The sequence below is a fragment of the Monodelphis domestica genome, chromosome 1 (genome assembly GCF_027887165.1).
Source record: "Monodelphis domestica isolate mMonDom1 chromosome 1, mMonDom1.pri, whole genome shotgun sequence".
Taxonomy (NCBI): domain Eukaryota; kingdom Metazoa; phylum Chordata; class Mammalia; order Didelphimorphia; family Didelphidae; genus Monodelphis; species Monodelphis domestica.
The window spans coordinates 729,737,631-729,809,719 of record NC_077227.1 but is presented as its reverse complement, the minus strand read 5'-3'; positions in this window follow the sequence as shown (position 1 = coordinate 729,809,719).

Genomic DNA, 72,089 nt, shown 5'->3' with positions numbered 1-72,089 from the left:
CCAACTGTCCCAACTGGGAGTCTATGGACCTCGAAGAACTGAGGAAAGTAGCAGCATACGCCTATAAGAATCGTAAAAAAAAACCTGAGACACACAATAAATTAGTATCAGACTTAGAAAAAGAAATTGAAATTTTAAAGGAACAATTGAAAAGTAAGGGAGAGACCATGGCCCCTTTGCAGGAATCCACAGATAGATCATTAACAAACCCCTTAATATGCCTCTTCTGTGGGAAGAGAGGCCATGCAATGATAGTCTGTAGGAGCAGACTACGGGAAACAAGAAATAATAACACCTTTAGGAATAATAAATATAGGAACCACAATGCCAATCAAAATGACAATGCTCAAAATACAGAAAATGATACTACCAAAAGAAATGCCCAACAACAATATATAAGAAATGGAGCTCGACCACGCTACACTCAGGGTGAACAACCCCAACAGCGTGGAGGGTCCCAAAAAAACTGCCCAAGCATCTTTATGAAGGTGTGAAGGGGGGGTGAGGGCCCTGGAATCAAAGAATGAGACCTTTGATTTTCCAGACCCTGATATTTTAATGCCAGTAATCCCTATATATTCCCCCCCGAACAGTAAGGAACCTCATGTCACTTTAAGGGTAGGAAATTCATACTATGACTGTCTTTTAGACACTGGAGCATCTAGATCAGTTCTAGTAAGCAAACCAGATGAGAAATGTGATTCTATTGGCTCTTTAAATGTAGTAGGTGTTTCAGGAAAACCGTTAAAGGTCCCAAAACTTTCTCCTCGCATGGTACGCGTGGGACCCCTAACTGTTGAGCACTCTTTTCTTTTAATGCCTGGATCTCCCACAAATTTGCTGGGGAGAGATTTACTATGCAAATTACAAGCCACAATAATGTGTGCCCCAGATGGCTCCCTTTCTTTAGAAGTGCCCGAGGAAACCTTAAATTTACTCCCTGTATTTCTCTCAGAGAGCCAGGAGGCAAAGGAGCCTCCCACCTTTGAAATACCTACAGATATACCAGAGTCTCTTTGGGCCACATCTTCTACTGATGTAGGCTTACTTAAATCAGCTACTCCTGTGCAAATAAAAACTAAATCCAGCCCACCTCCTTGCATTCCTCAGTATCCTCTTTCCAAGGAGGCAATGGAGGGCATTACCCCAATAATAAATTCTTTAATTGACCAAGGAATAATTTTCCCTTGTAAATCTGAATACAACACGCCCATCCTCCCCGTTAAAAAACCAAAAAGGGGACCCGATGGAAAACACCTCTATAGATTCGTACAGGATTTGAGGGCTGTGAACAATCACGTTATAAAGAGACACTCCATAGTTCCAAATATCAATACTATCATTTCTTCTATTCCTAGCACAGCTACATACTTTACAGTAGTAGACTTGTGCTCAGCCTTCTTCTCTATACCCATACATGAGAACTCGAGGCATATTTTTGCTTTCACCTGGAATGGCATACAATATTCCTGGAGTCGGCTGCCCCAGGGTTATGTAGAAAGTCCGACCTTATTTGCACAAATTTTGGGACAAGATACAGATAATATAAAATTTAAAAACAGCAAATTAATAAAATATGTAGATGACCTACTCTTGGCTTCCGTGGATGCAGAAACATGTCAGGAAGATAGTAAACACCTTCTTTTGGAATTGCACAAAAGAGGTCATAAGATCTCGAAGGATAAAGTTCAGTGGTGTCTCCCCAAAGTAGAATATTTGGGGTTCATTCTGACAGCTGGTGCACGCTCTATTTCTCCCAAGCGAATTGAGAATATTCAAAAATTGAGTGCTCCTACCACTAAAAAACAGTTAAGAGCAATTCTGGGAGCAACAGGGTTTTGCAGACAATGGATTCCTTGCTATGGGGAAATTACTAAACCTCTTATAGCACTAACAAGGGATGCAGTCCCTGAACCCCTCAAATTAGAGCCTGAACACATGTCAGCTCTATCAGAGCTAAAAAAGGCTATCTTATCTGCCCCTGCTCTAGGCATCCCAAATTACAACAAGCCATTCACTTTGTATGTACATGAGCGAAGAGGAGTAGCCTCAGGCGTTTTAACTCAGACTCTGGGGCCTTCTCAGCGTCCAGTTGCTTATTATTCAGCCCAGTTGGACCCAATAGCTTCAGGAGCACCACCATGCCTTAGAGGAGTGGCTGCTACTGCTTTACTAGTGACAAAAACCGTTGATCTAGTATTAGGATGCCCATTGACAATTATGTGTCCACATGAGGTAGAAGCATTATTGCTAAGACAGAGAACACAGGCATTTTCTGATCAGCGAATTACAAGGTATGAAATAACCTTGCTAAATAATGAAAATATTACTTTGAAACGCTGTTCAACGCTTAATCCTGCCACCTTGCTTCCAGACTTACCAACTTCAGGAGAACCTTTACACAGTTGTGAAACACTAGTGTCCATGGCAGAAAAGCCTCGAGATGATCTCTTGGACACTCCCTTAAAGAACTCAGACCTGATCTTATTTACTGATGGTTCTTCTTTCATGAGGGATGGCATACGCTACAGTGGAGCTGCCGTAGTCTCAGAATTTGCCACTGAGTGGTCAGCCTCATTACCTTCTAACATTAGCGCTCAAGGAGCTGAACTCATAGCTCTGAAACATGCCTGTATAATTGCAAAGGATAAAAAGGCAACAATTTATACGGATTCTAGATATGCTTTTGGCATTTGTCACTCAGTCGGGATGCTATGGCTCCAGAGAGGATTTTTAACCTCAGCTGGAAAATCCATAGCTAATGCTGAAATTATTAATGAAGTCCTTTCTGCTCTTCAGCTGCCTGAAGCCCTAGCTGTAGTTCATTGCTCAGCCCATACAGGTGGCACTGACCCTGTCTCTAGGGGAAATGACCGAGCAGATGCTGCTGCAAAGCTAGCAGTCATAGAAGGGCCTGAATTACTTCTAACATTAACAACTACTGATGACTCAAATTTATCACTTTCCTATGATGAGAAGGAAGTGGAAAAATGGAAACAGAAATTCAAAGCAAAACAGATCAATGGAGTCTGGGTGTCATCTGAAGGAAAACCCCTGCTCCCTAGAAGTTTCTATCACCAAATTTGCCAATCTGTTCATAATAATGGCCACTTTGGTACCCAGGGCATCGTGGACTCTGTTAAGAGAGTATGGATAGCCCCTGGCATAACTACCATAGCCTCTAAAGTGTGTTCATCCTGCTCTACCTGCCAGGCGTATAACCAACATGCCTTTCGTGGTAAAGCCTTTGGTGGACGTCCTCTGGCTTACACACCTTTTGAGCACCTGCAGATAGATTTTATAACGATGCCAAAGGCTGGACAATATAAATTTTGTTTGGTCATAGTAGACCAACTGACCAGATGGCCGGAAGCATTTCCTACAGCCCGAGCCACAGCAGCTTTTGTTGCTAAGGTGCTTTTAAAAGAAATTATTCCTCGCTTTGGCCTACCAGCACGTATTGACTCCGATAGGGGGAGTCATTTTACTGATTCTGTTCTAAACCAGATATATTCTTGCTTGGGGATAACTCCAAAATTCCATGTTCCATATCATCCCCAGAGTTCAGGCCAAGTTGAGAGGATGAACAAAGAACTTAAAACTATGATTGGAAAATTATGCACTGAGACCCATTTAAAATGGCCTGAAATTCTCCCTCTGGCCCTATTTTATCTTAGAAGCAGGCCTAGAGGAGACTTACATATCTCACCATTTGAGATGCTTTTTGGACATCCGCCTATACAGGCTAAGCCTTTCTCCCCGGCTTATACATCGCTATTAGGGGGAGATACTACTATTGCTTCCTATATACAGGAATTACAGCACAAACTGCGTGAGCTACATGAATCCGGAGCTGCAGTACAAGCTGGACCACTAGACTTCTCACTTCACGACCTGAACCCAGGAGACAAAGTTTATATTAAGAACTTCCAGCGTACAGGAGCAACCCAGCCTTCCTGGGAAGGACCATTCCAAATATTGTTAACTACTCCAACATCTATAAAGGTTGGAGAAAAGGACTCTTGGATTCACTGTTCTCATGTAAAGAGAGCATCTTCTGTTGAGACTGATTGACTGTATCCTATACATGCATTGGAGATAACTACCCATTGACAAGTGGAACTGTTTTATTCTGCTTTTGACACATTGAATTTCTAAATTTAATTTTTTTCCCTTTTTTCCTTTTTTTCTCTTTTCCTTATTTTATTATTATTATTATTTTTACATTATTTTATTTTTTCCCTTTTTCTCATTTCTATGTACTTTAAGTACATATGATCAATATTAATTTTATTCTACAATATTAGTTTAAATATATATACTTGCTGTTATTATTAATACACACCCAAACAGCTTTAGACTATGGGAACCTGCCATTTATTGATAATTGTTGTGGGACTATGATTAGTGTTTGTGTCTGATTCTAGGAACGAGATCAAACAAGGAGCACAGAGAAAACCTGGATAATGCTAAAAGAGCTCACAGGTCTAAAAATCAAAGACCAATCCAGGAAGACTTAATGCATTTCTAAGCCAATACTAAGGACTTGAACCTAGTGTGAGACTCGGGGTTGCGACACTTGACAGACGTTAAGATGTAGGCCTTCCCTGTATCCACACTCTTCGTGAAAATACCTACAGACAAGTACCTAAGGTTGGCTACCATCCTGGCTCCATCCATCCCTGAGAACGAAGGTAAAATCAGACGAGGGAATAACACTTCCCTAGATATAAAATAAAAATCTGGTCCTCTTTTTTCTCTCCTATAGTATGGCAACTTCCTGTAGCCTTGGCTGCAAATGGGGAAGTAAAATTATGCTACATTCTGTCCTACAGACTTGTGGGATTAGAAATTACTTAACTGGACCCTAATAAAGGGGCCTGTGAGAAAAAAATTTTTTTTTTTTATTCTTGCTTTCTAAAATTTTGTATACATAGATTTTTTTTTTATTTTGATACTGATTTTGAATTCTTCTTTAATATATATATATATATATATATATATATATATATATATATATAAAGGGTCTATATTTTTTTCCCTTAATTTTTTCCCCTTTTCTTCTTTTGATTTTAATTTTTGATTTTATTTTCATATTGTTTTGTTTTTCTTTTGAATTAACTCACACACCCCCACAACTAAAACTTGAATCCTCAGCTGGACTCAGTGTTTTTTTCAACACTTTCTTCAGGGGGGATTGTATTTCATCAAATCCAAGATTTAAATTTTGTTCGAGATAAATCTTCAGAGAAGAAGCTTGCTAACTAACTGAATCCAGAGAATGAACTGTTTGCAGAAAGATATCTAAACCTTTTCACTACAGGAAGATCCAGAATGAACCTTGGGGTGTGGTTGATTGAACATTTTTTGAATGTACACTCTTATGCCAAAGGAGACTGCCCCCTAATTGGCTTTTGTCAATGCGCCCAGCAAAACATTGGTTTGCTGTCTTTCTCTCTCCTCTATTTCCCATATTTACAACTATTATAATTTTCCTCTTAGTGGGTAAAAAAAAAATTTTTGTATATACTTACAGTTAGAAATTTTTGGGGTGCAGTATGCTTATGTTTAGTGATCAATTGGGGAGACTAGTCTCCCAATCATCATCAGGGGGGATTGTGAATTTTAAAAGTCTCCATCTTGGTCTAGCACCCAAAAATTGTGCACACCCACACTACACGGGCATGTGCTAGTCAATGACAAATCAGAAATAACTAACTGCCCACCTGGGCTGTCCTAAGCCAAGCTAGAGCCAACCATTGGATTTTGTGAGACACAGGAAGTGAGGTAGGGAACAGCCTCTGGAATTCGCGCACTTCCTGTGGGGAGAGGGAGATGCGAGTTGGTGTTAGGAAGAGTTGGTGTTAGGAGCTTGGAGAGGGAGGACGCCCGCAGACAGCTTTCCTTCAGATTGGTCACGTGAGTTAAGGACTGACTCTTTCCACCTGGGCCTTTGGGCCTAAAACTCCCTCTGCCTTGGTCAGAGGTTGAGTAGCCCCTTTCCCTTTTTCTCTTCTCTCCTTCTCTCCCTCTCCTTTCCCTACTCCCAGTGTGATTAAACCTCCATAAACTTCATTCTGACTTGAGTGTTTCATTTTTAGGAATTTCATAAGTAAATTCCTTGGCGGCCATTGTTTAATATTACATAAATCCTGTAGCCACATTCTTAACCATTACAATATACAAACCTCTCCCATCTCCCCTAAATTTCCACCATTACAACCTTGTTCTGAGAGTAACTGAAAGAGAAAGAGGCACCTGGCAAAGGGTTATGTGGCTGCACAATGGAAGACATCAGCAGGGTGAGTGGTGATTTGGGGGAAGGGATTCTGCACTGTGTATACTGCTGCCCAGTATAGTGGTGGAGGCGATGGGCCTGTGAAAGGTGTGACAGAATCCCTATGCATTTGTTCATAGTTTTATTTTTTTTTTAATAGTCAGGCCCTCCAACGGTCTGAGGGACAGTGAACTGGCCCCCTGTGTAAAAAGTTTGGGGACCGCTGCATTAGATGAATCAGACAGTACATTAATAACACTTTATTAAGTACTTAATATATACTGGGTATTGTGTAAAGTACTAATAAGGGAAAGAAAAATAAAAAAAAATCTCAAGGATTTCACTGGCTAATGGAGAAGACAATATGCAAGTATGTAGAAATGATGTTTAAAGGACTAATTCAGAAAAATTAATAAAAAGAAGACATGAGCATAAAAGGGTTCAGGAAAGGCATCCAATAGATTCAGAGAGTTTCCCTTAAATCTCATCATAGTAGAAGGAATTTAAATTTGAAAGAGAGTTTAGAGGCCCTTAAGGCCAACTCTCATATTTTATCACTGAAGAAAATGAGCTTGAGAGAGGTTAAAGGTTTGACAAGGATTACATAGCTAGAAGGTAGATTAAGTAAGATTTAAATCCATTGTTCAATCAAGTATTTAACCATATACATAGCTTTTGCAACTGATAGTCTCAGGGTTACTTGTGAACTAAGTTGCTCAGGGTCTTGAGCTGGGTAATTTAGCCGGTATAGATTTGAGGTAAAACTTAAACTCAGTTCTCTTTGGCTTCAATGAGAGGTAAGTATTTGAACTTTCATTAATAATAAATTGAAAATAGGTTGATGAATATTGCTGATGGAAATTTGTGCATGAAAAAAAGCATAAAAGATAAAAGAGATAGCTGAGAAGAAGGGAGAGTCATGTACGGAGAGCAAAGGTAGGAGATATGGCTACCCTGGGGTCCAGGTAGTGATAAAGGCCCTGGAACAAGCCCTGAATTACATTTGCTAAAATCCTGGGGGAAACAGAGAACAATTCACAGGCTGTATATAATTAGATTGAATACAAATTTATTTCATGCTTACTATGTGCCAGGCAATTTCCTTGGCACTTATCATACAAGAACTAAGTGGAAAAAGGTCCCTACAATTACAGAAATTGTACACTACTGGGAATGCAAAACACATTCACATTGTTCAATTAGTAGAACTGTGGTTGTCAGATAAAGTGTGGAAACAAAGAAAGATGTTTTAGGTTCCAGACTGCCATGGAAGAAGGATGGGTCCTTAGTGGCTGGTGGTGTACTCTGAAGTATTTCTAAGGATTTAACATCTGACCTCAATTCCTCCTCTCAATATGACACAGAATCATGCATCATCAATCAAACGAATCCATGGTGTTCAAATAACTGCATAGAAAATTTTTTTTGTGTTTTACATTTCAGACTAATTTTAGAATATCACTTATCTGAATGTCCTATTTTATTATGGACATAAAATAATTAATAATGATGATGATAATTAGTAATAAAAATACTAGCTAGCATTTGGCTAGCATTTTGGGTTTTGTTAAAATATATTATATCTCTGGGTAAGAAATACAGTACAGATATAAATTCATTTAATTCAGAGGACATATGTAAACAAGATTTTATATTGAAAAAAAAAAACATTTACCCTCTCAGTCAGAGCTTTTTCTTATTAAATAAGGGGCTTAGATAAAACTTTCTATTAGCCAATGATATGAGAAAATGATTTGCAAATTTATTCCTCCATTTATCACATTACAATTGACGTAAATTTTCAAACAAAAATACTCTATCAATCCCGTAATATGTGCTGTCATTATTAGGATGTAAAACTGAGGACAAGGCTTGTTTTATTTATTATCTATTTTTATTTTTATTTATTTTTAGAGACTAGTATGATGGTTAATATGAATAATTCCTTAATAAATAACTTAACTAAATATATTTATGAATCAGTTAGTTGACTCAGAGTTTTGAGAACCAGGCCAACAGATAAGAGGTCCATAGTTTAAATTTGACCTCAGACACCTCCTAGTTGTGTGAACCTGGGCAAGTCACTTTACACCCACTTCCTAGCCCTTACCTCTTTTCTGTCTTGGAACTGATAAACAATATTGATTCTAATTCAGGAGGTAAAGGTTTTTTTTTTTTTTTTAAGTTAAATTAATGGAAAAAAAACAAAAAAAAAGTTAAATAAATGTGTTTATTTATTACTATTTTTTATAAGAAGATAGCTATGGGTTGTGGATAAGATAGTGAAGCAGAGAAGCACCCAGTATAACTCTCTCAAATTCTCTTCATAACAACTCCAAAATCATTGTTCCAATTGAGTTCTGAAATGGGAAAAAAAAAACAAAATATCAATTGAAACAATGTGCTTTCCCAAGACAAATTAGAGAGTTACCATAAAAGGTCTGCCTTACCTGGTTAGTGGGCCCCTGACCACAGCAGAGGCAACTTAGTCCTAGCCTTGAGTTTGGCTGCATTGAAAACAGCAGCAGCTTAAAAAGTTCTCAGCCTATTATTATTGAGAGTTAAGTCAATTGATCAGGAGATTATAAGAGATCTTTATCTCCCTGGGTTCAGAACCCTGTTGTATTATCCATAAAGCTCTTCCTCACCAGCCCAGGGCCAAAGGGAATTATTGTCCTAGTTTTTTTAGGACATCAGGGGCGCATGTTTCAATTCCAGGACAGAGGAACACTTATGGTCACTCACAGAAATGGGAACTCTGGTCACAATTTCATGATAAAGAAAAGCACTAGCAATTGCAAATGTAGAAGAGCATAGAACCTGGAAGCAGTTTCAGGTACAGGGGAAGTATTAGTTGTGGAGGCAACAAGAGAACAGATGCATTCCTGTGAAAAGACCAGAGCAAAGTTAAAGAGAGCAGTGGCCACACCTCTCTTTAAATCATATAAACTAAGAGGCACTAGCAACCTATTGTTCCTCCAGATATAACTCAGAAAATCACAAGAACAAACTTAAAGTTGGAAAAGTACTCTCATCCACCTCTGGAGCAGTGGCCAACATTAACATAAAATTAAAAGTCAAGAAATAGTTTACAAAAATAACAAAAGAACTACAAATGAACCTGACCACCTGACCATAACAATTTATGGAGACAGGGAAGACCAAGAAACAAATTCAAAAGAGGGCAAAAATGTCAAAGCAGCAACAAGTAAAGCCTCAGAGAAAAATTGGAACTGTATATATCTGTATATATATATATACACATATACAAGAATTCCTAGAAGAGCTCAAAAATAACTTAATAAAATCAAATAAGATAGGTATAGAAAATATTGGGAAAGGTAATTAGAAAGAGGTAATATAATTAAGAAAAGACAGGGGGAAGCTGGGTGGCTCAGTGGATTGAGAACCAGGCCTAGAGATGGAAGGTCCTAAGATCAAATTTGTCCTCATACACTTCTTAGCTGTATGACCCTGGGCAAATCACTTGACCCCCATTGCCTAGCCCTTACCATTCTTCTGCTTTGGAACCAATACACAGTATTGATTCCAAGATGGGATGTAAGGGTTTAAAAAATAAAAATAATAATAATAATTTAAAAAAAAAGAGTGACAACTTGGTAAAAGAGACAGAAAAAAATAGTAAAGGAAATAACACATTAAAAAACAAAATTGTTCAGATAGTAAAAGAAGAACAAAATTCCACTGAACAGAAGAGCAACTTTAAAAACAAAATTGGCCAAATGGGAAAGAAAAGTAGTATAAAAAATGGCAATACTTTTCCAGTGTTTGATACATCTAATGATCCAAGAATTTGAAACAATATTAGACAAAAACTGCTGAAACAACTAGCAGAGATTTGGCAGAAACTAGTTATGAACAAACATCTCATAATGAATACCAAAATAAGTTCAAAATTAAAACTTGAATGAAATATAAGTAGTCATGTGATAGGCAAATCAGAGGAACATGGAATAGTTTACATGTCATATATATGGATAAGGGAAGGATTTATCACCAAAGAAAAGAAAGAGAGCCTTATGAGATGCAAAACAGATGATTATATTAAATTTAAAAGGTTTTGCATAAACAAAAATAATGCAGCCAAGAATAGAATAAAAGCAGAAATCTAGGGAAAATGATTTCCAGTTAGTTTCTCTAATATGGCTTCATTTTTCAAATATTTAGAAAACAGTCAGATTTTAGAAGAATATAAGCTATTTCCCAATTCATTAATGGTGATAATAGATGAACATGAAGTTTTCAGATAAAGAAATCAAATTTATCATAATCATATGAAAAATATTCTGTAAGAGAAATATCAGTTAAAACAATATTGAAGCACTACCTCATACCTACTAGTCAGAAAACTACATATATTGGAAAGGATGTGGGAAAATGAGGGTACTAATAGACTGCTTGTGCATTTGTAAAATCATTCAAGTGTTCTGAAGAGCAATTTGGAATTCTATGAAAGGGCTATAAAACCATGCATGGTCTTTTATCCAGCAATTCCATTCCTAGGTTTGTATCCCTGAGAAATACAAAAGGAAAAGAATCTGTTTGTAACAAAATAGTAATGATTCTACTTGTGGTAAAACTTTCTTGTGGAAATTGAAAGTGTGCTCATCAGTAATGGCTGAAGAAATGTTATAAGATAGTGAAGAATATTATTGTGCCATATAAGTAATGAAGAACAGGAGGATTTCAGAAAAGCCTGGAATGACATGAACAGATGCAGAGTGAAATGAGCAGAAACAGAAAAATACTATACACAGAAGCAGCATTATTATAAGAGGAGAATCTTAGAATGAAACAAGAAAGAGTGTTTGACTTAGCTATTTTCAACAATACAGCCATCAAAGGCAGTCCCAAAGGACTCATTGAGGGAAAATGCCATGCACCTTCAGAGAAGGAACTGATTGTTTCTGAATGTAGATTAAATCCTTCTTTCTTTTTTATTTGAGTTGTCTTCCACAAAATGGCCAGCGTGAAAATATGTTTTATATGATTGCAAATGTATAACCTATATCAAATTGCTTAACATCACTGAGATAGAGAATTGGAGGGACAAGGAAGAGGATTTGAAGTTAATAATACTTTTTAAATGTTAAAAACTGCTTTTACATGTATTTGGGAATTTTTTTTAATTTAAAGACAAAACACACGAGCCTTCTTTTTCTTAAAACCTTACCTTCCATCTTGGTGTCAATACTGTGTATTGACTCCAAGGCAGAAGAGTAGTAAGGGCTAGGCCATGGGGGTTAAGTGACTTGCTCAGGATCACACAGCTAGGAAGTGTCTGAGGCCAGATTGCTCCACTGAGCCATCCAATTCCCCCCAAGAGCTTAATTTCAATTGAATCTTCTATAAGGTATGCTAGAACCTTTGCAGTTATTTCTAGGCTTGTTGTTGTAGAAATAATTTATTTGTTTTGGAATCTGGAATAGATCATCTTTAACTTCTCTTCTTGAAAGAGTTTAGTAGTGCCTAGAGTCAGAAAGACTTCAGTTTAAATGCTGCCTCAACCATGTGTGACCTTGGGCAAGTAACTTAATATCCATTTTCTTCAGTTTCCTCAACTATACAATTGGGATAATATTAGCATCTACTCCCCACCCCTCAGAGTTCTTGTGATACTTGAATAAGAAAATAAGTGTAAAACTTAGTACAGTGCCTGGCACATAGTTTTAAATAAATACTTAAATAATAATATTAATATTAATAATAATAATAAATCTTCCAAAATTTTTACTAACTTGCATTTAAGTGTCAGTGAAAGAGGTTTATCAAGAACTTAAGCTACACTTCCGGGTAAGTATGGCAGCAGTCTAGATGCAGGATACTTCCTCTCCTCAGACCCACCAATATAGACTACTTCAAAAGACCAAAAATCCCAAATTCATAAGAACAAAGGGACTCTACAGTAGGGCGCAGCATTGAAGGTACATGGGATTTGAGCATTTCCACACTATAAGGGGGTAAAAAAGCTCCCATCGAAATGTGACCTGATCTACCCTTCCCCACCCCACCTACGGAGCCAGAGACAGTACGCACTATAATCAGTGAGTGAGTGAGGGACACCTCTGGAGTATGCAAGGGGCACCTCTAAGTCCTTGGAAGCTGACTGAAAATACCGAGGACCTACCCCTGAAAGCAACTACACCTGAAACCCCAGAAAGGAGGTACAGAGAAGGGCAGTGAACAGCAGAAGCTGCTGAGATTTGAGAGTTTTCCTCAGGCAAAATCCTTGCTCCTTGACACCATACACAGAGAACCTGCCCATGTCACACAGATCTCTGACTAAAAAGGGAAGGAAAAATCCCCACAGAGATGGCAAATTGCATTCAGGAGCTGCAACTTCCATCCACCACAAAAAAAAAAGAAAGAAAAAAGACATTGACCTTCAGAAATATTTATGGAGGAAAAACCCAAGATACAGAGGAAATACAGCAGGAAATTCAAACAATGCCAAAACCTTCAAAAAATGGAAATTGTCCACAAGCTCTTGAAGAATTTAAATTGAAGGTTATCCAAAAATATGGAAGCCTACTGGCAAGAAAAGTGTGAAATAGTTCAAAGAGAAAATAAGAGTTTGAAGGACAAGAACTCCCAATTGAAGAAACAGCTGGAAGACATGAAAAGCAGGATAGGCCAAACCAAAAAGGAAATTCAAAAGATTAAAGCAGAAACCAAAAGATTATAATAGAAAAATAGGACTTAAGGACAAGATTTGGGCAACTGGAAATCAATGATCTTCTAAAACAGCAAGAATTAATAGAGCAAAGTCAAAAGACTCAAAAAAATAGGAGAAAACATAAAATATCTCACAGACAAGATGACAGATCAAGAAAACAGATCATTGACAAGACAATTTGAGAATCATTGGTCTACATGAAAAGCCAAAAAATAAACAGAAATCTTGACATCATCTAAGGAAACTGCCCTGATGTTCTTGAACAAGGGGACAAAATAGACATTGAAAGAGTTCATAGATCACCCTCTACACTACATCCCCAAAAGAACTCCCAGGAATGTAATTGCCAAATTCCAAAGCTTTCAAGTTGAGGAGAAAATTCTACAAGGCCAAAAGAGAAAATTCAGATACCAAGAAGCACCAAACAGGATCACACAAAACCTGGCAGCTTCCACACTAAAGGACTGCAAGGCCTGGAACATGATTTTCTGAAAGGCAAGAGAATTGGGTCTTCAACCAAGGATAAACTATCCATCAAATCTGACTACATACTGCCAGGGGAAAGTATGGGCATTCAACAAAATAGAGTATTTCCAAGTATTTGTAAATAAAAGACCAGAGCTAAGTGGAAAGTTTGATATTCAAACAAAAAGATCAAGAGAAACATGAAAAGGTAAATAAGAAAGAGAGGGAAAAGGGGAAAATATTTTTTTATTCAAACTCTCTTCTTTAAGGGCTACAATTAGATCAAGTTATATATATATTATATTGATATATGGGGAAAATGTTATTTGTAACTCTCAAAATTTCTATTCATTATTATATTAATTAGAAGAATCACTCATGGGAAAATATTGGGGCATTAAGTGTTATAAAAATGATATGCAAAAAAAAGGGTTGGGGGAAATTGAAGATGGTACCAAGAGATACTTGAAGAAATAAAATAAATAGGATAACCTTTATCACCCAAAGATACACATGGGAAGGGGCAGGAAGGAATAATCTTATAAGAAGGAGAGGAAGAGAGTGCTAATAGATAATACTTAAACCTTACTCTCAGTGAAACCAGTTCTGAGAAAGAAGCACATCTAGATCAATTAGGATCTTGAATTCTATCTTATCCTACAGGGTAAGTGAGAAGGAAAACTAAGGAGTGAAGGGGGGAGGGAGTATACAAAGGGAGGGAAGAAGGGAGAGGAACTTAAAGTCTAAAAAAACTAGAAGGGAACAAAAAGGGAGGGAACAGAATGGAAAGCATATAAAGGGAGGGGATTAGGGAAATTGATTGAAAGTAAACCACTGGTTTAAAAGGATATAGCAAAAGAAGAAAGGACAGAACTACGAAAGGATATCAAAATGCTAGGTAATTCACAAATGACAATCATAACTTTGAGCGTGAATGGGATGAACTCACCCATAAAATGTAAAAAAAAAAGGGAGTGGATGAGAATCCAAAATCCTACCATATGTTGGCTACAATAAAAAACACCTAAGGCAGTTAGATACTCACAAGGTCAGAATTAAAGGTTGGAGTAAGACATATTGGGCCTCAACAGATAGAAAGAAGGCAGGAGTCACAATCATGATATTTGACAAAGCTAAAGTAAAAATAGACCTCATTAAAAAGGATAGGGAAGGTAAATACATCTTGATAAAAGGGAGTATAGATAATGAGGAACTATCACTAATCAACATGTATGCACCAAATGGTATAGCACCGTAATTTCTAATGGAGAAACTAGTGGATTTGAAGGAGGAAACAGATTATAAAACTATACTAGTGGGAAACCTGAACCTACCACTATCAAATTTAGATAAATCAAATAAAAAAATAAATAAGAAAGATGTAAAAGAGGTAAATGAAATCTTAGAAAAACTAGAGTTAGTAGATATATGGAGAAAAATAAATAGGACAAAAAGGAGTATATCTTCTTTCTAGCAGCACATAGCAAATTCACAAAGATTGACCATATAGTAGGTCATAAAAACATGGCATACAACTGCAGAAAAGCAGAAATAATAAATGCAACCTTTTCAGATCATAAAGCATTAAAAATAATGATCAGTAAGGGTAAATGGAGAGCCAAATCAAAAATTAATTGGAAATTAAATAATATTGTTTTCAAAAATTGGTTAGAGAATAAACCATAAAAACAGTTAATAATTTCATCCAAGAAAATGACAATGATGAGATATCCTTTCAATCTCTACAGAATTTGCCCAAAGAAGTACACAGGGGAAAATGTATATCCTTGAGTTCATATATTAATAAATTAGGGAGGGCAGAGGTCAATGAATTGAACGTGCAAATCAAAATACTTGAAAGCGAACAAATTAAAAAACCCCAGAGGAAAACTAAATTAGAGATACTAAAATTGAAGGTAGAAATTAATAAAATTGAAAGTAATAGAATTATTGAACTAATAAATAAAACTAGGAGCTGGTATTTTGAAAAAAAAATAGACAAAATACTGATCAATCTAATAAAAAATAGGAAAGAAGAAAACCAAATTAACAGTATCATAGATGAAAAGGCAGAGCTCACCTACTTTGAAGAAGAAATTAAGGAAATCAATGAAGACAACTTTGCCCAATTATATGGCAATAAAATGCCAATTGAGGTGATATGGTTGAATATTTACAAAAATATAAATTGCCTAGATTAACAGATGAAGAAATAGAATATTTAAATAATCCCGTATTAGAAAAAGAAATTGAAAAAGCCATCAAAAAACTCCCTAAGAAAAATCCCCAGGACTGATGAATTCAAAATTGAATTCTATCAAACATTCAAAGAAGAGCTAATCCAAATATTATATAAGCTATTTGACATGATAAGCAAAGAAGGAGTTCTACCAAATTCCTTTTATGACACAAATATGCTACTGATTACAAAGCCAGGCAGGTCAAAAATGGAGAAAGAAAACTACAGACCAATTTCCTTAATGAATATAAATGCAAAAATCTTAAATAAGATTCTAGCAAAAAGACTCCAGCAAGTGATCAGGAGGGTTGTTCACTATGACCAGGTAAGATTCATACCAGAAATTCAAGGATGGTTCAATATCAGGAAAACCATCCACATAATTGACCATATTAACAAGAAAACCAACAAAAATCACATGATTAACTCAATAGGTTCAGAAAAACCTTTGACAAAATACAACACTCATTCCTATTAAAAACACTAGAAAGTATAGGAATAGAAGGATATTTCCTAAAAATAATAAACAGTATCTATCTAAAACCATCAGCTAAAATCATCTGAAAAGGGGATAAACTAGATGCATTCCCAATGAGATCAGGAGTGAAACAAGGATGCCCATTATCACCTTTATTATTTAATATTGTATTAGAAACACTAGCAGTAGTAATTAGAGAAGAAAAAGAAATTGAAGTTATAAAATTGGCAATGAAGAGGCTAAGGTATCACTTTTTGTGGATGATATGATGGTCTACTTAAAGAATCCTAGATAATCAACTAAAAAGCTAGTGGAAATAATCAACACCTTTAGCAAATTTGAAGGATACAAAATAAACTCACATGAGTCATAAGCATTTCTACATAACTCCAACACATCTCAGTAGCAGGAAATAGAAAGAGAAATTCCATTCAAAAATCACGCTAGACAATACAAAATACTGTGTAAGCTATCTGCCGAGACAAACACAGGAACTATATGAACACAACTACAAAATACTTTCTACACAACAAAAACTAGATCTGAACAATTAGAAAAACATTAACTGCTCATGGGTAGGAGTAGTTAACACAATAAAAATTAACATCCTACCCAAACTTATCTATTTATTTAGTGTCATATCCATCGAACTTCCAAAAAAACTTTTTTTTTATTGAATAAGAAAAAAAGCCATAATAAAGTTCATTTTGAAGAACAAAAGATCAAGGATATCCTGGGAAATTTTTTTTTAAAAAATGCAAAGGAAGGAGACCTTGCAGTCCCAGATCTCAAACTATACTATGGAGCAATGGTCAGCAAAACAATTTGGTACTGGCTAAGATACAGAAAGGAGTATCAGTAGAATAGACTTGGGGTAAGTGAACTCAGCAAGATGGTCTATGACAAGCCCAAAGACCCATGCTTTTGGGACAAAAATACACTATTTGATAAAAACTGCTGGGAAAATTGAAAAACAGTGTGGGAGAGATTAGGCTTGGGAATCAACACCTCACACCCTACACCAAGATGATCTCAGAATGGGTGAATGACTTGAATGTAAAGAAGTAAACTATAAGTAAATTATGTGAACACAGAATAGTATATGTCAGACATTTCGGAAGAGAAAGATTTTAAAACCAAGCAGGACTTAGAAAGAGTCACAAAATGTACAATCAGAATCAAAATAAAAAGTTTTTGTACAAACAAAACCAATGTAACCAAATTTATAAGGGAAATAACAAGCTGGGAAACAATCTTCAGAACAAAAACCTCTGACAAAGGTCTAATTACTCAAATTTACAAAGAGCTAAATCAATTGTACAAAAAATCAAGTCTTTCTCCAATTGATAAATGGGAAAGGGAAATGAATTCAGAAATTTTCAGTCAAAGAAATCAACAGTATAAACAAGCACATGAAAAAATGTTCTAAATCTCTTATAATTAGAGAGATGCAAATCAAAACACCTCTGAGGTATCTCCTCACACCTAGCAGATTGGTTAACATGATAGTAAAGGAAGTAATGAATGCTGGAGTGTGTATGGGGTGCTCAGGGAGGGGTAGTGTCTCTGGTATGGAGGGCTTGTCATGCCCTCCTAGGGCTGCTCTCCAGCCTCTGATCCTCACCTGACACCCAGCTCTCACTTGTGGCTCCTAGTAGCTGTTAGCGAGCAACGGCTTCAACAAACCGGCTAAACCTCGTGAGGCTAGCCATTGGGTCGTTGACCCCTGGTGAACCAAGGCTTTGCTCACCCAGCATGTGAAGACTGCTTCAGCAGAACAGGCGGTAGAAATCAATAAGAAGGTTCAATGGTTGAGATGGCGACTCAGCAAAGCACTGTGGAGTTCTTAGGGCATGTTGGAGCACAAAAGACAAGACGACCATCCAATGCAGCTGAGGAAGTCTCCAGACATAACAATTTTTCGTGCCAATGGACCCAAGCTTCCAACGCCAAGAGAGTGGGACTGTCTTTGTGCATCAACTTTTCCACTTAAATCTCTTTCACGCACAAGTTTCTTTGTGCATATTGTAAACCTTAAAATTTCTTAGACTTGTGAATGTTGGAAATTTCACCATTGGAATGTGAACACCATTGGCAAGGGAAGTTCCTCCTCCTCCCTTCTTAAGATTACTTTAGGACAGAAACCTTTTCCTGAACAATGGAAAGGGCTGCAGCATAGATCAAAATTTAATTATTCCAATCTCCACCCTACTCAGGGTAACAGGATTTAGGAAGGGCTGCAGCAAGATTTTATTATTTGAGAATATGACCTTCAACAGACATGTTCAAAGCCACAGACCTCTGGGCGGTCCTGGGTTAAGGTAGAGCCACCATTGGCACAGGGAAGACATGGACAGTGATTGGTAAATGTGAGAACTGAGGAGAGGGAACTTGGATGGTTTCCTTAAAGATAGCGGGGTCTGAGGACTAGGGGGGTTGGTTGGAGAGTTTTTGCTCTAAGAGGTGGTGCTTTGAGAAGCAGGCTCTGAAGGAAGCTGTAGGTGGAGGCCCCTGAGACTGTTTCTCCATTTTGGTCATGTGAGTGATAGGGACTGATCTCTTTTCTTTGCCTCAGCTATCTAAGGGCTTGGGCCTTTTGGCCCAGCCTAAACAGAAGGGGGTATTTAAGCCCTATTCCCTTCTCTCCTCTTTCTCTCTCCTTCTCTCTCTCTATCTCTAATACCTTTCTTCTTCCTGTTTGTAATTAAACCCCATAAAAGGTTGACTGCTGACTTGAGTTTTCATTTAGGAATTACATAGCTGAAATCCTTGGCGACCTTAAGTTAATATATATCAGTCTTTTAAAGTGATTTCATTGTCACAATATTCATTTATCCTAACCTTGTCCACCCTCTTCAAGACCTGCGGCGATGGGGGAGTAGCGACGCAACAGGTGGAGGTAACCACTGGCACTTGTAGTCACAATCCTGCACGTAGGCAGGGATGTTCGGCAGCATCCTGGGTGACTGAGTAGCCCTCTCTATGACAGCACTGCTCACCCTAATCAAGGGAGGGGACTAGAAAAGGTGTCCTAAACATTGCCTGCCTTACAAACAACCGGTCAGCACACCGCAGCTGGTGGGTCATGCCTTTAAGCAGTCAAAATCAAAAGAAACAAAATACAAAGAAACTCCTACTAGGAGCATGGAACATCAGAACATTACTTGATAGAGAGAATACCCCAAGACCTGAGAGAAGATCAGCTCTAATTGCTAAAGAACTGGTGCGATATAACATCGACATCACAGCATTAAGTGAAACACGCTTACCAGGAGAGGGATCACTCAGCGAACCCACCACTGGATACACATTCTTCTGGAAAGGTAGAGACACAAATGAAGACAGAATCCACGGTGTTGGCCTGGCTATCAAGACCAGTTTGCTCAAACAAACAGTTGCCAGACTTGCCTGTGGGCATCAGCGAGAGGCTCATGAAGATCAGTTTGCCTTTCAGCAAAGACCAATATGCCACAATCATCAGGGCATATGCCCCAACACTGACCAGCACAGAGGAGACCATCGAGCAGTTCTACTCTGACCTGAGTGCCGTCCTGCACTCAGTGCCCACAAATGACAAGCTGATACTACTGGGAGACTTCAAAGCCCACGTTGGCCAGGGACATGAAAAATATAGAGTCCTCGGCAAACACAGCGTGGGCAAAATGAACAACAATGGCCTACTTCTACTCAGCAAATGCTCAGAGTTCGAACTCACCATCATGAACACTGTGTTCAGAATGGCAAACAAATATAAAACAGTGTGGATGCACCCATGATAAAAACAATGACATCTCATTGACTACATCATTGAAAGCTGGCGAGACATCCAGGATGTAAAGATCACCAGAGCCATGAGAGGAGCTGAATGCTGGACAGACCACTGATTGGTTAGTGTGACCCTTCAAATGTGCATTGCGCCTCCCCATCTAAAACGCGCACAGACAGTTCGCGCATTTTACAACTTGAGTCATCTTAGAGATCCATCTTATTTGTGAACATTCCAGTCCTGCCTGAACGACAAGCTGTCTGCCAAGGAACCACTCACGGGAAGCTCAACTGAGAAATGGAACCAGTTCAGAGACGCAGTGAAGGAAACATCAAAGGCAATCCTAGGCCCCAAACAACGCAACCACCAGGACTGGTTCAATGAGAACAACACTGCTATTGAAGACCTATTGAACAGAAAGAACAAAGCCTTTGTGGAGTGGCAAAATAACCCAAACTCTGCTCCTAAAAAGGACAGATTCAAGTCTCTCCAAGCCATGGCGCAGCATGAGATCAGGAAGATGCAAGACCAATGGTGGGGAAAAAAGGCAGATGAAATCCAGCATTTTGCTGATACGAAAAACTACAAACAATTTTTCAGTGCCCTCAAGACTGTCTACGAACCATTAAAACCTACCAGGACTCCCCTGCTATCCTCTGATGGTGACACTCTCATAAAAGATAAAAAAGGCATCAGCAACAGGTGGAAAGAACACTTCAGTCAGATTCTCAATCAACCCACTTCAGTCGACCAAAGAGCCCTTGACCAGATCACCCAAAACTGCACCATTGAACAACTTGACGTCCCTCCTTCAATAGAGGAAGTCCAAAAAGCCATTAAACAAATGAGTGCAGGCAAGGCACCCGGTAAAGACCGGATTCCAACCAAGGTGTACAAGGCCTTAAAGAGAAAGTTGCTTCAGGCATTCCACATCGTGCTGACCAGAATATGGGAAGAGGAAGACATGCCCCCAGAACTCAGAGATGACTCCACCGTAGCCCTATACAAGAACAAGGGCTCACAAGCAGCCTGTGACAACTACAGAGGCATCTCACTACTCTCCACTTCTGGAAAGATCCTCGCCCATGTTATAGTCAACAGACTCCTGTCATCTGTTTCAGAGCAGAACCTGCCTGAATCACAATGTGACTTCCAACCAGATCGTAGCACCATCGACATGGTCTTCATGGTGAGGCAAATGCAGGAAAAATGCCTTGAGCAGAACCTAAGTCTCTACTTTGTCTTCATAGACCTGTCAAAGGCATTCAACACAGTGAACAGGGATGCATTGTGGATGATCCTCAGCAAGCTCGGTTGCCCAGAAAAATTCATCAGACTGATCCAGCTCTTTCATGTCAACATGACAGGGGAAGTCCTATCTGGTGGAGAGACTTCTGATTGCTTCAACATCTCCAATGGCGTGAAACAAAGATGTGTCCTCGCTCCGGTACTATTCAATGTATCTCTTCACTAAAGTATTAGGACATGCTGTAATGGATCTAGACCTGGGTATCTATATCAAATACCACCTGGATGGCTCACTATTTGACCTTCGCAGGTTGACTGCAAAAACAAAGACAACAGAGAGACTCATCCTGGAAACTCTCTTTGCAGATGACTGTGCTCTAATGGCCCACCAGGAAAATCATCTTCAAACCACTGTGGACAGGTTCTCCACCGCAACAAAACTGTTTGGCCTGACTATCAGCCTCAACAAAACAGAGGTGCTGTTCCAACCTGCACCAGGGAGGCCAACTAACTAGCCATGCATCACAATCTACGGCATGCAGCTTTCTAACGTCAACACTTTCAAGTACCTGGGCAGCACCATCGCCAATGACGGGTCCCTAGACCATGAGATCAATTCCAGGATCCAAAAGGACAGCCAGGCACTCAGGCGGCTGCGCTGCAAAGTCCTCCAACACAGTGGTGTAAGCACTGTGACGAAGCTCAAAGTGTATAATGCAGTGGTCCTCAGCTCGCTCCTGTACGGTTGGGAGACATGGACACTGTACCAGAAGCACATGAAACAGTTGGAGCAATTCCACCAATGCTCCTTCCAGTCAATCATGAGGATCTGATGGCAGGATCGAATCACCAATCAGGAAGTCCTCGACAGAGCAAACTCCACCAGCATAGAAGTAATGGTACTCAAAACCCAGCTATGATGGTCTGGACACGTCATCCGCATGGACCCACAGCAAATACCAAGACAGGTATTCTATGGTGAACTGTCAGCTGGACTCAAGAGACAAAGTCGACCAAAGAAAAGATTCAAGGATCAGCTAAAGTCAAACTCGAAGTGGGCTGGCATTACACCAAAGCAACTAGAACTCGCTGCCTCCGTCCGTCAGAAGCATTTGGTGAACCCACATTAACCATGCCACCACCACCTTTGAAGTAGACGTCTTGCCGCTGCTCGTGAACACCGACACCAGGCCACAACTGTACCTCCCGTAACAACTGGCGTCCCATGCCCCATGTGCCACAAACTCTGTGCCTCAGTCTTTGGACTTCAAAGCCACATGAGGGTACATCAATAGATGATAATGTACAAAGACAATTGTCATTCTCGGACACTGAGAGACTACCACTATAATGAATGCTGGAGGGGATATTACAAAGTTGGGATATTAATGCATTGCTGGTGGAGTTGTGAATTGATCCAACCATTCTGGAGGGCAATGTGGAACTATTCCCAAAGCGTACTTAAAGACTCTCTGCCTTTTGACCCATCCTGCTGGGTTTGTACCCCAAAGAGTCAATAAGGAAAAAGACTTGTACAAGAATATTCATAGCTGCACTCTTTGTGGTGGCCAAAAATTGGAAAATGAGGGGATGCCCTTCAATTAGGGAATGGCTGAACAAATTGTGGTATATGTTGGTGATGGAATACTATTGTAGTAAAAGAGAATAATAAAGTGGAGAAGTTCCATGGAGACTGGAACAACCTCCAGGAAGTGATGCAGAGCAAAAGGAACAGAACCAGGAGAGCATTGTACACAGAGACTGATAAATTGTGGTACAATCGAATATAATGGACTTCTCCATTAGTTGCAATGCCATGATCCTGAAAAACTTGGAGGGATCTACCAGAAAGAACACTATCCACATCCAGAGGAAAAATTGTGGGATTAAAAACACCAATGAAAAACCACTGCTTGAATACATGGGTAGAAGAGGATATGGTTGGGGATGTAGACTCTAAATGAATATCCTAATATAAACACCAACAACATGGAAATGGGTTCTGAACAAGGAGACATGTAATACCCAATGGAATTGCACGTCGACTATAGGAGGGATGGGGATGGGGAGGGAGGAATAGAAAATCATTTTTATAACCAAGGAATAATGTTTGAAATTGACCAAATTTTAAAAAAAACTTAAAACAAAGCAAAGAAAAAAAAATAAATTAAGCTATAAGAGAAGCAATAAGTGAGAACATGAGCTGCAATGTTGCCTAAAAGACATTTTAGTTCAACTCTCTCATTTTACATATGAAGAAACAAATCAAAGGAGATTAGATGCAGAATCCCAGAAGTGAATCAAAGTCAAGATTTGATAATAAAAACTAACTTCAAATCTAGTATTTCTGAAATCGATGCCTTGATTTTTCATTGATATGCTACATCCTACATCTTTTGCTCAAATTGTTGAGTCCTTGGCAAGAAAAACTGAGTGGGCTATAGGATTCAAAACAATAAACACTATTTTAAAAACAACTTCTAAATTTCCACTTAGTACTTCTTTTCAGGAAATTAACTTCACTTTAGAATTTTTTAAGATATTTCCTTTCTACATACACATACACACATATGCATGTGTGAAAATGCACACAAAACAGTGAAAAATCATCTTTCTCTTTGCCTATCTCTATATCATCCTATCTGGCTATCTCTAGCCATGTCTTTTAGTCTTTTTATCAAGTCTTCTTTATGTATGTACGTCCTTCCAGCACTCTCTTCCTTGTTTCATTCTATTTTTTCCCCTTATTATTTCTGACTCACTTTTTTCTTTTTCACTGTTTCTTTTTATCTGACTGTGTTTCTATCTCGATGTAAGGAAATTAAGAAGATGCTTTTATGTACACACTTTTGATTCCCTATTAAATAATCCTAATTAAATTCTAAATTCTCTTGATTTAGCTTCTAAAGTTTGTACACTTATTTATCTGCATTATATGATCCTTAAAAAAGACTGACATTGCTAGGTGGTTTCTAACTTAGTTACTACTACTAGGTTACTAAACCTAGTAGTAAAATAATGTTAAACTTTCTGATGCTGAGACAGACAAAGGGATTTCCCATGTCTGTTTACTATTCTCAGCATCAATCAGGAAATGTGGGCCTGGATCACTCTCACTTGAATTAAGAGATTCTTATTTGTAGCCATTATCATGAGAGTAACCTGTCACTGAGTGTGAGATTAAGTCTATTTAGACCTCCAACCTCTATGTAATTCCATTGGCAAGAAAATTAGTCTAATTCGTGCCAGTTTCTCCTGTCACTGAAGGCTTATGGCTTTTATCAGATCATGGTGTATCCTTCTATGGCTTCCACTGCAGAATTATGTAACTATCAGGACCTTGTCCTGTTATAAACTTGGCTCAGGATTAGTTTGGGACAATATAATATTTATTTTTATTCATAAAATTCTTAACAGGGTTGGAGATATCAAGAAAAAGAGAAGACAATTCACAAAAAGGAAGAGAAAAAGAATATCTCAAATTACAGCTTCTAGTAAATCCCAGGCAACTGGGGTATTTTTGGTAACATCATAAATAATGAAGCAAATAAATACCTCAACATATCACTATACATTCAAGGCTAAAGTCCGCCCACCCTTTGGTCCTTAATTTAATATATTAAATTTATCAGTCACATAATACATAGAGGAAATTTAGAAATGTTTAGATCATGAAGAAAAAAATTATTCAAAACAAGTGAGAGTTTAATGTCAAATGAAAGAGTATTTGAGATTTTCACTTCCTATCCAATCCAATCAAAATCATCAATACAGACATTTATTAAAGTCCTTCTTTACCCAATGCACAGTTTACACAAAGAGAAGAAGCAACAAATATTTTTCCTGCCCTTGGTTAGCTTATGTTCTATATATTATTATTTTCATTCAGATTTCATGCAATCTTCAGATATGAGTATGGCTATGAACAGACCAGTGGAGCCACCTAGTAAAAATGATATCTGATCGCCTTTACAACATATAAAAGAACTTAGAATTTAATCTTTGCTTGAAAAATTTAGGCAGGATTAGTACCCCAGTCCAGGTACCAAGGTAGTTCATTTCACTTTGAAATAGTTCTTGTTGTTACTATGACTTTCCTTACATTGATACAAAAATTTACTTCTTCATTATTTCTATTCATTGATACTAATACTGTACCCTGCCCCTTCCCCTATTCCCCTATCAAGAGATTGGCAAAATAATTAAGATTCTCTGTCATGTGATAACTTTTGAAATTCTGAATATATATCTATTGTTTTACTGCTGAGACATCTTCTACAGAAATATTCACAATAGTTGTCACTGATCCTTTATAATCCTAATCATCCTTTTCTGCATTTCTTCAAATTAATTACTATCTTCCTAAAATAAAGACAATTTCCAAAATGTGTCCTGAACAGAGGCAATAAGATATATAGGCAATACTGCAATTTCCAACATTTTGGACACATTGACTTAATATTTTCTCATTTTTTAAAAATTGACTTTAATTCCTTTTGACTCCAGTATATGTTGGGGTGAATTTGATGGACAGGAAAATTAAGAGGAATAACAAACTCAGGATACAACGACATTCTTCTATTTGTTTTCTTTGAAAATAACAACAAAAATTAGTTAAGTCTTAGAGCAAAGTTAGCCAAAAGAATATGGGATGTCAAAGGGAAAAAAGAACTGGAAGAAAGATCCACTTTGTACTTTTGAATACGAACACATGGATTTCCATATTTTTTTTGAAAAGTCCTTAAGATTTTCATATTTTCATTCAGTTACATTGAGGCATTAAAATTACATTTTCTTTTCCTCTGGGGCAAAGGAAATGCCATGAGACTCTTAGATCAAATTGCAAATTGAAAATAACTCATTTTCTTCTTTGTTGTATCTCCATTAATCAAGTTCATTAATCTGTCTGATTTATCCTTTAATGATTATACCAGGAGTCCAAGAATTGTTTTATCTGAAAATGTGGTTTTCTATTCCTATGCTAATGTAACCAGCTAGTGTACTGCAGTTTCTAAACATTAAAAAAAAAATATCTCACGGATTATGATGGTAATCGCAGTGAAAGTGTTGATAATAGCAGTGCTATTCTTGCTACTGTTGGTGGGACAGAGTAATTTATAGTTCTTTTAAATTTATTTTCCTTCTCCTTCTCCTTGTATTTCTTGTCCTCCTTCTTCTTATCCTCCTTCTAAGAAGGGTGAATGTCTCTTGGGTGGTGCCAGCAGAGGAGGAAGAGCAACACTTCATTCAGGAGGGGTCACATATGAGAGTCAGTGGGATGAGAGAAGGTTAGATAAGATATAGGCTTGAAAGCCAGCTAAATGGAGATGCTATAGTCATGTTAATCTTTCCTTAAGAGAAATCTATCTCTTCTCTCACCTTCTCAGTTCTATTAAAAAATATATAGACCTCTGGCCAATTCCCCATTTTTATCATAACAGAATAACATTTGATGTCTTCTGCTTTCAATATATACATAATATTGTTTTAATCCAAGGGGAAATGAAATTTAACACACATTCTAGGGAAGTAGTGGCAAACCTATGGCATAAGTGCCAAAGATGACATGCAGAGTGCTCTCTGTGAGTACATGTGCCACCCTCCCTACTTCCCTAAGAATTTGTTACAAGAAAAGCAGAGGGATTCAGGTGAAGCTGCTCCCTTCCCCCTCTCCACCACACCTAAAGACATTTTTTCACATTACCCACTCCTCTGCCCAGCAGTCCAATGGGAGTGTACTGAGGATAAGTTGGGTGTCTCACAGGCATCATAACTGGAGGGGAGGGGAAACCTTAGGCCACTTGCCTCCCCTTTAATAATTCACTGAGGGCATTCTTCACTTCACCCATCCCTTTTGCTGGCAGCTCAATGGGAGCACTTTCTCCCTCCTCTGTGTGGGTTAAGGGTGGGACAGGGTACAGCATGGAACTCAGTCTTGGAGAGATAGCATTCTGAGATAGCTCAGCATTCTGTATCTAAAATGTTCACCATCACTTTTCTATGGGATTTGTTAATTTAGAAAAATGGAAGAGACCTTATATTTAACTTCTTAGTTCAGATCTTTTTAAACTGATTATTGCAGTTGGTGAGAAGTATAGCATGAGAAAGAAAACAATTATGATAAATAATAGCAGGATTGTGCCATATTTGGATCACAGATTCATCATAGCCATTTGACCTATTGCCCAACAAATCCAACCATTTAATTTGTTTAAAGTCATGAGAGACATCTTTATATCAAATTGAGAATGTGTTGATACACTATGTTCCTAGTCTTAAAAACAAATGACATTGATATGACACTTTAAGTTTTACATATTATTTTACCTTTCTATTGTTTCATTTGAGCCATATAGCATCCACAATGATATAGATACTAATAATTCTTTTACACAGAAAATAAAATTAATATTTCATAAATGTTAAATAACACAGTTTGCATGGATAGTTTCAGACAAAGTTCAGTTCAGGTCTCACTGACTATGGATCTATGTTGTTGTTCACTTTGTGATAATGTGATAGTCTATCAACTCAGAATTTTTGAGGTTATAGAGTCTGTAAAAAGTTCCACCATAAAAAAGTGTCAGATCAAATAATATCCCTGTGTGGGGGGACAAAATGAGCTCCAATGAGAGTTACTTACCTTCACAGGGTACCTACATACTTGCCCCAGGACGTTTCACTGCAGAAAACGGTTAAGTCCAATTATGAATCAAAAACTTACTGATTCTTTACTTGCGGTGCTGTCTTAACAAGTCTAGAGGGAATCCTAAATATGATCATAGAATTTCATTGCTTGGAGAAATCTTGGAGAGTATCAAGTCAACCTCTAGTAATACATAAATTTTGGTTATTGCACCAATTATCTGTGTCTATTGTTGGCAAATATTTGAATCTGCATTGTATAACAGAAGGGTAAAAGAGATTACTTTAGAGCTCTATGGTATCTTAGTGATTTAATATGAATTTTCACCCATATTATATGTTCTAATTATTATTCTAAGATATGATTTGCCTAAGTTTCCCAGTTAGTAAAAAAGTAGAAAAGTTACAAGGAACTAAGTCTACCAATTTACAGAACAGTGTTGTCTACCTGAAAAATCCTTAAAACATTCATTACTGTGACTTTTAATACTTGGATATGTAAATCAAGATATAGATAGACCTTAGTAAGTGAAATGTTATGTTAATGGAAAAATTATTATTCACAGTCATTCTACATTATACTATAAAATTTTTAATATGATTCCTAAGTAAGGAGGCTGATTTCTCAGGGAGTTTATGGAAACAAAGCATGAAGAAAATGTCTGCCAGGTGACACCACTTATTAAATACTGCACTGTCTAATAACAGACAACAAAGTAGAGATTACCTCATTTCTTTTCTGATATCTGTAGTCCTCTCTTTCCTTTGAAATAAAATACAGAATCCCTGTGTGCAGCTCTTTAGAGTCTCTGATAATCCAACTTCATCCTTCCTTTCCAGACTTTTCAAAATCCCATTCCCCCCAGGCCAACCTGTATGCTTGCTAATATGAAATACTTACTTTCCCTCATACAATATTTAATTTCCTGACTGCATTTTCATAGATGACAACCATCAACAATTCTTTTTCACGTTTTGCAATTCTTGGCTATATTTTACATTTAGGCAAGTTGACCAATTCTGTTTTTATGCTTGTTGTTTCTTGATACTTCCATCTATTGATGTCTTCAATGCCTAATTGCTTTATATCTACATATATATCTATATCTACATAGTATCTATGTACTATCTATCTATCTACTAACCCCATATCTACAAAGTAAATATGAAAGCAAGAAATAAACATGTTTTTGCCTAGTAAAATTTAAGTTTCATACGGAAAGGAATGGATTAATTTTGTATTTGTAGCCCTAGTGTGTATCTCAGTGCCTTTCATAGAATAGAATCTCAATAAATCCCTATTGAAATACATGTATAAATGTTCACACATATATGCATGTGTATTATTTTTGTATGTCAATATATGTATATGTATATTAATTTAAATTTCACAGCCTTAATCAACTCTAATGACTCACCATTGGAAATAGAAAAAATATAAAATTCTTCATTTAGCCTTTAAAACACCTTTAATAGCCTTCCACAATCTAGCCCCAGTCTGTCTTTCCAGCCTTAATGGACCTTACCCCACCTCTTCCATTTATACTCATATACTGTGATTTAGTCAAACTGGGCTTCTCTTTTTTCTACACAGAATACTCCATTTTCTGTATCTGAGACATTGGGCAATATATCCTCAGTATCTGGAATTTACTGTCTTCTCATATGCTTCTAATAGAACCCCCTTTCTCCTTCAATACATAGTTCAAAAGTAAATGTATATATGAAGTTGTTCTTGAACCCAACCTAACTGTTGGTGTTCTCCTTCACAGACTACCCTGGATTTAGGTACTTCATTCTCATTTATATCAATTTTCTTTCATTGATTCCATATCTCACAAGTGTAATTTTATGTCCCACTAGAGTGGGAACTATTTCATTCTATCTGAAGAGCTTTGAACAGTGGCCATCACATGGCATATGCTTAATTAATATCTATTTGAATGATTGCTTGACTGAAGGATTATGCCATGTGTAGCAAGCACAGATAGAGCAGAAAATTAGTGAAAACATGTATACAATCTCTTATATAATGGAGAAAAAAATACTGGATTTGAAATCAGGGTGACCTGGCTTGAGATTTAGTTTTACATGTCTTTGTGAGAGTTGGTATGTGCATGACATTGGGCAAGCCATTTAACTGCTCAGAGGCTCAAATGACTCATTTGAGGTTCTTGAGTACAGGGACATTCCCTTGAGTCTCATTATATCTCCACAACTTAGGAGAGTTTCTGGTACATAATATGCACTAGGAAACAACCTGATCTGTAAAATGATAATAATGACCCTTAAACCACCTACCTAACCCACCGTACTTTTGCGCCAATGCAATGAAAAAACCTTGGAAACAATAAAAGACTATGACTTCCAGTCATGGCTATTGGTTTGGTAATAGATATAAATTTATTTTACAATTATATTTTATTTTCTTTAAAAAGAAAACCCTGATCTATTTTAGGTATTTTTCAATAGAATATTTTCATCTTTTTTTAATGAGGTATTTTTAAATCCAAATCTTACTATATCTTATCTCACAATACCATCATCCTAATTGCAAATTTTTCATTACACAGAGCTAAACTGGAAGAGGGTGATGGAGCAAAATGGTACTAAAATGCTCTTAAAACAAACATCTCCATCCATTTCCTACCATTTTCCATCTCCTATAATTTTTACCAAATAATTTCACTACATACACTAGGCCCTGAGGCCTCATTTGAAAAATAGCGATAATATTTGCACTTCCTATCACCAAGAAAAATTGTTTTATTCATAATTGATGTAGTGGAAAAACAGTTTGACTAGGGGTCCAGAGAGAACTGTGCATAAGCCATTTCTCTGATACTAGCAATGTGATTCTAGATAACTTCTTCATTCTTCCTTTCTTTTAACCTCAGTTTAAAAATCTGTAAAATGAGACTAAGATGATTGAAGTATCTTCTCTTTAGTTGCCCTTGCAATGAAGTTAAGGCAACAAATTTACACTTTCATAAACATGAAAATGCTATAGGAAAAGAAAAGAGGGAGCCTGTCTCCTTTCAGGCCTAGCTTCTCTTTGAATGCTTTCTTTAAATCTTCATCTTCAAAAAATTGAGCCAGTTACTTTTCTTCTGGTCTTTATTAATCATCAATCAATTCTTAAGTCCCTAAAATTACATAGGTATAATGCCAGGTGTAAAGGATACAAACACAAATGAAAAAAAAAATAATAAAACAGAAAAATAGAAAAAAAAGAAAAAAACTTATTTTTAAATAGCTTACATTTATACTAGTGCTATATCATCAGTTACTCAAATTCTACTGACTGGCATATTTTCTCTGTAGGATAATTATAATTCAAATACAGTTGTTTTCCAACTTTTTCTTTAATTTGTGAAAGGGAAAAATCTAAGTCCCTCTCTATTTTCCTCAGAGTATTAGATTTCATGAAACTTTGTCCCAATATAATTATATTAAAGAACTAAGAACCTCTGACACTCGATTCAACCCTCATTTTCTAGGGCTATATCTATATTTTTATGGGGGGAACAAACATGGAGGATTTAATTATGTTTAAAAAATTTGAAATATAATCAGTATGATTGTAAGCTCAAATTTGAACCCAGGGCTTTTGATTTTAAGAGATTTATTTTCCCACAACACTCTGCCAGATCTTTCAGTGATATGGAGACTCTCTCATCTAAATGATTTGCATGAAGGTTCAAGGGACCCTTTCTAGAGTGAAAGATTCTTTTTTATGGTCCTTCAACTTATGCAACAGTTATTGAATCCAAGTCTAAACTCTGTTATACCTCCATTTCCCCTCTTTATCATAGGTTCCCTTAAAAGAGACTGATAGAAATTACTTTAGAATCAAGGTCAGAACTTCTCTTCACCACTTGATTTTGGGGTGTGTGTAATATACCCAATGACAGTGACTTCAAGCTTTTCAGAGGGTACATTTCCAAATATTTATACACAATAACATTGTCACAAAAATGATCAACATGATTTAGTGCTTTAATGAACTACTAGAGGTGAAGCATCCCAACACTTCCTAACATCAGATCAGCTTGATGGAAATCATCATATTGTCACAGTTTTATTTAAGAAATTGATTCCATTGTTTTTTTTCCAATTAACAAAGATAATGTCTTCAGATGAAACTCTCCCCTCCTAAACTAATGAGTGAGATTAGATGTCCCCAGTACACATGCTAATCTAGCAGCAGATAAACTCATTCAGTATATAATTTAATGTATAACTCAGAATGATGATGGGGTGAGTGGGAACTGAGATGGTTGGTATGCATGATGGTTAGCTACAAATATATGAAGCACTCTCTTGTCAAAGAAGGAATAAACTTGTTCTACTTAAGTCTGATGACAGAACTAAGCACAGTAGATAGAAGTGACAAAGACAAGAGTTATGGAATTAAGAGATCCCGAGTAGACCTTTAATTTCAAGGAAATTCTGCCACTCTAAGTGAAGAGAACTTCCTTTCCAACTGATATTTGTGGAAATATGCCAAGAACACAGAGGGCTCAAATAATTTGCCAAGTCATATAGACAATATCAAAAAGATGTGGAATGTGAGTCTTGTTCTTAATTGCAAAAGTATTTCATTTTATCCACTACGAATGGCATCAATCCATAGAAATTTTGTAACAATTTGTATTGTCCAAAATTGTAATGTAAAAGCAAGTTTGTTCCTATTCAATAGCAATCTGAATGGAAAAACTGTATCATGAGCTCATAACTAAAAATCAGCAATAGACTTTTATTCCTTTATTGTCATACATACTTAGATAAGGATCACAAATGGAATATTCTGGTAAAAACATTGTAAAAACACTATTTCTTGCAAAAAATATCATGAAGCAACCACACCAACTCTAATATTATCATCATAGTCTATAATGTGCTTATGGAAGGTATTAATAGCAATAAAGAGGAAAGAATGTGGTGTTTTCATAATAGACCAAGTATACAGGTAGTTTCAAAATACTGAGTACAGTTTTAAACAGAATAAAACAAAAAAAAACCTGATACCAAGGAAGATTTACTGGAGGTCTTTCAATCATAAGAGTGTTGAGGAACTGATATACAAGTTATTTGAAGGAAAAGAAACCACAAATTTTACAGAAAAATAAAACAAAAACAATTCTGACCTTATTAATGTCAGAAATGCTGAGATAATATAATTAGCTGCACATCTAAAGTCTTACTTTGTAATCAATCCTTATGAAATATATATAGGACATGCATTTATGAAAGATAGCAAGCTCCCTGAGGGATCTTTCAAAAGTTATTTTCAACATTAGAACACATCTTAATCATGACACAGTTAAATGAAAGCTAAATGATTCAAAATTCCTCTGTAAATATATATTCTTTTATTACAAAGAAAAAAATTTCAAACAAAGCATTGTCTTATGGTCAACCAACAAAATGCTCTTACGAACTCTAATTCATACATAAAAAATGTGCAATATTTCTTGCAAGTTATATTTTTAAATGATTCTGTTGTTGTCTGGCTTGACCACAAATATTAGACAAGGAATAACACAAGGAGACATAGGCTTCTCAAACCTTTTTGCCATTGAAATGGAGGAGTTTACATGCATCAATCATCTTTATCAGTTTCCTAAGGTGTGACCAATTTCCTGAATAGATTTCAGTGTAAAGTATTAAAAAGGAGGAGGAAGAAAACATTTAATTTTTTCTATGTCTTTGGTTTCCTTTATTTTCCTGTGTATTACATTTTGGGTATTTAAAAATACATTTTGGAAAAGGGTCCAGAAATTTCAGCAGCCTGCCAAAGAAGTACATGGCAGAAAAAAAAAAGTTAAATAAATACGCAATTTAGAAGAAGAAGGGATTCTGTGTGTTGATTGAGGAAATACAGGATCTCTTGTTTGTGGATAGCATTGTGCTGGTTGTATCAAGCCCAAAGAAATTGGAGAATCTCATGAAAGAGATGGCCAGTGATACAAGACTTTTGATTCTGACCATCTCCACAACAATAAGAAACAAATAAAGGAAGAATGTTCATGATCAAAATTACCACTTGTCTTTGGATACACAAATTGTTTTAAAGAACTTGTCCATTACTATTCCTATCTTAGACAAATAGTATGATCTAACCTATTATGACCTGGGAAATATGGGTTCATGGTAGATTGAGCTAGATCTCCTTTGGGTAATTGAAGGAATCTTTTGCTCGTGGTTTCGAGGTAGACAAAAGCTTCTTTTAAAATTTCAATATTTTTCCAAGAAAAAGAAAGAAAGATATAAAGGGAAAGAAAGAAATGAAGAAAGAAACAAAGAAACAAAGGAGGGATGGAGGGAATGAGGGAAGAATGAAAGGAATGAATAAACTAAGGATGGAATGAAGGAAGGAACAAAGGAGTGAAGAAAAGAATTTCATTGGCTCTTCTGTGAAAAAGAAAAGATCCCTTCAGTGCCTCTACAATTTTTAGAATATTAATTAATACAGAATAAAATCTTGTATAATCTATGAAAATGTATGAATTCTGTACATGACATGCTCCAGTAACTTAGAATTAAGGGCAACATTCACTTCAAGGTTCTCCTTACTACTTCTGTCTTTTCAAGTTCTCCATTAGCTTGATTAATATTTGGTACTCACAGCTATCTCTGCTGTCTTCTCATGAAATCACATTCCCCCAGCTCAGAGAGCAGACCTTTTATCTTGAACTGGTTGGGCAAAGAATTCTTCGTTCACAAACACGTTTATGATTTGTCTAAGCCTAATTTAATTTACCCTTTAAGTGTAGTACTTCATGGCCATTATAGCACTGCACCATAACTCAGTCCCATAATTGCATTCTTGTTCCTTTAATGATGCTTTTAACTTAGCAAAAGATCTCTTTGCAATCCAGGGCACAGGACCTGATGCATAAAATACATTCAATATTAATATTGCAGAGCTTTCTCATGGTCATATCTCACACCCTCTAATCCCCCAACCAACTGTCAATGTTTAAGGGAATGATTTACAATATGATATAAGATACACTTTATTAACAGCAAATAGGATGGATTCCCCTTTAGTCATGTAAATGTTTGGCTGACTGATGCAATCTTGAGCTATGTGGAGTCTAGGGTACTCTATGAATTAGGAATGAAATCACTAGTCTAACTTATTATTCATTAAAAGAAAAGGGGAAAAAAACCTTCAGTAATGTACATGACCTGACCACCTAACAGCTTGTTTAGCTCAACATCAATCTTTGTAGCTGCCAGACCTTTCCCCGTCCCTTCAAATGAAATGACAGAATGCTGATTGGACTAATATGCAGAATTCTCAGCTCTCTTTCCTAGAGGAATAATTATTGGCATTTATTCATAGACGTTAGGAAGGGACACAAATATTGCTTATCTGGAAGACAATTTCCCTTTGAACCTCCTGTGCAACATTCCAGAAGGATGACATATTATGCTCCCATCTGGTAGTAGAGGCATGCTACTGTGACATCATAGAATATACCCCTATCTTGATGTAGTGAATACAGAAAATAGGTCTTCTCATGGCCAGTTTTTGAAAAATTTGTTTTTGACACTGATCACCAATTCCTCAAGGTTAAAGAGACATGGTTTATGAGTTAAGGGGGCCTGGGTTCACTTTCAGTCATCGTTGTTTATTAACTGTGTTATCCTAAACAAGTCATTTAATCTTGGACCTCTCTTGGACTCTATGGTCTTTAATCTCTAGTCCAACTCTTCACTATAATCTTACCCTAGGTGTTCCATCATCCCAAATCTGCCTTCAATTTGATATAATTCAATGAAATAAAATCCAATATAATTAAAACAAATGCAATCCAATGTAATTGGCAGGTGGTTGGCACATTGTTGGGCTCAGCCAAGAATGCCTATATTTAAACCATTCCTCAATGATTTACTAGATCTTAGACCATAAGCAAATTGCTTGACCTATATCAACCTTGGTTTTCCTGTATGTAAAATTATGTTAATTATGTCTCTACTATTACTATGAGTTGTTTCAGGATTAAAGGAGTTGGCATTTGATGTCCTTTGCCACACTTAAATTCCTATACATAAACTAGCTATTAATATTCAGCAGGCATCGATAAATGGATACTATATCCCAGGCACTATACTAGGAACTGAGATTCAAAGGTGAAAAAATAAAGTCATTTCTCAAGAAATTTACATTTTGCTTTCTTCTCTACACTGAGGATCACACCACCTACTCTAATCATAGTTGTCTAAGCCTAATTTCCTAGGCAAAACATTACTCTAAAAATTTCTTATCTCTGTCTGTTTCACATAAATACAGACTCCACTATGACTGATTCACAAGATTCTAGCAGATCCAGCAAAATTATGCTGGTAAATGTTTAACAACTAGCCCTCTGTAAGAAAAAAAAGCATATTCTAAATATTTTAAACTTAATTTTCCCTCTTACTATTTTACATCTAGACAATCAGTAAAATAATAACCACATTTTCTTCTGTAGCATTTGCAGATTTTAAAGTATAAATGCTTATAATAAAAAAGTTTAATGATCAGCTTTCTTGATATTATTTAAGTTGAATCTATAATCTTTCTAGATATATGGGGATTTACTGTGCCATTCCTCCATAGGTTCATTTTATAGAGGCCCAGGAAATTAAAATAACTTGGTCAAAGTAATAGAGAAAAGTGCCAATGTGGTTTGTTTCAAGAAGTATTAGAAGCCCTGTAACTGAAATTCTCCAAGGAAAGGTCTAGCACCTATTTGTTGGAGACATTGTAGAGAAGAATCTTTTATTTTTTAAGACACTGAAATATATCAAGGAGAATGTTGAGAGGTGAAGGAGAAAAGGTCTTGATAATCATGTCTTCCCAGGAGATGTGTGAGGGCTTGGAAAAGGCTTTGAGATACTTTGTAAAAAATAATCCAGTTGATGATGATGATGATGATGATGATATTGTTTCTGTCATGGCTACTTTTGGTACTCTTAACAATTACCTTACAGTCTGACTTTAATATATCTTTCTAGTGTGATTAGATATTGCTCTCCCTTTCACACCTGGCTAAAAAGCCAAAGAGAAATTCTATCACATGTCTTTATACTTTGTCCCAAGTTTTTCTTCACTTCTTTAACCTTTTTTCCTTCCTTATTCATCCCTTTAAGGTTCAGGACTACCAAAGGAAAACGTCTTGATTCTCTTAATTATTAATATTTCTTTCTCTTCTTCAAATAGCTTTTAAAATAACATACATGTATATATGAATTATGTATTAATGTGCACATAGGTCAGTATTTATAATATATGATCATATATGCTTACATATAGAGAAAATTATATAGTACATGTTCTTGTAGATGCATATATATCTGGGTATCTGTGTATATATACATATATAAATATATAGAGATATATTCCTTGCCTACAGATCTGTGTACATGCCTTCCTTACCCCAAAGCTCCTTGAAGTCATCTGTTACTTTGTATCCCAAGTAACTAAACATATACCAATGGCACATAATAAGGATTTGACTTGAATTATTCAAGACACTGTCTTTGTTCTAGGGGAATTTAGCTACTTGAAGCACAAATATTGGTTGTCATTTGATCATTAAATCAAAATAGTCAGAAATCCTTCAAATTAAAAAAAAAAGAGTTATCCAAAGTTAGAATGGAGAGTCCAGAGGAAATAGTTACCCCAGTAATTCTTTTTTTTTAAAACATTATTTTATTTGGTCGTTTTCATACATTATTCACTGGAAACAAAGATCATTTTCTTTTCCTCTTCTCCCCCTTAACCCCCCCCCCCGCCTTTCCCTCTCCCATAGCCGACGCATGATTCCACTGGTTATCACATGTGTTCTTGACTCGAACCCATTTCCCTGTTGTTGGAATTTGCATTATAGTGTTCATTTAGTCTCTCCTCAGACTTATCTCCTCCAACCCTGTAGTCAAGCAGTTGCTTTTCATCGGTGTTTTTACTCCCACAGTTTATCCTCTGCTTGTGGGTAGTATTTTTTTTAGATCCCTGCAGATTGTTCAGGTAAATTGCATTGATACTAATAGAGAAGTCCATCACCTTCGATTTTACCACAATGTATCAGTCTCTGTGTATAATGTTTTCCTGGTTCTACTCCTTTCACTCAGCATCACTTCCTGGAGGTTGTTCCAGTCTCCATGGAATTCCTCCACTTTATTATTCCTCTGAGCACAATAGTATTCCATCACCAACATATACCACAATTTGGTCAGCCATTCCCCAATTGAAGGGCATCCCCTCATTTTCCAATTTTTGGCCACCACAAAGAGCGCAGCTATGAATATTCTTGTACAAGTCTTTTTCCTTATTATCTCTTTGGGGTACAAGCCCAGCAGTGCTATGGCTGGATCAAAGGGTAGACATTCTTTTATCGCTCTTTGGGCATAGTTCCAAATTGCCCTCCAGAATGGTTGGATCAATTCACAACTCCACCAGCAAGGAATTAATGTCCCCACTTTGCCATATCCCCTCCAGCATTCATTACTTTCCATAGCTGTCATGTTAGCCAATCTGCTAGGTGTGAGGTGATACCTCAGAGTTGTTTTGATTTGCATCTCTCTGATTATAAGAGATATAGAGCACTTTTTCATGTGCTTATTAATACTTTTGATTTCTTTGGCTGAGAACTGCCTGTTCATGTCCCTTGCCCATTTGTCAATTGGAGAATGGCTTGATTTTTTGTACAATTGATTTAGTTCTTTATAAATTTGAGTAATTAGACCTTTGTCTGAGGTTTTTGTTATCAAGATTGTTTCTCAGTTTGTTACTTCCCTTCCAATGTTGGTTACATTGGTTTTGTTTGTACAAAAACTTTTTAATTTGATGTAATCCAGATTATTTATTTTGCATTTTGTAACTCTTTCTAATTCTTGCTTGGTTTTGAAGTATTTCCCTTCCCAAAGGTCTGACATGTACACTATTCTGTGTTCGCCTAATTTTCTTATAGTTTCCTTCTTTATGTTCAAGTCATTCACCCATTTTGAATTTATCTTGGTGTAGGGTGTGAGGTGTTGATCTAAGCCTAATCTTTCACACACTGTCCTCCAATTTTCCCAGCAGTTTTTATGAAATAGTGGATTTTTGTTCCAAAAGCTGGGATCTTTGGGTTCGTCATATACTGTCTTGCTGAGTTTGCTTGCCCCCAGTCTATTCCACTGATCCTCCTTTCTGTCTCTTAGCCAGTACCAAATTGTTTTGATGACCGCTGCTTTGTAATATAGTCTGAGATCTGGGACTGCAAGACCCCCTTCCTTTGTATTTTTTTTTCATTATTTCCCTGGATATCCTTGATCTTTTGTTCTTCCAAATGAACTTTGTTATGTTTTTTTCTAAATCAGTAAAAAAAAAATTTTGGAAGTTCCATGGGTATGGCACTAAATAGATAGATGAGTTTGGGTAGGATGGTCATTTTTATTATATTGGCTCATCCTACCCATGAGCAGTTAATGTTCTTCCAATTGTTCAAGTCTAGTTTTAGTTGTGTGGAAAGTGTTTTGTAGTTGTGTTCATATAGATCCTGTGTTTGTCTCAGGAGATAGATTCCTAAGTATTTTATTTTGTCTAAGGTAATTTTGAATGGGATTTCTATTTCTAGTTCTTGCTGCTGAGCTGTGTTGGAATTATATAGAAATACTGATGACTTATGTAGGTTTATTTTGTATCCTGCAACTTTGCTAAAGTTGTTCATTATTTAGATTAGCTTTTTGGTTGAATCTCTAGGATTCTTTAAGTAGACCATTATGTCATCTGAAAAGAGTGAAAATTTGGTCTCCTCCTTGCCTATTTTAGTGCCTTCAATTTCTTTTTCTTTCAATTTCTTCTTCTCTAATTGCTACTGCTAGCGTTTCTAATACAATGTCAAATAATAGAGGTGATAATGGGCATCCTTGTTTCACTCCTGATCTTAATGGAAATGGATTTAGTTTATCCCCATTACAGATGATATTAGCTGATGGTTTTAGATATATACTGTTTATTATATTTAGGAATGACCCTTCTATTCCTATGCTTTCTAGTGTTTTTAGTAGGAATGGGTGTTATATTTTATCAAAGGCTTTTTCTGCATCTATTGAGATAATCATGTGGTTCTTGTTGGTTTGCTTGTTGATGTGCTCAATTATGTGGATAGTTTTCCTAATGTTGAACCAGCTCTGCATCCCTGGTATAAATCCTACTTGATCATGGTGGATGACCCTTCTAATCACTTGCTGGAGTCTTTTTGCTAGTATCCTATTTAAGATTTTTGCATCTATATTCATTAGGGAGATTGGTCTATAATTTTCTTTCTCTGTTTTTGGCCTGCCTGGTTTTGGAATCAGTACCATGCTTGTATCATAAAAGGAGTTTGGTAGAACTCCCTCTTTGCTTATTATGTAAAATAGTTTGTATAGTATTGGGATTAACTGTTCTCTGAATGTTTGATAGAATTCACTGGTGAATCCATCAGACCCTGGGGATTTTTTCTTAGGAAGTTCTTTGATGGCCTGTTGGATTTCTTTTTCTGATATGGGATTATTTAAGAAAACTATTTCTTCTTCTGTTAGTCTAGGCAAATTATATTTTTGTAAATATTCATCCATATCACCTAGGTTGGTATATTTATTGCCATATAGTTGGGCAAAGTAGTTCTTAATGATTGCCTTAATTTCCTCTTCATTGGAGGTGAGATCCCCCTTTTCATCCTTGATGCTGTTAATTTGCCTTTCTTCTTTTCTTTTTTTAATTAAATTAACCAGTACTTTGTCTATTTTGTCTGTTTTTTCAAAGTACCAGCTTCTAGTCTTGTTTATTAGCTCAATAGTTCTGTCACTTTCTATTTTATTAATTTCTCCCTTAATTTTTAGGATCTCTAGTATGGTTTTCTTCTGGGGGTTTTTAATTTGTTCATTCTCAAGTTTTTTGATTTGCATTTCCAATTCCTTGGTCTCTGTCCTCCCTAATTTGTTAATATATGCACTCAGGGATATGAATTTTCCCCTAAGTACTGCCTTGGCTGCATCCCATAAGGTTTGAAAGGATGTTTCGCCTTTGTCATTTTCTTCAACGAAATTGTTTATTGTTTCTATGATTTCTTCTCTAACTATCCGAATTTGGAGTATCATGTTATTTAATTTCCAATTAATTTTTGATTTGGGTCTCCATGTACCCTTGCCGATCAATATTTTAATTGCCTTGTGATCTGAAAAGGCTGCAGTTATTATTTCTGCTTTTCTGCATTTGAGTGCCATGTTTCTATGACCTAGTGTATGATCTATTTTTGTGAATGTGCCATGTGGTGCTGAAAAGAAGGTGTATTCTTTTTTGTCCCTATTTATTTTTCTCCATATGTCTATTAACTCTAATTTTTCTAAGATTTCATTCACCTCTTTTACCTCTTTCTTGTTTATTTTTTGGTTTGATTTATCTAAATTTGATAGTTGTTGGTTCAAGTCTCCCACTAATATGGTTTTACTGTCTATTTCCTCCTTCAATTCTCCTAGTTTCTCTATTAAAAATTTGGATGCTATACCATTTGGTACATATATGTTGATTAGTGATATTTCCTCATTGTCTATACTCCCTTTTAGCAGAATATATTTACCTTCCCTATCCCTTTTGATCAGGTCTATTTGTGCTTTGGCTTTGTCAGATATCATGATTGCAACTCCTGCCTTCTTTCTATCAGTTGAGGCCCAAAAGGTCTTACTCCAACCTTTAATTCTAACCTTGTGAGTGTCAACCCTTCTCATATGTGTTTCTTGAAGACAACATATGGTAGGGTTTTGGGTTCTAATCCAATCTGCTATTTGTCTACATTTTATGGGTGAGTTCATCCCATTCACGTTCAAAGTTATGATTGTCATTTGTGGATTCGCTGGCATTTTGATATCTTCCCCTAGTTCTGACCTTTCTTCTTTAGCTTTCTCCTTTTGAACCAGTGATTTACTTTAGATCAGTTCCCCTAGTCCCCTCCCTTGAGATGCTTCCCTTTCTAGCCCCTCCCTTTTTATGCTCTCTTCCCCTCCCCCCTCTCCTTCCCTCCCTTTTTGTATTCCCACCCCCCACCCCCTCCTTAATTTTCCTTTCTTTCTTGCCCTAATGGATAAGATAGAATTCAGGATCCCACTGGATCTAGATATTCTTCCATTTCAGATTTGATTTCACAGAGAGTAAAGTTTAAGCAATTCCACTTCACGCTCCCTTCCTCTCCTTCTCATCTGAGAGTTCTTCCCCTCCCCTTCCCATGTGTATCTTTATATGGGAAAGATTATTCTATTGATTCCCCCCCCCAATTTCTTGAAGTTATTCTTAGTATTATCGATTTGTTTCCCCCCTCCCTTTTCCTTTCTTTGTCCCCACTTTCCCCAAATCTTCTTAATGTCCCAATCTTTCCCTATGCATGTTTCTTCTAACTACTCTTATGATGATACAATTTATGAGAGTTACACAAAACATTTTCCCCACATATTAATATATATAGTTTGATGTAAATGTAGTCCTTATAGAAGAGAGTTTGACTTAAAGAAAAAGATAAGATTTATCTCCTTTTCCCTTTCTTTCATATTTACCTTTTCATGTTTCTCTTGCTTTCTGAGCTTGGATATCGAACTTTCCACAGAGCTCTGGTCTTTTATTAGCAAATGCTTGGAAATCTTCTATTTTGTTGAATGCCCATACTTTCCCCTGGAAGTATATAATCAGTTTTGCTGGGTAGTTGATTCTTGGTTGGAGACCCAGCTCTCTTGCCTTTCTAAATATCATGTTCCATGCTTTGAGGTCTCTTAGTGTGTTAGCCGCTAAGTCGTGTGTGATCCTTATGGGAGCCCCCTTATATCTGAAGCTCTTCTTCTTGGCTTCTTGTAGGATTTTCGCCTTTACTTGGAAGCTCTTGAATTTGGCAATTACATTCCTAGGCGTTGTCTTTTGGGGATTTAGTATAGAAGGTGTTCTATGAATCCTTTCTATTTCTATTTTGCCCCCTTGCTCCAGAACGTGAGGGCAATTTTCTTTTATAATCTCCTGTAGAATAATTTCGAGTTTATTGTTTATCTCTGGTTTTTCTGGGAGACCAATAATTCGGAGATTTTCTCTTCTCCCTTTGTTTTCCAGATCTTTGACCTTCTCAGTGAGATATTTTATGTTTTCTTCTAATTCATTAATTTTTTGGGTTTGCTTTATTGATTCTTGCTCTTTTATCATCTCACTTTCTTCGAGGTGCTTAATTCTGGTTGTTAGGGACTGGTTTTGCTTTTCAGCCTTGTCTGCCCTTCTATTGGATGCTTCGAGTTCTTTTTCCAATTGAGCATTCTTATCTGTCAGACAGCTGATCTCTTTCTCCCATTTTTCTTTCCAGGTTTCCATCTTTTGGATAAGTTCCAGTTTGAGATCTTCCAGAGCTTGTTGATAGTTTCCATTTTGGGAGGCGTGTTCTGAATTTTTTTGGATTTCCTCCTCATTCTCCTCTTTTCCTTGGTTACTTCCACCATAAAAGTTTTCAATAGTCACTTTTTTCCCTTTCTTCCTGGAGATTTGATTTTGGGCCATGTGAGCCATCCCTTTGGTGGTTTTATTCCCCTTTCCTTTTTTGTCTGGGATCTTGGTTATATGGGCGGTTTTTCTGTGAATTTAGGTTGCTTCAGACTAGTTCTTCCCAGCATCCGAGGTTTCTTAGAGCGCTGGGCCCCTGATCATAGCCACACTGCCCAGGTGTTCAGCTCCGCCCAGATAATCAACTCGTGGTCCGCCCCTGGTGTTTAGCTCCACGGAGATGTTCAGCACAGCCGCCCCAAGTACAGCTCCGCTGAAGCGCTGGATTCTCCAGTGAAACTGCCCTGAGACGTTTTTTCCTGGCAGTCCCCAGATCCCAAGGACCCTGGAGTGCCCCCCCCCCCGAGACAGAGACGTTCCCCACTCACTCGTTGTCCCGGTGAGCGCTCAGGTATCTCACTCTGGTTTAGTGGGGGAGGTGGGGTGGGGAAAGGGCGGCTCAGTTCACTTTTCTGTGCAAGTTTTTCCTCCTTATTATAGTGTGGAAATGTTCAAATCCCACGTACCTTTGCCTCAGTGGAGTACTGGGAGTTCTGGGGTGTCCTTCTGTTCCTCCAAATGTGATTTTTATGCTCCTTTGATGTACTCTATTTCGTTCGGTGCCGGGGAGAGGAAGCGTGTGGCATCTAGATTGCAGCCATGATTACCCGGAAGTGTACCCCAGTAATTCTTGAAGTAGAAAAAGAGGATTTTTTTGGGAGGGGGGGGCTGGGGATTCTGATATAAAAGGAGAGAGTATAGATGTACATTACCCCTACTGAATTTTAAATTTTCTTCCCATGGCAGGATAACACACCATGGGTGCCCTTTTGGACTATAGCCAATTATAATTCTGCCCCTTCTGGAGTCACAAGTCACACTGGTCTCCTTAAAGGTTACTTCACTCTATGCTGGCTTACTGGGGTCATTATTGTTGGAGGATTCAGCATTTGTTTCTGTGTACCTCCTTTCCCAGAGAGTTTTGATGGGTTGACAAGAGTTCTTGCCCAGCTGCTGATGGTATGTAATTGTGCAAATCAAAATCTCCATCCTGGGGCAACTGTCACCTCAGTGCATTAGCTGGGCCTCCAATTACATTGTGGCATTTGGATAATTGTCATTCAGTTCAAGGAAGATAAAGGCTCTAATTCCAACTTCCAGGACTGACCTTTTCATGGCCAGCTAATTGGAAGGCTTCCCTTCCTTCCCGGAGATCCTCCACTTAAGCATTTCTAAATGAGCCAAAGATTGTTTGCTTTCCATTATAGATTCATAAAGCAGTCACTTCCACTTAGAGTGATCCTTAGGATCACAATGCATTTATCCCTTGATCCAAAGCTTCAGGACCCAAGATGCCAGCAATAAAAACACATCAGGCCTCCCCTTCTTTCCCAATCAATGGTAATTCTTTTGAGCAGAATTTAATGGATAATTCAATTAGAGAAGATTGGGAGACCTACCATTTTAAGATGTAGGGGAAAAATTGAAGAAACAGGGAAGAACAAAGAAATATCTGAAACAGTTTTGTCAGGAAACAGGATGACTGAGTTAAGGCTGTGTTAGAAAATATTAATTAGCCTTTTGACAGATATGTTTTACTCATTATTCTTTTAAAATATTTTTAATTGTAGGAAGACCTCTTCTTAAACCTCATCAGTATTAGAAAGCTCAATTAAACAATTAAGAAACATTCATTAAGCCCCTTCTATGCCAAGGCTACTATACTCCTCCTACTCTTACTTTTACTCCTACTCTTAGCTTTTAAGTTTGGCAAAGCATATTTCAAATGTAATCTTACTTTACCCTCATTACAACCCTGGAACGTGGGCGGTGTTATTAAATCCCTTTTATATGTGAGGGAATTGGGACAGGCAGAAGTTAAATGAATTTTTCTTTGGTCACATAGCTAGTAACTAAAGTAGAATTTAAAACCAAGTCTTCCTTAATCTGGTCCAGTAGCCTGCTTGCTGAACAACAACAAAGCATTCAACATGCTTAAAAAAATTAGATGACTTGAGATAAGCAACATATACCTCTAACATTTGTTTCTTCATCAAAATTCTTAAAAATGTAAAATGACCCAAATGTATATTAAGCAAACACTATTCAAATTAATTCCACACCATTATAATCACCGAGTACTTATTAAACATCTAATGTGTTCCAATTACTATACCAGATCTTGAGAATACAAAGATATAAATGAAATAGTCCCCAATTTCAAGGATCATACATTCTATTTGGGGAATAGGCAAAGATATGATAATATGACATATAAAAAGGGGAAAGAATAATTATTTTTATAGCACCTATTATGTGCCAGGTACTAAGTTTTTAACAAATATTATTTTATTTGGTCCTCACAAAAACTCTGCAACATTGATGAAAATTAATGAATGACATAATAACTGGAAAGGATTAGAAAAGTCTTATAATAGTGGTAACCTCTAACTTTAGTCTGGAAAGGAGGTAATTATAGTGTAGTATAGTAGTAGTCTCTTGGTAACCAAGGATGACGATTATCTTTGTGCGCTTTCATCTGTGATGTAGATGAGTGTGCACAAAGACACTTGTGTGTGAAGGAGATTTAAGTGGAAAAGCTGATGCACAGAGACAGTCCCACTCTCTCGGCGTTGGAAGCCTGGGTCCACTGGCATGAAAAATCGTTACACCTGGAGACTTCCAGGAGGTAATTATATTGTATAGTTAAAAGCATCACTTAGAGGGTCAGTGGATCTATGGTGCTATGCAAATAAGTAAGGATAAAGTAAAATCAATGTATTGATTGTCAATAAACCTGTTTTTTAATAACAAAAAGGCTACATCATTCACTATGGCCTCATTTTGTTGTCATCACATCTTTCGGCAAAACCTAGAATATTTGCAAGTTTTAGACAGGTTTGGAATTCCTTTACCTAAAGACATCTTTTTATCATATATATATTTATTTATCTTTTTAACAATTTTATTTTTAATTATATTTAGAAAAACTTTTCACAATTGTTCTTGATATTTTGCTATTCAGATGCTTTTCCTTCTTTAATCTCTTCTTCATCCCCAAGGCAAGGAATAGTCTGATATGTTATATAAGTAATTTCATGCAAAACACATTTCAATATTTCCCATGTCAAGATAGAAAACATAAAGCACACATACCAAAATAAAATCATGAAGGAAATAAAGTGAAAGATGTCATGCTTTGATCTGCAACCAGATTCCAATATTTTCTTCATGGTCTGTGTGTGTGTATTTAGAAAGAGACAGACAGAGAATCTAGAAAGAGACAGAGATAAAGAGATTTTAATCATGAGCCCTTTGGGATTATTTTGGAATCTTGATTTGTTACAGATACTTTAGTGCTTCACAGTGAATATCATAATTCAATATCTCTGTTATTGTATATACTGTTCTGGTTCTGTTCCCTTCACTTTCCATCATTTTATGTCTTTCCAAGTTTTTCTGGATTTATCCTGTTCATCATTTCTTGTAATGCAATAGTATTCTATTATAATCATATACCATGTTAAGCCGATTGATGGACACCTCCTCAGTTCCTAATTATTTGCCACAAAAAGAGGTACTATAAATATTTTTGTACAAATAAGTCCTTTCCCCCCATCTCTGATGTCTTTGCAATACAGATTGCATTGCTGAATCAAAGGGTATTCCTAGTTTTATGGCCCTTGGGGAATGCTTCCCTATAGTTCTCCAGAATGATTCTATCAGTTGACATTTCTACTAACAGTTTAATAGTGACTCGATTTTTTCACATCTCTAATTTTTATCATTTTTCTATTAGTCTTATTATCTAATCTAACAGATGTGAGGTGGTACCTTAGAGTTGTTTGCATTTGCTTTTCTTTTATTTATAGTGATTTGGAATATTTTTAAATGATTAGTAACATTTTTAATTTCTTTATCTCAGAACTGTCTATTCATACCCTTTGAACATTTATAAATTAGTGAATGTTTTGTATTCTTATAAATTTGACTCAGTCCTCTAAATAGTTCAAAAATGAGACTTTTTTCAAAATATTTGCTATAATCCCCATCCTACCCCCATTTGTTGCTTCCTTTCTAATCCTATTTATATTAGTTTTTATTTGTTAAAAAAAGCTTTATAAATTTTACTTAATCAAAATTAGCTATTTCTTTTCTTTTAATGTCCTCAGTAACTTGTTTGTTCATAAATTCTTCCCCTTACCATGAGTTTGGCTATTAAAATTTCCATTTTCCCTTAATTTGTTTATATTATGCCCTCTTTTTTCTTTATCAAATATCAATTTTGACTTTATCGTGGTGTATGTTGTAAATGTTGGTCTATGCCTAGTTTCTGCCCTCTTATTTTCCAATATACCCAGTGATTTTTATCAAATAGTAGTCTCTTTCCACAGAGCTTGGATCCTTGGGGTTATCGAACACTAAGTTATTATGGCCTTTAACTATTGTGTGTTTATTTCTGAAACTATTCCATTCATTTAGTACTCTATTTCTTAGCCAGTACCAGATTGTTTTGATGATTACCACTTTATAATATAGTATGCAAAGTGGTATGGCTAGGCCTTCTTCCCTCATCTTTTTTTAAGCATTCATTAGATTGATATTCCTGATCATTTTTCCTTACAGATTGTTATTATGTTTTTCCAAGAAATTATTTTTCTGTATTTGCAGTGGTATGGCATGATTGCCATTTTTATTTTATTAGCTCAGCCTATGCATGTGCAATTAATGTTTCCCAGTTATTTAGATCTGACTCTTTTGGGTAAAAATTGTTATATAATTGTGTTATATTGGCGCTGCATTTGTTTTGGCAAGTATACCACTAAGAATCTTATATAATATACAGTAATTTTGAATGAAATTTCCTTTTCTAACTTTTGCTTTTGAACTTTATTGGTGGAAAATAGAAATGCTGCTGATTTATGTCGGTTTATTTTGTAGAGTGCAACTGCTAACATTGTTAATTGCTTCTAATAGTATGGGTGATTATCTGGGATTGTCTAAGTATACTTTCTCATCATCATCTGCAAAAAATTATAGTTTTGTTTCTATATTGCACATTGTAATGTTTTCAATGTCTTTTTTCTGCTCTTATTACTCTACCTAGCATTGTCAGTACAAAATTAAACAGTAGTGGTGATGATAGGTATCTTTCCTTCACCCCAATCTCATTTGAAGGGATTTTACTTAACTCCATTACAGACAATGCTTGCTGATGGTATAAAATGAATGTCCTTTTTAGAAAAATAACTTTAATGAGATATTTTATTCTACTGTTTCCTAATGTATTTTATCAAAGGCTTTTTTTTCTCAATCGAGATAATCATGTGGCTTCTGTTCACATAGTTATTGACATGTTTAATTACTCTATTAGTTTCCTAATATTTAACCATCCCTCTATTCCCATTAAAAAATGTACCTGGTTGTGGCATAAATCTTCATGATATAATACTACTTGCTAGTATTTAATTTATTTAGTAATCTCATTTCTAGTATTTTGTTTAAAAATTTTGCCTCAATATTTATTAGGAAATTGTATCTATAGTTTTCTTTTTGTTTTATTTCTTCCTAATTTAGTTATTATATCATATCATATCACAAAAGAAATTTGGAAGAATTCTTTCTTCCTCTACTTAAAAAATGTGTACGTAGTATTAGATTTAATTGTTCTTTGAATTTCAGAATTCATTTGTAACTCCATTTGGCCCTGGCACCTTTCTCTTAAATAATTTTTTATGGTTTGTTCAATTTTTTTTCTGTAATATAGTTATTTAGGCATTCTATTTCCTCTTTTCTTAATATGAGAAGTTACACTTTTGTAAATAATCATTAGTTTTACTTAGATTGTCAGATTTATTGGCATATAATTGGGGAAAGTAACTCCCTAAAATTGATTTAATTTCTTCTTAATTGATGGAGATTGTATTTTCTCCAATTTTGATACTGGTAACTTAGTTTTCTTCTTTCTTTTTAAAAATCAGTTTAACCAATGTTGTCTCTAAAATAAACCAGTTATTTTTCTTATTTATAAGTTCAATGGTCTTCATATTTTCAATTTTATATATTTATCTTTAGATTCATGATTTGCAACTTGGGGTTTAATGACAGGTTTTATGTTTGTTCTCTTTCAAGTTTCTTTTTTTAATTTGCATTCCCAATTCACTTATCTGCACTTTCTATGTGTTATTGATATAAGCATTTAGAGATATAAATCTCCCTCTTAACTACAATTTTCTCTGCACCCTACAAATTTATAGTATGTTATTCTCTAGTTTTAATTCCCTTTAATGAAATCACTGATAATATGAATAGGCTGTTCTTCTATCTATTTATTTTTTAGGATAAGGCTATTTCATTTCCAATTAGTTTTTACTATTTCTTTCTGCTCTCCTTTATTGGATGTAATTTTTATTTTATTTTGATATGATGAGGAGGCATTTAATATTTTGGCTTTTATGAATTTGATTCTGAGGTTTTTATATCCTAGTATATGGTCAATTTTATGAAGGTGCCATGCACTCCTGAGAAAAAAAAGGTATGTTTCTTTCTGTTCCATTTTAATTTTCTCAAAAGGTCTATCAAATTTAACTTAAAAATTATTTAGATTTTCCATGGTTACATGATTCCCCCCCTCCCTTTATACTCCCTCCTCCCAAACCCAACAAGTAGTTCCACTGGGTTTTACATGTGCCATTGTTCAAAACCTATTTCCATGTTATTCATATTTGCAATAGAGTGATTCTTTAACATCAAAACCCTAATCACATCCATCTCACACCATGTGGTCAATTATATATTTTTCTAATGCATTTCTGGTTCCATAATTCTTTTTCTGGATATGGTTATTATTCTTTCTCACAAATTCCTCTGGATTGTCCCGCATCACTGCATTGCTAATGTTAGAAAAGTCCATTACATTTGATTGTGCCATAATGTATCAGTCTTTGTGTACAATGTTCTCCTGGTTCTGCATCAATTCCTGGAGATGATTCCAGTTCACATGGAATCCCTCCAGTTCATTATTCCTCCCAGAACAATGATATTCCATCAATAGCATATACCACAACTCATTCAGCCATTCCCCAATCAATGGGCACCCCCTCATTTTCCAATATTTTTTGCCACCACAAAGTGTGTGGCTGTGAATATTTTTGACCAAGTTTTCTTTATTATCTCTTTGAGCTACAAACCCAGCAATGGTATGGCTGGATCAAAGGGAAGGCTTTTAAAGACCTTTGTGCATAGTTCCAAATTGTCCTCCATAATGCCTGGACCAATTCAAAATACCACCAGCAGTGTATTAGTGTCCCAATTTGGCCAAATCCACTCCAACATTTATCACTTTTCTGGGCTGTCATATTGGACAATCTCCTAGGTGTGAGGTAGTATCTCAGAGTTGTTTGGATTTGCATTTCTCTAATCAGGAGGTATTTAGAATACTTTTTCATGTGTTTATTGATTGTGCTTATTGTACTTATTGAGTTTTGCAAATCTAACTTTAATGCAGTTATATCTACCTCTTTAACGCCTTTTTTTTTTATTTTGGGTTGGATTTATCTACTTCTAATACAGGAATATCAAGGTCCTCCACTATATCATCTATTTCCTCCTATAACATAGGTAACTTAGGAATATGAATACTATTATTTTATCAAATTTTAAGTATTACTTTAATGAACTGTCATTTTTATCAATTTAACAATTTTAACAAAAAAACAAAAAAATTAACAATTGAACAATTAATTAGAACTCAGTGATTCACAATACAATTTAAATCAATCTAGGCCACTAAAGAATATTAAAATTATATTCTTAAAAATATTTTAATCTTTTTGGAAGAGTAGAATTTTGTAGTGAAGGATCAGCCCTGGAATGTATTTTCTCCCTGACCCCCTTGCCCCTAGAGCCCCTGCAGTCAAGTTAATGGAGGACCAGTTACCATATCCTGGAATGGGCAAGGACTCCAACCCCAGGAGTTCCTGTCCCTCTCCCTCCAGGAACTGATAACAACCCTAACTGATAAGGACCCCAGGCCCAGGAGTTCCTGTTCACTCCCCCACTCCACTAATTCATGTGTACTGCTCCTACCACTCCAGTACACAAAAGCCTGCAAGCCCCAGACACAGGGCCCAGCCATTTGTAGAGTGAGAGCCCAAACTGCAGTTTGTTAATAAACTCCCTACTGTATGTTCAATTGTTGGTCTTTGTTTCATCTTTGGGATCGATAACTGGGCACTTCAGTACCTTTCATTTTATTTTCATTTATGAATTTGTATAATTTTAAATATTTTTTTCAGAATAGCAATATATTTATCAGAGTTTATCATTCTCTAAATAGGGAAAAGATTTACAGATCAATTGAAAAAATATGTAAGAAGCTAGATAATGGGTGAATAGAGTTTGGATCCTTGGGTCTACTTAAAAATCCACATGATTCAATCCTAACAAAAGAGATCAGTGAAACATGTCTTTTAAATGATTTTGATCATTCTCCTGGGGAAAAAAAGTACATAGAAGAAGAGGAATCATTTCAAACCAGTCTGATAATAGTCAATATTGGATGATCTGAAATAAAGAATAGATAGTAAAAACACATTTAGATGCCTATTATTTCCATAAAATGTAACCATTTGTTATTATTCTTTCCTCTAAGTAATTCTAAAGCTACCATAATCTCAAAGACTGCCTTTCTCATTAACTGGATACATGACTTTGGGCAAGGCACATATTCCCTGATTCTCAGTTTTCTCATCTATCAAAAGAATTGATTGCACAAGATGGTCTCAGAGGATTACACTACCTGCAAAACTTTGATTCTATTATTCTATCTAAGTCTCAGAGTTGAGGACAGAGAACAGAGGATATATAGAAGTAAGCTTCTAGGAAAAAAAAAAACAGGAAAGGCTGGTGATCTCTCTGGAAGAAGCAAGCAAATAATATCTTTTTAAAATAGTTACAGGAAAGTCTAATTTAGACTCCAGGGATAAAAATGTGAACAATATGACAGCCTTTAAAAAATTTAATTCTACTAGGAATCAATGTACAATGTGGGGAAAAATATTATAAGGACAAAGAAAAATCTAGACAAGATATTAAATAAAGGGAACTATTATAGTCTCCCATAGTTTTAAAATTTACAATGAAACTGAGTCAATTTGTTTGATCTCCTCATTTTATGTTAGAATATGATAAGTGGAGTGACTTGCCCAAGGTAACATTGATAGTTCAAATTAACTAATATTTATTAAATGCTCATGATCTGACATAGACAATATGATATATATTGAGGATACAGATTTATCCACTAGATATTTCATAGATGGTATATTATCAGCTTCAGTGTAGAAAAAATGATGATTTGTCCACTTCTTAGGTCCCTCTATATTTAAAATGGGAATACCCAGGAAGAGAACTGGATGGCATTTATCTTGGTTTAACAAAATTCTCCATGAAAAGCAGAAAAGGAATCATGTAAACAAAAGAGAATGGGGGACACTTGAAAACACTTTAGAGAACAATCTGTTTTAGAGGGCCCTCAAGCATTTTGGAAGCACCCCTTTATAAGTAAACAATTGATAGGATAATTATAAATCAGTCTTCTTTATTCATTAAAACAAATCCTGAAGGACCTGGACTAAGCAACAGATGAATGAATAAATATACTTTGAGAGTAATATTATTCTGTCTCTATTTATGTGAAATCTGAACTTCTCTGCCATTGGCCAGGACTGTGGTTTGCTGAGTAATTCAAATTTGCCTTCATTACTCTACAAGCTTTGTTTATCCCCAGATTTCAATTTGGACTTCTACAAAGTCCCATCTCTTCATCCTGAATTCTCATTCCAACCATTCACTTTTCAATTTGGAAATACTCTCTGATCCTGTGGCCTCTCCCTCTTTTTGTATGGTTCCTCCAGGAACTTCTTTGAAAGGAAGACTGGGTCCAGGCCAGTTATGTGTCATTCCTCTTCAGACAGTATTTAGGACTTCCTCTACTATATTCTTGTGCCAGATGCCACCTCACCCTTCACCTGTTTCAACTTCCTTTTACATAGTGTCTTCTCCCATTCACTGTAAGCTCCTTGAGGGCAGGGACTGTCTATTTTTATTTTTATTCCTTAGTTTCTTTAGCCATAAAATCAGAATAAAGATATTTACTTGTAAAAGTTTTGAGGGAACCTATTGACAAATGGTATTGACCAAAATAAATATGATTTGCAATGTTTCCAGAATCCTCAAAGGTAATTCAGTCAGACAATCAATTCTCAACAAATATTTATTTAGTCTTGGTTTCTAGTAATACAAGACATGACAGTTAATTAAAATTTGACGACAGAGGTTAGTAGTTACTTTCACCTGAATAAATATAATGGGGGCATTCAGGCAGGAACAATCAATGACAGTTAACAACAGACTCATAGAGTTATATATTTAGATGTCGAAGGAACCTAGGAATAAATCCATTTTGTAGAAGGGGAAATCAAGACATAGCGAAATGGATTGACATGTCCAAACTCACACAGGCAGTAAGAATAATAGCAGCTAGATTGCTCAGTGAATAGAGTGCTGGGCCTGGAGTCAGGAAGATGTGTTCAAAATAGGACTCAAGACACATCCTAGCTGTGTGACCTTGGGCGTGTCACTTAACTTCATTTTCCCTTAATTCATTGGAAAGGAAAATAGAAAACCTATCTAGTAGCTTCTATAAGAAAAGCTCTTGGACAATATAGTCTATGTAATCATGAAGAATCAGAAATGACTGAAAAACAGAGTTAGAGTAACAGGCAGGATTTGAATTCAATACCTCTGGTTTCAGAATTAACTACAATACATGATATACTATACCATGCTGTTATTTTATAAATAATAATAGCCAAAGTAAATTTCTGTATTACTTTTGGGATCACTACAATCCTTCCAAGCATGCCAGAGTCATGACTTCAGTTTCATCCTATATCATCAATATTATTCACTCTAGACTTTCAGTTATTTGCTAAACTTTTATTCCTCTACAACTATAACATGCTATGATTATGTACCCTTCTTTTCACTACTATGATCTTTCACACAAAGACTATGCTTCCACTTTAGAATCACCTCTTACTTTTCTATTCCCAAATCATCATGATTGGTCTTCATGACAAAAATTTCTCTCCACAACATTCTATCTTTCACTTAATTGTCAAAGTAACTTTCCTATAATTTCTCATTTCCCACACCATTAGTTCCCTGTTACTTAAAAGACAGAAACACCCATGCTTGGAAAGTAGAGCCCTTTATAACTTTACTGTCAGTCCCATTTTTAGTTTTCTAACCTAATGTTCTTCTTTCCTCACACTATCATCCGGAAAATTTGACTTTTCCTTCCTTCTATCACAAGTTTCATCTCCAACCTCTACCATCATGTGTTGACTGTCCTGCACATCCAGAATGTCCTCGCTTTTAAATACTAGCTCTTGTAATTTCATATTTTTTCCAAGATTAAAATCAAATACCACCTTCAGAAAAAAGAAACAACTTTATTTCTATTTTGCATTTTCCCTGATATATAAACATTTCTCTCTTTTTATATTGTAAACTCTTTGAAAGCAGGAACAGGGTCTGTATTGAATCTATTCCTTATCTCCTAGCCAGAGGTGTAGAACAAAGTAGATGGTTAGTGCTTGATTTACTGGCATTCCTATTGTTAGGGTCTGAATGGATGTCCACCCAAGGAGCACACGGAGACAATGCAATTCAGGCAAGGGGAAGTCTTTATTACTAGCACGCATGCTAGGGGAGCTCAGCAAAGGAGTTCCGTCCTGCCAGAGTTGGGACCCTACATATATACCTTACATTGTTGCTCAAACTGGATGTTTTTTCAAGTCTGGGAACACCTAATGGTCAGCTGTTTTGCTGAATTGTTGCAACTGGTGTCACAACTGGGTAGCTGGTGGATGTATTTATCAGATGTGCTGGGGATCCTGTGCCCTTTGTCCTTCACTTCATTCCCCACTTCTTTTCAGGGATTACCATGAGGAATCGTCCTCATGGGAAAGGCCTCATCACGTGGGGAACCCTCTTCTGCAGCCAAGGGGAGATATTGTTGCCTGAGGACCATGAGCTGAACTGTGTTAATGCGGTCTTTACACACCAGACCAATCAGTTCAAAATGCAAGGGCCTAAAGTGAGGAGGAGGACGAGAAGGACTAAGGGTCAGACAAGGGTAGAGATAAGAGTTGTGAGCCAAGGGGAACTGTGGAACATTCGGGCATACCAAGGAGCACTTGCCTCCCTTTCCCTTCTCCTGGACTTCAGACCTTCTTGTAATTTGGTCATGGATTCCCTTATGACCCCAGTGTGGTTAACATAGAAACAACATTATTCCCCAAGGGCGGCGCAAAGGCCTCCCTGTTGTAAAAAGAGGAGGTCAAGACCTCTCCTGTTTTGGAGAGCTACTTCTGCCAGGGAGTTAAGGGATTCTTCCAGATGGGAGATTGAGGCCCAGATTTGAGTTAAATCCTCGTCTAGGGCAGCTTGCAGATTTGAGAGGCTATTGGTGTGAGTGATGAGGGAGCCCGCCAATCCAAAAATGGTGGCTAGGGTGATTGCTGTAATAGGTTCCCTCCGGACAGGGCTCATTGAGCGCGCATCCCAGAAGTGGAGTAAGTCAGGGCCAGAGTGGTAAATCACCCAAGGGAGGATGGTGTCTATGATGCAGGTGTCCTTTTTGGCAGTCATGACTAGAATGACACACAAAGGGTCAGGCCTGTGGTGGTGCAGAGCCAATGAAACCCAGAAGGGGGGATGAGGAACCTTGCTTTGGCACTAGGAGTGGAAAAGAAACTACATGGGGAAACCTCGGTGAGGGGCTGATTTCCGACACAAAGGCCAGATCCACTGACTGCTTGAAAGGTAAGTCCAGTCTTCCCACCTCCCCAAGTGCAGTTATCTGGGACATCCTCGGCAGACGTGGTAAAAGAGTTATTGGCAGCGAAGGCCTCGTAAAAAGGGGGCCTAGTGTCTAGGCAGAGCCAGCAATCTTGGGTGTAGTTAGGGAATGTGGGATTCAAGGCGTCATAGGACCTTCCAAAGGGGGTGTGGACTGATTGGATCTGAGTTGGGAATGGGGAGAGCGGAGGGTCTTGGGGACCGGGATGGAAAAGAGGAAGTCTTTGTGAGGGAAGGAGGGGGAGTGGGCCGGGGAGGCAGGGGAACCTGGTCGGTGAGAACCTTGTTGGGGCCCACAGGGACTGGAGGGTTATAGATTTCCTTTTTGATGAGAAAATGCCCCCTCTGTCAACCCCATCTTCCCAAAACCTCATGCCCCAGGTTCGTCCTACAACCCATCCATCATGATCAGGGGACATTACTGTGATGTTTAGTTTAGAGCAGTAAGAGGGCCGTACTGGAGGATGGATGGATTCTGGGTACGATGGGGGTTTTGTGCACTGTGTCTGATCTTGGCTGGAGACTCTGCGGACTAAGATCCATCCGTCGGGACGGGGAGCAGTCCGTGAGGAAGCATAAGTCTTACATCCCCAATATGCACAGTAATAATGACTTGGAGAGTTGCAGTAAGATTTCCCATGGTTGGAGGCGGGGCAAAGATATATTGGAGCGAGGTTCCCGGGGAGCTGGGATGGGGCACATGGTCCGGATGGGACCAAGTCACAGGGGTAGATGAGAAAAGTTGGGGCCATAGAGGTGACCATTGAGCGTAGGGTTCTGTCCTGTTCCCAGCTACTGAGTGTCCATTTCCATGGTTGGTGGGGAAAGAAGGACCGGAAAGATTGGTAGCCCCAAGTAGGGAAGATGATGGGTAGGAGGATGAGGGGGGTCCGCATCATGGGGGTCGGAATGGGATGTGAGCCAGGGAGCCTCACGTGTCAGGATGTGTGAGAGGCTCACGTCCCTGCTGTGTCTTTGTGAGTCAAACCTTCAAGGGGTTGGTAGGGTGTTGGCAAGCTTGCCAAGGCTCTGCATCTGGTGGTTGGGCTGGACGAACATGTGAGCAGTGGACCCAAGGCCCGACACAGTTGACTTTTAGGGCTGAGGGAGTCACGAAGAGGACAACTAACAGCCCTTTCCAACAAGACTGCAAGACCTGTTTCTGGTGTCTCTTGACCCACACCCAGTCACCCAGATGATAAGGATGCAGTTCATGTGGAGGAGGCTGGAGCTGAGCCTGCAAGCGGGGCCAGAGATCTCTCTGTAAGTGAGAAAGAGAAAGGACAAAATCATGTATTTGGGGAGATTGACCTCCTTCAGGAGAGGGGAAGGAGGATAGAATGGGAGAAAGGGAGCCATATAATATTTCATATGGAGAGAAAGAAAGGGGACCTGGTGTGTTTCAGGCCTTAAACAGGGCTAAGAGAAGGAGAGTCACCCAATCTCCGCCAGACTCAAAGACCATTTTTGTCAAGGTTTCTTTTAGGGTCCGATTCATACATTCCACCTGCCCTGAGCTCTGGGGGTTATATTCTCAGTGGAGTTTCCACTTGACCCCCAGGGATTTAGCTAGAGACTGAGTAACCTGTGAAACAAATGCCGGCCTGTTATCTGATCCCAAGGAGGCAGGGACTCAAAACCTGGGGATGATTTCCTCAAGGAGTTTCTTGGCTACCGTCTGGGTAATCTAATTTTTAGTGAAAACGGCCTCTGGCCATCCTGAGAAGGTATCCACAAAAACCAACAGATATCAGAACCTGTGTTTCCCAGGTTTAATTTCAATGAAGTCAATTTCCCAGTGTTCACAGGGCTGGGTGCCATGGAGTCTGATCCCTGTGTGGGGACCCGCAGTCGCTGCCCAGGTTAGTTGGCAAGTTTTACACTTGCTGACTAGTTCATCCAGGAAGGCCCTGGAGCCCCAAAAACTGACCTGCCCTTTCCTAAGTAGGGTGTGCAGCTTGGTGGCTCCCATGTGAGTGAGATGGTGTAAATGGGTAGAGAGAAGTTGACCCATGGTTTGTGGGAGCAGCAAGTTGCCCTCGGGATCTCGATAGAGATTGCTGGTCAGCTGTCCTAACTTGACCTTGACCCAGTCTACATCCAACGGGGAGTATTGAGGAGGATTTGAAGGGGGGTTTGGGAGACAGGTGGGAGTGTCAGCGACAGAGCCTGTGGGTATTGCTGGAATCATGGCAATGGTTAGCTCGTACATTGGAGCCTTCAGTGCTGCTTGTCTAGTTGCTTCATTGGCCTGGCGGTTCCCCGTGGCTTCTAGGGATGTCCCAGATTGTTGTCCTGGGTTGTGAACTACAGCGACAGCCCTAGGTTCCCACACTACTGCCAGTAGTTCTTGGATGTCTTGAAGATGGACCATGGGCTTGCCAGTGGAGGTGACATAGCTGAGTTCCTGGTAGATAGGGGCATGAACATGTAAGGTAGTGAAGATGTACCAGCTGTCAGTGTAGACTGTCAGCCACTTCCCTTTAGCCAGTTGGAGCACTGCTGTCAGGGCAATGAGTTCTGCTCATTGGGCAGAGGTCTCCTCCAGGAGGGAGGCACACCACAGGACTACCAGCACTGTCCACAAAAGTAGCCCCTGCTTGTCGGCCAGCCAGGGTCACAAAACTGCTGCCATCAGTGAAGAGGACAAGGTCTGAGTTTGGTAGTGGTGTATCTTTCAAGTCAAGCTGGGCAGAGATGGATTCCACAAGGATTTCTTGGCAGGAGTGTTCTGGGGTAGAGGTAGAAGTGGTAGGCAAGAGGGTGATAGAGTTCAATGCAGCCATCACTCAAAAAGATAGTCCACTCTCGTCCAAGAGGAGGGACTGGTAATGCATCAGACGGGCATGGGAGATGCAGTAGGTCAGGGGCTGGTGGAGGACACTTTCCACGGCATGCGAGGTGGCAATGATCAGGGACTGACCATATGTAAGTTTATCCACATCCTCGACTAGTAGGGCGATGCCTGCTATAATCTGGAGGCATACCGGCTATCCGGCAGTGATGAGGTCAAGGCATTTGGACAGGTAAGCCATTGGGTGGTCCCAGGGTCCCGTCTTTGGAGTAAGAACCCCCTTGGCAATCCCACTAGCTTTGGCAATGAAGAGCTGAAATGGCTTTTCTGGGTCCAGGAGTGCCAGGGCTGGGGCTTGAAGCATGGCAGTGTGGAGGTGTTGAAAAGCAGCATCCATTTCAGGTGTCCACATCCAGGTTGGGGACTTGCAAGTAGCCTCATACAGAGGCTTGGTAATGGAAGCGAATCCTGGTATTCACAAGTGGCAATACCCAACAGAACCTAGGAATTCCGGATCCTGCTTGGGATTCAATGGGATTGGTATGGAGAGGACAGTCTGGGTCATTTCAGGGGTCAGTCACCGGGACCCATCCTGCAGCCGATATCCTAAGAAGGAAACCTCTGTACGGCAGATCTTAGTCTTCTTAGCACTGACCTTATAACCCGCTGAGTCCAGGCAACTGAGCAATGCACCAGTTGCTCTCTTGCAGGAGTCCTCATAGGAGGAGGCAAGTAAGAGGTCATCTACATATTGTAAGAGGGTTACCTCAGGATTCTGCTCTCGGAATGGCCGGAGGTCTTGAGCAAATGCCTCGCTTAAGATGGCTGGGCTAAGTTTTAGGCCTTGTGGCAGGTGGGTCCATGTGAACTTAACCATGGATTGGACATCAGGGGAGAACTACTCAAAGGCAAAGATGGGCTGACTGATAAGGTGAAGAAGGTGTCCTTGGGATCCAGGACAGTGTACCAGGTCAATGAGGGGTGAAGGTTGCTCAGGAGTGTGTATGGGTTGGGGATGGTGGGATGTATATCCTTGATGTGCTTATTGACCTCCCACAGGTCCTGGACAGAGTGATATTCTGCCCCCCCCAACCCCCCACCCCCGGTTTTTTAAAGGTAACAGAGAAGTATTCCATGGGGACTGGCAGGTTGTCAGAATCCTGGCTTTAAGGAGGCAGTAGATGTGGGGCTGGATGCCATGGCACAAATCTAGGGACATTGGATACTGCTTAACCCAAACAGGCATAGCTCCACTCTTAAGAGTTATGATTATGGGGGCCTGATTAACAGCTAGTCTGACCCCGGACTTTTCAGCCCAGACTGAGGACAATTGTTCCACCCAGGGAAGGACATGTGGGGGTATGTCCTTAGGTGAAGGTTGAGAGAAGAGTCTATGTTCGTCCTGAAGGGAAAGGGTCAGAACATGTAAGAGGGGTCCCCGTGTCATCTGTAACAGTCACTTTCCCCTGCTGAGAACTGAGTGTGGGGCCCTATTTTATGTAGCAGGTCCCTTCCTAGAAGTGGCGCCGGGCTATCTGGGATGACGAGAAAGGAATGGTTGATCCACTGGTTACTGAGGTCGACAGTTCAGGAGCTGGTCCACGGGTATTGGATGACCCCGGCCACACCCTGGACCCAAGATATTTTTGAGGACATCTTCCCAAGGGGGTCAGTCAAGACTGAATGTTCGACCCCCGTGTCAGCCAGCATAGGAAGCTGTTTCCCCTCGATGTGTGCTGTTACCCAGGACTCAGAGAGGGGGCCCAAGACCCATCCCCGCCAATCCTCATCTGAAAAGGCAAGTGCCAGTTTAGGTCGGGATTGCCAGGTAGGACGGCTATTCCATGGGGGGCGGCGCCTATTTCCCCCTCCCTGGAAGCACCTGGGACACTGGTGCTGCCAATGATCTAGGTCTCCACAAAGCAAATGCCCCCCCGGCACCCCTGACTATTGAGGGGGCACTGGAACCTGATTGGGCTGGGCCAAGGCTGCCACCAGAATGCAGTTACTTTGTTGCTGCATCACAATTGCTTCCTGGACTTATCCTCCTTAACCTGGAGATCTTCCTGCCTTTTTCTTTCCTTTTCTGTCTCCTCCTGTCTGTGTTGTCCCTGGCGCTCTAAGTCTCCCTGCCTGAACCTCTCAGTCCTCTCCTCCAGGGTTTCCCGGGTATTGAAGACCCTTTCCATGGTCTTAAGAAGGTCTGAAAGGAGCTGCCCGATGAAATTGTCCAATTTTTGGAGTTTTCGCCTAATATCAGGGGCTGCCTGATTAACAAAGGCCAGCAGCATCGTGGTTTGGCTGGCGGAGACCGATGGGTCTGAAGGGGAATATATCCTAAATGCCTCCTGCAGGTGATCTAAAAATGCTGCTGGGGTCTCTTCTGGGCCCTGATGTATAGCTTCAATTTTAGCCAAATTTGTGGGCTTACAGGCATAAGCCGGCCAAGAGAGTCTGGCGGTAGGTTCAAAGATGCTCCCTACCTTCACCAGTGGAGAAGTCTCAGTCAGGGCGCTCAACAGGAAAGATCACTTCAAGGAGAAGAGGATGGGCTGTGGGCTGCCTGTCATCGCCAAGGACCAGTTTCCATCCCTCGGCGAGAATGAGGTCTGTCTCCTCTGAGGTAAAGAGAGTGTGGAGGAGCTGTTGACAATTATCCCAAGTGGGACTGTAGGTTAAGAAAATGGATTCTACCAGATCAATAAATTTCTGCAGTTGCTCAGAAAAAGGCGGATTTTGGTGTTTCCAATTATAGAGATCACTGGAAATGAAGGGCCAATATTGGTGAACTAAAGGTCCATCAGGGACCATGGGGCCAACTGTGTGGACTGGGAGAGCCATTGTAGAGGATGGGACTTCGGCTCCTGGGGAAGGTCGGCCCCATTGGTCATGGACCCTAGTGTGATGAGCAGGAGGTGAGAGGAGAGGAACAAGGGCAGGTCCCACTGCTGCCAGGGCCTCTTTGCCATTGCCTTGAGGGGCAAATGGGGGGGTAGAGAGCCAGAGGGAACCCTGGTGCATAAGGCAGGGGAGGGAAAAGGAGATCTGGGGGAGGATCATCCGATGTGGGCAAGACTGGGAGCAGTTCTTGAGCCTTTGGGGAAAGGGAAGCCTGGTCAACTTCGGAAACTAGTATTTGGGCTGTTTCCATAAAGGGTTTCAACCAAGGGGGAGGATCCAAGGCGAGGTTTTGCCACATCAAGATGTATGGCATTTGGTTGGGGTGGTCCTCTGGTCTGGGAAGGAGGACCCAGCTCCATACCACAGAGATGATTGATTTCTGCGATGTCCCGCCACAGAGCCACCCGCACCCGAAGGTAGGCCACTCTGAATTGCAGAGAATCTGTAGTTTTCCCTTCTTAACATTTACCCCTAGACTATGAGCTTGAGATTTGAAGTCAGGATTTAGGACTAAGTCCAGAGGAGTTGACTGCCCTAGGCCCATGACTGGGATGGAGGAGTGGATCAAGAGCAAAAAAGAAGAGGAAGTGAACAAGACAGATAATTGGTAGGCACAGTGTCAAACAGAAGATTTTTTCTGTGGAGCCAAACAAGGTTTGGATGGGGGAAAGAGGTTACGCTGGCCTCCATTCCCCCTTCTCCGGTGTTTTCCAGAAGAGACCCAGGTTTTCTCCTGTTTACCACCCAAAGTTCCGTGGTACGTGTACTGTGGGACTATATGGGGACCTACTTTTTCAGGGACTCAAACCCCAAGTCTCAGGGACTTGAACCCTGGACCACCAGAAACTTGAACTCTGGTGTCCCCGCTACAAAGTCGGGGCAGAGGGGCTCAAACCCCTAATGTTCCAGATGAGATTTCAAGGCACCAGACAAATTTCCCCACCCATCTCACCGCAGTCGCTTCCCACCTTTCCTGACCTGGTTCCTCGTGGGAAACAGATAATGTGAATACTCAGTGGTCCACACTCAGAAACAAGTGAGGATTAAGACTTTTCCATGGGGGCTTGGCATAGGACAACTCCTAAAATCCTGTCCAACCAGAGTCCAAATCCCCCTATACACATTCATACAACCATTCACGCATCTGCAGTTGATTCACTTTGCTTGCCTCTCAAGAATTGTCATGGGACCTGGAAAAAGGGTTTCCCTTGTCACTGTGGTCCTCAGGGGGCCATACGGACAAGCCCCCAAATGTTAGGGTCCGAATGGATGTCCACCCAAGGAGCACACAGAGACAATGCAATTCAGTCAAGGGGAAGTCTTTATTACTAGTGCGCGTGCTAGGGGAGCTCAGCAAAGGAGTTCCGTCTTGCCAGAGTTGGGACCCTACTTATATACCTTACATTGTTGCTCAACCTGGATGTTTATTCAAGTCTGGGAACACCTAATGGTCAGTTATTTTGCTGAATTATTGCAACTGGTGGTGCAAAGTCCTGGAACATCTTGAGGTCAGCAATCTTGCTGGAATGCTACAACTGGTGTTGCAACTGGGTAGGTGGTGGATATATTTATCAGACGTGCTGGGGGCCCTGTCCCTTTGTCCTTCACTTCACTATGATATATCGTATTTGCTGAAATGTTTCTCCTTAAATAGCTGTGTGTCAAGTATCACAGCTATTCCTAGGCTCAGTTCAAGAATAAGGAAATTGAAGCTCAAAGTAGTAGTCAGATGTCCAAAGGCAGAAAAATAGGATATATCAGAGCTAGAGTTTAAACCTGTGTGAAGTAAGATATTTAGGTAATCTCCATACCCTGTACCCCAGAGACTCAATACAACAAGAAAAAGTCACATGTTCCCAGGCATCCCAGGGATCCCAGGGAGTAGGTCAGATGTTCCAGCATGAGGATACCATGGATGGCAAGCCATCAAACAATGGAAGGATCTGGAGAGAGAGGCAACAGTTTTGAAAATCCAGCATGGGGAAGTTGAGAGGTCTCTTGCTCTGGACCACTCTTTCTTTTTTTTTAAATTAAACCCTTATCTTCCATCTTGGAATCATTACTGTGTATTGGCTCCAAGGCAGAAGAGAGGTAAGGGCTAGGTAATGGGGGTTAAGTGACTTGCCCAGGGTCACGCAGCTGGGAAGTGTCTGAGGTTGGATTTGAACCTAGGCCCTCCCATCTCTAGTCCTGGTTCTCAAACCACTGAGATACCCAGATGCCCCTTCTGGATCACTCTCTTGAACTAACTTTCTCCCTAGGCTGGTAACTCTCTATCTCTGCTCTCTTTTATCACTGGGCCATCTTAGATAAACTGCCACCTCAGCCAGCTGCAACTGATGACTGAATTTTTACTTAAAGTTGGAAAGACTGAAACTCTTTTTCTCTTTTTCTCTCTTTACTAATAAATGCATATAAATTGGGTAATAAGCCTCCAGATTAATTTTTGTTCATTACAAACCTATATATTCCCTGATTACAAATCTTGATCTGACATTTATTCCCTGGCTAGTCTTAGGCAAGTCATTTAACTTCTTTTGACTTCTCTTTCAGCATATGCAAAATTAGGAAGTTAGATTAAGTGTTTTAAGAAAAGTCTTCTGGATTGCAATCCATTATCCTTTGAGCCCAAGGTCCAGCCTCTTTTTACCATTGTCAACTTTCACAAGCAAATGCTCTGTCATTCCTATCAAGTCTTCAGCTTCCTTGTTAATCAGCTATGTCTGATCTGATTCCCACAATAGGAAAGTCTAGGGAACCAAAAAGGATTAACAGGAAGAATAAATAGCTGACCCACTTCAATTCCAGACCCAGAGAGTGTCAAGAAGACAAAATATGCAACTGACAAATCGTTTGTGCATTCCACATGGAAGTAATTATTGACTGAGGTTGATAATGCTATGACTGTGTGTCCCCTCCCACCTCATCTACAGATTATATCTATTGTACATTCATTACCTGCAATGTTTAGACAATATTATAATTTATACTAGAAGGTGTTGATTTAATGTTTAGGGTGAGAGGAAAGAACAGCTAGCAAATTGTTTGGGAATAATTCTTAATGAAGAAACTAGAATGTGAGCTATGCTTTATTCTTCCTTGAAATGGAGAAAGGAGGAAATTAAATGGTTTCTACACAGGTTCATAGACTTATTCTCCTTGTTCCAACTGGTAATTTTGAGAAGGAGAAGATGAATCAGGAGTATTGTTTGAAAGCTACAATGGGGTCTTAATGTTGAGGGTGGTGGTTGGGAATGTGTGAGACAAAACTGATTGTGCTATTCTCAGGATGAACATTTAGCATACAAAAGCCAGTTTGTTGCCTTTTGTTAATTGAGGATTCCAGGGTCACTTTAGGGAGACTGATGAAGGGCAGAAGCTCAGTTGCTCCCCTTACCTCACCTGAATTGGGTTGGAAGCAGAGGTGTTTTGATCTGTGGGTCAAAGTCTGGTATGGGGCCTGGTAGGAGAATGGGGAGGAATCTTATGTATATATTGCATGTTTGATGCCTAGTCAGCTGGCACTTCTTAGTCCATCACTGAAATGATCACTTCCCTAGAGGAGAATAAACGACTGCTTCTTTTTACTCCTACTTTCTGACTTTGATTTTCTCTGTTTGATTAAGTCATTATTTTGTCTCACACAGAAGGGGCTCACATGGGATTCTTGGAATTGTACGGGGGGCTTTAGTACCATCCCCTGATTGGTAGGAGGTCCCACAAGTTTTTCTGGTGTCCCCCAGGGTAGGGATTATTGAAGGAGTCTCTGTCAACTTCTAAACCAGAAGGGATAAGAAGGTGAGAGTAAAAAACAGAGATGGTTCAGATTGAAAGGAAAGAGAGCTGTGACAAGAATTTGAATTTATGTGCCCATATCCCAAACCAGTTGAGATTTTGTAGAGTTGAAACATTCTGGCTAATCCACAGATGGTCTTGGCTGGTGAGCCTGAGGTTTGGGTGCAACCTACAACCTGATTCATAAGATATCTCACACAAGATACTGTGAAAGCTCTGGTGAGTCTGAGAGTGTGTGAATCAGGGAAGTTCGCTTATATGTCTCAAGATTGAGTAGTTTAATGCCTCCCTGTGGGGATTTGACCAAGTTCTTGACATCTTGATTTCAATACAGGTAAATCTGGAAATGGGCCAGGAAAATTCAGAGTGGAAAAAAGGGCCTGTCCTCTCTCCTCTAGTTGTAGGAGGTTGGGTTAGGGCAGACTCAGAACCTGAGGCAAAGTTGTTTAACTCTTTCATGTTTGTTTTTTGTTAGTCCAGTGCTGCCTTTTTTATGTATTTTAAGATTTTATGGGTTTTCGGCTTCTTTGTCTCTCTCCCCCTTAATTTCTGAATATTGGGGCATGTTTGGAGGACAAAAGAGGTCGGTGGCTTCCCTATACAATATCCTGAATCCCAGTGACCTGAGCTTGGCCTACATGCATTCAGGCTGTGGCTGCCACCTTGGTGGAGGAGAACAGAAAGTGGTTCTAAAGTTAATAGGAGAAAGAAGAGGACTCTCTGTCTAGGACTGGTTCCTGGGAAAGACAATGGATTGACCACAGTCTGAGGGATGCCCTTTGACCACATCCCATCAGCAGTCACAGTTGGGAGAATGACTGAAAGAGGGTTAACTCACTGTACCCAAGTAAAAAGACCAGAAACTTCACTTATCTCTTGGACAGCTGAGGTTTGGAGGGATAGTCCCTTGTTATAGAGAAATGAGCAGGAGGAGCTGCTGCAAAGGCAGAAGCAAGAAGGTTTCAGAATTCCAGGAGAGTGACAGAGTTGCCTTTCCTTGGGGACAGTTGAAGCTAGAGGTGTTTGGTCTAGCTCCTAGGGTGGACTTTGTGAGTTTGACTAGTCTCCCTTACCTATAGCTGTCTCTCTGATCCAACTGCTTATTACCGTGTTCCTAGATGTATCCTGTTATTACTGATAGAGTGATATTTCAGCAGAGCTGCTTGGGACAATCAAGAGTCAACTGCCAGTTAGAACTCTTCCTTTTGTCCTGTTCCTGCTTACCTTCAAACCTTACCACTGTTATTTACCATCTAAGGGGGGTTAATTTGGTTAGTGAAAGGTATTTATAAATATAAATATTTAAATAAATAAAATATTTATTTTAATAATATTTATTTATTTATAAATATAAATAATATTTAATAATATTTAAATAAATAAAAAATATAAATATAAATATAAAGGTATATATAGTGAAAGGTAGGAATTGTGACTTTAGATAGAGAGTGAAGATACCAACTGTCATAAGATAACAACTGGATTTTGGGGGGAGGTTTATTTATATTATTAAAATAGATCACTCTAATTCCCTTCCCTTCCTTACCTTAACTTGAATAAGCTCTGTTACACAGTACATTGGTATCCTGTTACTGGTCCTAATAATATTCCTTGATCTACAAACGTCCTATACCACCAAGTATCATCTTTTTACTTACTTTACCCTAAAGGTGACATTCAGAAGGACACTGGTATCTAGTGATGAGATTAGACTGATTATATTTGGACTGGAAATTTATAGACTTGTATTTGTGTTGTTTGTTATACTGTCCTGATTTGTGTTTTATATTGTTTTATATTGTACCTAGAAGGGGAAACTGAGGCAAATGAGAATAACACATCTCTGAAAATAAAGAAGGGGGAGACTGTGTGAGACAAAATTGAATGTACTATTCTTAGGATGAGCATTCAGCTGACCAAGACTAGTTTGCTACCTTTTGTTGAATAAGGACTCTAGGACAAGCTTAGGAGGGAGGGAGACTGATGAAGGACAGAAAAGAAAATGAACAGCTCTGTTGCTCCTCACCTAAATTGGTTTGGAGGCACAGGTGTTTTGATTTATATATCCAGATCTTGTACAGGGGACGTTGGGGGGAGGGAGGGAGGAGGAGTCTTGTGTATATATTGCCTATTTGCTGCCTAGTCAGTCAGCACTTTTTAGCCCATCATTGAAATGCTCTCTTTAATGACGGGGAATAAATAACTGTCTCTTTTTACTCTTGTTTAAGTGAGTGGCGTCTTCATTTTTTATCTCACACAAGAAGAACATTTTCCAAATAATTAAAACTACCCAGTAGTGGCATGGCTTCATTGGGATGCTTCTTTTCCTTGGAGGTCTTTAAGGGGAAAAATGAATGTGCTTTTGTTTGTTACATTATGGTAGGAAATCTTTTCCTATATGGATTGGAAAGATGATCAATGAGGCCCCTTTCAAATCCCCAATCTTGTTATTCATGTCAATATTTTCAATCCAGCTCAGCACAATGAATATTGTCAAATGTTATTTCAAATAAGCGGGATAATGCCTATTTCTTTTAAAAGGACATGAGGCTTTCTTGCTTCACATGAAATGCCTCTCCTTTAAATGCCACAAAAACATGGGATAATTTCTGAACCCAACTACTGGTCTAAACTCATTGTTCTCATTTTGTTGAATATTCCCCTTCCACACACTCCCAAAACATGGTTATTGTAGAGCTCTATACTGAGTTCTAATGTCTTAAAATGTTAGTGATGCTTTACTGCTTTATTTTTCTTGCTTTCTATTTCTTTTCAATCAATATGGCTATATGGAAATATCTTTTGCCTGATTTCACATGTAAAATTGATATCAAGTACTCACCTTTTGAAGGATGGACACTCCCAAGTAATTCTGATATCAAAATTGTGATAAAGGATGGAAAGGTTTGCAATTTGCAAAACTGTGCAAGAACTGAAAAGTGCAAACCTTTCCATCCTTTATCACAGGAGTTAGGTAACAAAATATTTCACAGCTAGGCACGGGGTTAAAGAGTAATTTAATACAGACTGTAATCAGATATCTTTCTAATTTCTAAGTTGCATTTTTCTTTATGTTTCACTCAGGCACTTAGTGATGTCACTCTGGTTAGTGTAAACATAACAAACTAGTGAAGCTTGTCAGTAGCTTGTGCTTCAGAGGAGTGATTGATTTGCCTGTGTGTTTGGCTTGCAGTGGGTGTGGGGCATCTCAGTGTAGCTCTGTTAAGAGGGAAAATGGAAGGATAGGGGGTAATGATCTCTGGGTTTTAATTCTGTGAATGTAATCTTTTGGGGGGAAATAGCCTGGGGGGATTAAAGTGGGACATAGGTGTGTTAACCCTATAAGTATTTGCTCTCATATTATTTCTCCTGTACTGGGGAGAGAACAATAGTCATAACAATTTTATTAGTAAGGGAAGTTAGTGGGAGAAGTCACATAGGAGGGGGGCTGAGTGGATGCCTCATCTTTTCTGAAGGATGCTTTGCAGTCTTCATTCCCCAAATAGTGACTCTGTCAGACAATGTGGGTATGATGGCTCTCCACAGTTGAAAAGAGATTAAATTTGTTTCATTTTGCCCCAGAGGACTCAGTAATTATCAATGGGTAGAATGAACAAATTGAATGAATTGGGCTCAATGTCAACGGAAAAGACAAACCATAATAAAGCAAACTTCCTAACCAGATCTATTCAGAATTTGAATAAAATGTCTCATGAAATGATGTCATCTTTAAACATAGACTGTTTGAGTGCATTTTTTTCACATTTAAATGGGATTAGAAGGTTACTGAGGTCCATTCCATTTCTCAAATTCTCGAATCCTGTGTTGTTTTGTTTTAAAGGTTCATGTTATCCTCATAGATGAAGTGAAAATATGGGTTCAGATAGAGAGATGGATTCAGCACTTGTTGAAAGAATGCACTCAGTTTGTAATAGCTAACAAATGAAAACTAAGGTGGAAAACTATTCCAGAGAATTGTTCTTGAAATTTACTCTTGCTTCTGTTCTGTTTGCCATTCATATCAGTGTCTTGAAAGCATTCATATTGATTTTATCAAAGCTTTCAATGGCATAAAGATTTATAGAACAGTTAGTATATTGGATAACATGATCAAGATTTTTATTTTTAAATCTAGAGGTCTTGCAGCAAATATAATGAGTTGAATGTGTTTTAGTCATTCTGCTTGCTCTGATTTGAATTATATTGTATGTCTTCTGTGGCCCCTTCTGAGTATCTGTAATTCTATGATCATAGAGAGATTGAGCAAGGGACTAAGTATGGTTGATGGGAATCAGATATGTGATTTCATTTGAAACTCCTAAAAGAGGAAACTTCTACTGAAGCAGGGTAGCATCTTCTCTGCATGTTATAGTACAGTGATGATGAATCTTTTATGTACTGCATGCCATGCCTCATCCCCACACCCTGCAGACCACATTCTGTGCCCTGACCCCATCAGACTGACTGCTACATATATCCCACCTCCACCTTCCCCCATACAAGGGAGGGAGAAAGTGTTCCTTGTGAGCTTCTGGGCAGAGAGGCAGGTGAAGTGAGGAATGGTCTCAGCACACATAAAGAGGGGTATGGAAGTGGCTGGAGCACTCCACTTCCCTCCAGTTCTACTGCCTATGAGCTCCCCACCTTGCTCCCTGAGCTACTGGACAGAGGGGTGGGTGAAGTGAGGAATCTCTTCAACTTTGGGAAGAGAAGGGAGATGGGAGTGAGAACTCCCATTGGGCTGCTTGACAGAGGGATAAGTGTTGTGAGAAAATGTTGTTCAGCATGGTGGAGAAGGATAAGGAAACAGTTCTACCTGAATCCCTCTGTCTTTCTAATAATTAACTCTGACAGGCGACAGTGTGCATTAACCTACCTAACCCCAACCCACAGAGAAGGCTTTACATGTCCTCTCTGGCATGACATACATACTATATGTCAGGGGTCCCCAAACTTTTTACACAGGGGGCCAGTTCACTGACCCTCAGACTGTTGGAGGGCCAGACTATTAAAAAAAAACAGAAAAAAACAATGAACAAATCCCTATGCACACTGCACATATCTTATTTTAAAGTAAAAAACAAACAAAAATGGGAACAAATACAATATTTAATAATAATATAAAGAAGAAGTAAATTTAAACCAACAAACTGGTCTACTATAGGGGCCATTATGTTATGCATCTAGGGGAGTATGGGGGGCCATCATATTACCATATTTCCCCCAAAATAAGACACTGTGTTATATTAATTTAACTGCCCAAAATAGGGGGTGTCTTATGAAACACCCAATGGCAGTGGTGGGCTTCTCACAGTAGAGGACCACCGCTGATGTCACAGACCAGATCACCACTATAAGATGCCTGTATACAGTACTGGAGGTGGTCCTGGGCCTTGTGGAAGAGAGAAATTGAGAAAGACTTTTTTGCAGCTGAGTTTGGAGCAGCTGTCAGTCAAACAAGGATGTTCTATTTGGAATGTTACCAGGAAAGGCAGTTAGAGGAAAACCAACTGCTTGGTGGACCCTGGTTACCTTGGAAGAGGGAAGGAGTTTTCCTCTCTTGGACTTTGGAAACTCAAACTGAAGGAAGTCTGGTGACTTTGAAGGCAGAAGAAAGAAGGACAAAAGTCCAGATATCTATCTGAATTGGTCTATTGATGATAGTGACTGAACTTCTAGACCACTATCAGCCATTTCTCTCAATTGAACTTTATTCCAACATCCTCCAACCTAAGACTTATTGTAGTATTAGGTAAATCCTCAACCCTCTTACCTCCATTCTTTATCCTTTCCTGTCCTTCCCAAATAAACCCCTTACTTAAGATAAAGAAGAGAAAAAGTATTTTCACTTGAAACATCATAAATTCAACCCTGAGTTGATTTAGAGAAAACAGAAGGAGAATCATCAAACGGGAGGGGGAGGCAAGAGGGAGACTGGAAGAGGGAGGAAAAGGGAGGAAGGGAGGGAGAAAGAAGATAACTGCCTGATCTGTTAATTAACAATTACCAATCCATTTAGTCCCTAATTATTTATTACAGCCTGTAACACTGTATACCGCTGTCTGGGATAGCGGAAGCTGAAGCACTGGCTGTGATGGGTCTGTCACACCTTGCACAGTCCCATCACTGCCACCACTATACCAGACAGCAGTATACACAAGGCAGAATCCCCTCCCCCAGATCGCCACTCACCATGATGATGTCTTCCATTGTGCAGCCACATAACCCTTTGTGAGGTGCCTCGTTCTCATTCAGTTACTCTCAGAACAAGATGCCACAAAAAGGATTGGAAGTAGTACTGTATGTGAGTGATGACATAGTTTTCCAC